Source organism: Nicotiana tomentosiformis, chromosome 6 (genome assembly GCF_000390325.3).
Source record: "Nicotiana tomentosiformis chromosome 6, ASM39032v3, whole genome shotgun sequence".
NCBI lineage: Eukaryota > Viridiplantae > Streptophyta > Magnoliopsida > Solanales > Solanaceae > Nicotiana > Nicotiana tomentosiformis.
In genome coordinates, this window is record NC_090817.1 from 70,337,895 (window position 1) to 70,409,983 (window position 72,089).

Below are 72,089 nucleotides of genomic sequence, written 5' to 3' on the forward strand. Positions count from 1 at the left end.
CTTCTGCACCTTGCGTGCAGATCTTGGAGTTGTTGTTACTGTTTATGGTGGGAGCTGGCATTGAAGATGTACCCGCGTTCCAGTTTGGCTATCACTTGTCCTTGGTAGCTTTAGATTTGAATACTATTCATGTATAATCCAAACAGATGTGGTAATTATTTTAGTTCAATTTTTGTAAAACTCTAAATCTTAGAAGCTCATGATTTGTACTACCAGTCTTTGGGTTATTGTATAAAGTTCAGTTATTTCATCATTATTTTCTTAGTAAATCTCATTTGAAATTTGATTATTGTTAAATTGGCTTACCTAGCGGGTTGGGTTAGGTGCCATCACGACTAATTGGATTTTTGATCTTGGTAAGTTGGTATCAGAGCTCTAGGTTCATAGGTTCTACGAGTCATGAGCAAGTGTCTAGTAGAGTCTTACGGATCGGTATGATGACGTCCATACCTATCTTCGAGAGGCTACAGGGAATTTAGGATAAACTTCCCATCTTTCTTTCCTTATCGTGCGGCATTGATTTAGCTTGAAGTGTATCTCTTTGAATTCCTTCCACTCACTCGTATGCACATGTGAGCGCTTAGTATCAGCTCTACATCAATGGCTTGTAGATTCCATGGATGAGGTGCAAGATGTATTTTTTGTGTTTTGGTGATGTGCCAGTATGGAGGACTTGAGGCCCGGTTTGGACCGCAGCTTAGGCTCAGTAGTTTCAGTTGTGTGAGCATGTGCTTTTGGACTTCTATGTCTAGTAGTGTCCCTATGAATTAGACTGGTGGCTCGATGAGTGGTTGGATGGCTATATGATGAGTAGGATATGACTGCAGGATGTGTTCAAATGGTTTGCATGTGACGGGAAGAGTTTGCTTGAGATGTAAAAAGGATTATTGGATGCTCGATTTCTATGGATATGTCATACAGTCTTGAGTTATGAAGTTTTTTGAGAGATTTTTTTGTGTTATTTCATTTGTGGATTGAAGTAGATTTTCATGTCTTGTTGATGAGTTCAGACTCAGGAAGATTAAGTGATTGCATAGTAGTTGTAGCTGTGAAAGGGTATAGAGAGATGTCAATTTGAGGTTAAGCAAGTGGATTATCACCTGCGGGGTAATCTACGGATGTGTGATCCTTATGATGTTGTGTGGAGGCTTTCTTTTCTATCATTGGGTATAGGTTTTGTGATTTGAGTTTGGATTGGTTGAGAAAGTTGACCTGGCCGCCACAAAGATGAATGTGAGCTTAGCATATAATTTGAGGTATTATATGGTTTGTGTTAAATGAGCTTATGAAGGATTTAGTTGAATCTCACTGCGATATTATGGCAGTAATAGAGTATGGGCATTGTGAGTTATCGAGTGTTTTGATCTATGGCTTTGAGACAAGAAGGGGAATTTGTTATCAACGATTTGATTGCATGGTTACGTATTGTATTGGTTTCGGTCTGAGGCATACTTGTGGATCAGTTATGACTTGCAGAGGCAGGTTTTGAGGATGACTTAAGCAAGAAAATTTCTGGATGCATAGTGTATTACACTTTATGGGTATATGAGAATCATGGAATGATTGAGTTGTTATCCGTGAAGGATGTAGTGCGTATGGAGTAGGAATTTGCTCAGTTGCATTAAGGCGAGGTTACTTCTTTGGGTGTTGTCGTGCTAATGGGGCACATGTCGTTTGGCCCGTTTGAGTGGTGCAATTGAGATTTGAGCAGAGTGGATGACTCTCGAGAAGGTTCTAATGGATTCAAGATTTATATGTAGCAATTGAGCATTTTTTGAATTTGTATATGGTTAGAATATGAGATTTACATTGGATGGTGTCGAGAATAACGGTATTTCTATATCATTATGGATTCTACATTTCACTATGAGGAAGGTGAAGGAAATGGCTTTAGATTCACAAAAGGTCTCTTCATAGTGTGTGTCTCAATTGTGGTACTTTTGGGGTGCTTAAGAGGGAATACAATGGCTTATGGGCCTTAGGGCGGAGTGGTTTATGCTAGGATCTCTTGTGGTGAGCTTTGAGTAAGGATCGTGGTGTTCTGGAAAGGAAAAGTGTCAACTTGAGGGTAATTCAGAAGGAACTCGGAGAAATATGACAGCTTGGTAGTAGGTTGGATCAGCACGATAATGGATAAGATTGGTTCTTTTGGTTCTTATGATGAGGTAAGGTTTTATAGGTATTTTGTGGCAATACTCTTGGTTTGGCGACCTGCGTGGCTTGGTTGAGTTTGAGGGATTCAGTTATGATAGCTTGGTTAGGTGCAAATGGATTTCAAAGTGCTCTCGATGGTTTCTACCATGGTTTGAGATGGATATTTCCTACCGGCGTGAGGAGCATGTTGTGTATTGTGATTTTCTACTGGATGGGATCAAGTGAAAAGTTCTTGGCTAATTGAGTATGTAGTCTTCTTGTGATACAGAGTTGATTATGAGATTCTCGTACTTTTAATATGATTGCATGATAGATGCTGTGCATCATGTGGGATTGAGATTTGCATGTATAAGGTGGCAGTTCAGTTTTGAAGGGATGGTCATGAATTCTTAGACAACATGGATGGTTTCAGGTGATTAGATGAATGCTATTACTACTCGGTATTGCCTGAGAAGGGTGTGCATTTCAGAAGGTGCACTGTGTTTTGACTTACGGACGCTTCATTGGTATTGCAGTACTTGCCTGGTTTATCGACTGCTGACGTTCAGATTTTGCTATGTGGCACGGAAGGATTATAGAAATATTTCTCGTGGGGATGATTATGTATGAGAGATGTGTTAGTCATTCGAGTGGTCGAGTTAGGATCGGCTATAGTGATTTATGTGTTCTATGGATTTAGAGACTGGGAGTTCTCCGAAGCAGATTGTTTCGGGGTTGCGAACTGTGAAGATGTGGCTAAAGTTAGCTAGATGGTGGTACGTGCTATGGTTAGACCATTGTGGACTTTTGGAGGGCTATTTATCCCTTTGGGGATGACCGGAGTTGATTTAGGGCTCATTGATAGGCCTAATGAGGATGTGTATTCTACACCGTATCAGATTAGTTGACTATGTACTGCTATTGTTGAGGGATGTGCCATTCGGTTAGAATTGATCTTATTCGTATCTGATATATTCTCTCTTCCATGCTACAATGGGTTGTGATCTGTTGGTTACTTGCACATTAGATGCGTTTTTGTTTGGGCCGTGCGGTGAAATTCGAGCAAGATGGTTATTGGGGTATTGAATGGCTGATTGTGCCTTGGTTATAGTCTATCCTGTTGGTGGTATATTGTGCTATCCGTTTTTCCATGGTTATGATCATGCACTTTGTGTATTTGATGTCAAATTGCATGTGTTTATTAATTTAGAGCATTGTGGCTTGAGGTATTTCATATGGACCAGTGTTTGGATGGGGTAACGCATTGAAGCGGGGTTACATTGGGATATGATCTTTTGAGTTAGATTCGTGTGTCTTGGCCCTACTATGTGTGATGGGTTCATAGCATTGCATTGTGGTGGTACTTGTTGAGCTTGCGAGGCGGTTCTCTCATTTGAGTCATTTTCCATGTTTGAGTACATTTGAATTATTGCTTATTGTTGCACAGATTGCACGGTTGTGGCGTTAGGTTGCATTGGTGTGGAATGTCAATAGAATGGTTGTGTTTGATTAGATAAGGTCATTGGACCTAGAATGGATACTATCGGATTTGATAACGGTATGTTTAGAAGAATAATATCGAAATTCGGCTTAGAATTTGGTTTTGGTTCTTGTCAGACAAGAGAGATAGCTCTATGACTTATTGGTCTGATGAGTGGTTATGAGTTTCAACGTGTTTCTTTCATCAGCGGGAGTGTACAAAGGTTTTGAACGAGATTTCATTCGATATGAGGTTTATTACCGGTATCAAGTTTGTTTTGAGCAACTAATATGATCGAAAATTTTGCTACGAGTATATGAGTTATGTGGTATATCATGTGATTTCATCTTGGGTTATGGTTATGGCTTTATAGAGCTTTTTCAGACTTATACAGTGTGTAGGTGCGAGATTCGGGTCTTGTAAGGAATTCTAGATGTTGGAAATTGCGTTCCAAAGTTTATGGGCTAAGGTTGAATTAAGGATCTTCAGTTATATTGTGTTGTCAGGCTTATATGGATTGGGTGACGTGGGTTCACCCCTGGGTATGTGTATGGTAAGGTTGCACAGTAATTTGAATGCTTTGGAACGACTCTTGGCACGTTCGAGGACGAATGTATGTTTAAGTGGGGGAGAATGTAACGACCAGACCGGTCTTTTTGAGTATTTGCACTTCGCTCGGTGGTTTGAGGGCATGGGTAGCTCTGTATGATGTATTATGACTTGTGTGTATCATCGGTTTTGGTTTTCGGGCGATTCGGAATTAGTTTGGAAGGATGAATTTCATGTTTGAAGCTTTAAGTTGGAAGAGTTGATCAAGTTTGACTTTTGAGTATTTGACCTCGGATCGAAGTTTTGATATCTCCGTTAGGTCCGAATGGTGATTTTGGACTTGGGCGTATACCCGGATTAATATTTGGATGTTTCTAAAAGGTTTCTGCACTATTTGGCAAAAATTGGCAATTTGAAGGTTTGTAAAGTTCATAAGTTTGATCGGGAGTAAACTTTGATAATATGAGGTTCGAATTGTTGTTCTGGGAGTTAGAATAGGTTCGTTATGTAATTTGGAACTTGTATGCAAAATTTGGATTCATTCCGAATTGTTAGGCTTGAATCGAACTATTGGTTCGAAGTTAGAAGTTTATGAACTTAAAAGATTGATCTTGATCGACGATTCGTGGTTTTGATGTTAATATGAGTGATTTGAGGCCTCAAGTAGGTCCGCAATATATTTTGAGACTTGTTGGTATGTTCGGACGGGGTCCCGAGGGGCTCGGGTGAGTTTTGGGGTAGTTTCGGACTATTTTTAGGTCATTTTTAGTTGCTGATTTTTGGCTACAGCATCGTGCATCGCGATCGCGGACTCTGGGTTGTGTTCGCGATGAGTAAAATGGAAAAAGGGCACCTGTGAATCGCGTTCGCGAAGAAGAAATTCTGCTATCACTGAGCTAACTTTGGAAGTATATATCTTGCAATCTATTAGGAATTTGGAGATGATCCACAAATGAAAGTTGTAGCTCTTGGTGTCTAGTTTTTAGAAAATCAAACTGTTTATTATTTGGATTTTTGTACAAAACATTATAGCCATTATACTAGAGGTTGTCTGGAAGACTTGGGCAAGCTTGTTGGAATTTGTTCATCGCGATCGCGGGGGAATGTTCGCGATTGCGAAGTGTAAAAATTGAGCTGGAATATTTTTTGAATCACGATCACAATGTTGGGGACCGCAATCGCGAAAAGGAACCCCTGCAGTGCATTAAACATCAAATTTTGAGATTTTGAGTTTATTTTAGCATATTTTGAGCTATGGAGCTCGGATTGAGGCGGATTCACCACATGGATTAGGGTAAGTGTTTTATACTCCGTATTTATTTTATTACGTGATTCCAATTCGTTTTTGGCATTTAATTGATGATTTCAAAGCGAAATTGGGGGTTTTTGTCTAAACTTTCCTAAAGTAAATTTCTTTGAGTTTGGAACACCGATTGGATTCGTAATTGAGTGAAATTAGTATGGCTGGACTCGTAAATGAATGGGTTGTCGGATTCGGTGAGTTTTGTCGGATTCCGAGGTGTGGGCTCGTATTTGACTTTTTAGTTGACTTTGAATAAATGTGTAAAGATTCGACCTTTATCGATTGGGTTTGCTTCCTATGGCATTATTTGATGATTTTGAGTTGCTTTTGGCTAGTTTCGAACCGTTCTGGGGATGATTTCAGTGGGATGGCACTTCTAGTATATCGATTTGGCTTGTTTGAGGTAGGTATCTTATTTAAACTTGGTTGAAGCACTAGTTGCCTGAATTATTTGTGATAGCTACGTGTTATGGGTACGCGCATGCGTGGGGTTTGAACCCATGTTGTTACATCTCGCATTTTCGTACGTTAAAGTTTCGTCTTCAGATAATCGACGTAGACTCGAGGATGAGATTATCTTGAGATTATAAGCATTTATGCTATTTATAATAGGCGATAAGTAAAATGCCGTAAAGGTTAAAGGATAAACGAATCAAAGAAAATGAGTTTCATTGAAGATTGTCGATTTGGAAAAACAATACGGTCCTAGCTATAGTACCCAGTATTTATGGACTAGTGCCATACAAGGTATTACATGACCATGATAGTAAGGTGTATAAAGTGTGTTTAAAGTGAGAGTATTTTAAGTAATTTGAGATAATTTCTAATTATATGGGTAATTGATTAATTATTGAATTAGTGGGGGATTAATAAGTTGATTAAGGAAAAGGGGTGAAAATTTGGATAAGTTTAAGTGCATTAACATGGCAGCATGGGTTATTCAATCAAATGACTCATTAGTCTTTATAAATTGGTGGCATGTTAGGAGAATTTTTGGATAAAATAATCCCCACAAGTGAGGCCCACACCCACTAATATACAAAGCTTCTCTAAACTACAAATATTGAGATGTCTACTACAAAGTAACGTATGGGATTTATTAAAGAAGGAATTCATATGAATCCTTTACAAGGCTTAGATGACAACGTGATTTTCTTCAGCAAACTTATACAAAAGTATGTCCAAGACATGCAATAAGAAGCCACTAAATTCATACAAGATTAGACGATAACAACGTGATTTGCTAAAACAAAGATTTCATACGAAATTTTATTGCGTAATAGCAACGGGACTTTGCGATTCTAAGGGAGTACGGTGCAATCTTTTCCAAGAATATCATACGGATTTTTCCTACTCCAAGTATGTTAAAGTTAAGCCCTTCCTTCATTTTGGCATGATCTCGTAATTATATGTGTTTGATAACGAGGTATAAAGAGCAAGTTCAACTCTCTCAGTATCAGCAGGTAAGTATATCTCCAGATCATCTTTGACTCCCAGTTACTTTAAGTTATTATATTATCAGTTCAATTTCAGCTTTCAGTTATTTTATTGCCTTGCATACTTGGTACGTTATTTCGTACTGACGTCCCTCTTTTTGGGGACACTACATTTCATGCATGCAGGTTCAGACAAACAGACGGGTAGACCTCCTTAGTAGGTGTTGCCTGAGTTCAGCTTTATCGATAAACTCCACGTCCTTCCGAGTTGCCGAGTCTAGAGTTTTGTGTACGTCTTGTGTATATATGTATATAGGTTATGGGTAGGTCGGTGCCCTGATCTGATCACAGTACATCCATCAGTAGAGGCTTGTAGACATATCTTGTCAGTTAGTGTAGTATTTTGGGCTTGTAGGCCTTATATGTATATTTTGTTGGTTTGTCAGCTGTAGTAGTTATAACGGCCTCGCTGGCCCAGCTTTATATTGATGTTTAGTCAGCATTGGTTTCCATTCAGTTTTATATTTTGCTTCGCAAATTGTCTTGCAATGTGGCCCATGGCCAAAGTATGACATTATATGTTCAGATTCCTTTAGTCGCAAGTTAGTACGCAAGGATAGGTGAGGCACCGGGTGCCGGTCTCGCCCCCAGGTTCGGGGTGTGACAAAAGTGGTATCAGAGCAGTTCTGTCCTAGGAAGTCTACAAGCCGTGTCTAGTAGGGTCTTGTTTATAGATGTGTTGTGCACCACATTATATAAGTAGGGGACTACAGGGAATTTAGGAGTTGGTTACCCTTCTTTCAAATCTAAATCGTTCTGTAGAAATGAGTTATAGGAAATTTGAGTTAAACTTACGTGTTGGCATCTGTATGCACAGATGATGGTGACTAGGAAGACTACGGCTAGCCAGAGGAGATATACAACAGTAGGTGAGTTGACTAGTAGGGTACCCCTAGTAGATGGGGCCTGATCTGAGGCCCATGGAGAGACCACTACTCAGCCATTACCAGCTCCTCCACCACCTGAGGTGATTCCTAAGGAGACCGCACATCCAGTTCCCCCTCCGCTTCCATCAGATCAGGACTTGAGGAGTGCGGTGCATTTGTTGACACAATTGGTAGCTACCCAGCAACATGCTAGGGCACCCGCTAGTGCAGGATCTTCTGAAGGGTCTAGAAGTTCAAGGGTCCGAGAGTTTATTGCTTTGAGTCCCCCAGAGTTTACGGGGATAGATCAGAGGGAAGACCTATAGGATTTCATAGATCGGCTTCACAGGATCTTTCGGGTTATGCATGCCACGGAGAAAGAGGCAGTTGAGCTAGCAGTTTTCGACTCCGAGATATAGCCATCCTTTAGTACGAGGGATGGGAAAGGTCTGGGGGACGTGATGTACCTCCAACTATTTGGGAAAATTTTTCAGATGCCTTTCTTGACCAGTACTTACCGCGGGATATCCGATAGGCTTGAGTCGATCAGTTTCTAGACCTCAAGCAGGGTAATATGAGTGTTCAAGAGTATAGTCTCCGTTTTGACTCATTGGCCAGATATGCACCATCTATAGTTGCTACTATGCGGGACAGGATCCACAGGTTTAATGCAGGATTGGCTCCAGAGTTGACCGAGGCATGTACCACTGCTGCATTGCAGGATAGTATGGATATCTCCTAGATTCAGGAATTCGCCCAGAATGTAGAAAGGGGTAGGCGTCGGCAGTAGGGTACAGAGAGGACTGAGTCAGGATAGCATAAGAGGATGAGATTTGCCAGGTCTCAGGAGCAGTCTCATGGTAGTTATAGGCCCTAGTACTTTGAACTGCCACCTAGGCCTCCGCCACCTCAGTTACAGGGTTATAGGTATGATCGCTATACTCAGTTAAGACCAGGTGAGAGCTCACGGGCGTCGGGTTTGCAGCGACAGTAAGGTTCAGGTCAAACATGGTCATTTCCGCCGCGGTGTGACATCTGTGGTAGAGGACACTTGGGCCAATGTCGAGCCGATTCTGATGCTTGTTATACATGTGGACGTTCGAGGCATATGATGCGAGATTGCCCAAATAGCGATTCTGGGGGTATGGCACAACCATCGAATTCAGCAACAGGATCATCTATGTCCGTGCATCCTTCAGGGTACGAGTCTCAGTCTTCGGCTGGTAGAGGTCGAGGCAAAGGTAGAGGTAGAGGTTCCAGTTCAGGTAGTAACCAGAATCATAGCAATGCTTTAGCAGGTAAACAGGACCAGGAGTCTTCACCAGACGTTGTGATAGGTATGTTGACCATTTGCTCTCAGGATGCTTATGCCTTGATAGACTCAAGATCTACTTTATCGTGTATTACCCCATTTATTGCGAGGAAGTTTGGTATAGTGCCTGAAATACTAAGTGATCCTTTTGCGGTATCTACACCAGTCGGAGAATCGATTATTGCTAGACGGGTTTACCGAGGTTGTACGGTGTCATTTTGTAGTCGTTAGACCTCAGCCGACCTAGTTGAGCTAGAGATGTTAGATTTTGATGCTATCATGGGCATGGACTGGTTGGCAGCTTGCTATGCCACAGTTGATTATCGAGCAAAGACAGCCAGATTTTATTTTCTGGGTGAGCCAGTCCTTGAATGGGTAGGTAATACAGCGACACCCAGAGGTAGATTTATTTCCTATCCGAAGGCGAGGAAAATGATCGCAAAAGGGTGCATTTATCATATTGTGCGAGTTAGAGATGCAGATGCTGAGATACCTACACTTCAGTCTATTCCAGTTGTCAAAGAGTACGCAGAAGTATTTTCGGATGAACTTCCAGGTATTCCTCTAGAGCGAGAGATTGATTTTGGCATCGATTTGATTCCGGGAACTCAACCAATATCCATCCCTCCATATAGAATGGCACCTGCCGAATTGAAGGAGTTGAAGGAGCAGTTAAAAGATTTGTTAGAGAAAGGTTTCATCAGGCCCAGTACCTCACCTTAGGGTGCATCGGTACTGTTTGTACGGAAGAAAGACGGTTCGCTGAGGATGTGTATCGATTACAGGCAGCTGAATAAGGTAACTATTAAGAATAAGTATCCACTTCCAAGGATAGATGACTTGTTTGATCAGTTCCAGGGAGCTAGATGCTTTTCAAAGATAGATTTGGATCGGGGTACCACCAGGTCAGAGTTCAGGAGAAAAATATTCCCAAGACAGCCTTCAGGACCCGATATGGCCACTTCGAGTTCCTTGTCATGTCCTTCGGGTTGACGAACGCACCTGTCGTATTCATGGACTTGATGAATAGCCTATTTCGGCCATTTTTAGATCTGTTCGTGATAGTATTTATTGATGATATTCTGGTTTATTCACGTTCAGAGGATGAGCATGCAGACCACCTGCGAGGTACTCCAAACCCTCCATGATAGTAAATTATATGCTAAGTTTTTTAAATATGAGTTCTGGTTGAAGTCTATAGCATTCTTGTGACACATTGTATCCGATGGAGGTATAAAGGTAGACACTCAGAAGATTGAGGCTGTGAAATCCTAGCCTAGACCTACAACTCCGATAGAGATTCGTAGCTTCTCTAATTATATATACACAGAAGATATAGATATAAATAATAAATATTATCTTAAAATTACCAAGTGACTTTTTATTAGCTTGCCGCTTAGTTTAACCTCAATGCAAACTACTCTCCTATTATATATATATACTACATAGTTATAGTAGGTTAGCAATGTATACATTTTTAAATTACCCAAAATATCCTTACTATTTCTTGCCACCTCATTAAATGTATGGACCTTTTTGTCTTTTCGTCAAAATTTTCCCTAATTCCGCCTTCTTCTTTTGCCGATAGAGAACTGTTTAGTGCCCCTCTCTTTCTGCAGACTTCCAATAGCAATTGAAGAATATTTGCTTGAAATTGAACTGAGTATTGAATAATCAAAAGATTTTGTCCTAGTACAACTGCTACCATACTCTTATTCTCATCATTCCACAACATATTACGCAAAGCCCTCTCTATTTCCATTCCTATCAAATAATAACAAATACCAAATGCTAAAGAGTGCAACTTTCTCTTCCAAATGGAGGTGAAAATAAAAGAAACATCACTCAAGAAGAATGTGTTTTCTCCGTAGCTTGATATTATAACATTTAGAATAGACGTAAATGAATTCAAAACACCATCTTAGATTTCAAAATTTGATTTTCTCTGAATACCCAATATTCATAGCTCCAAAATTCTTGGAATCAGTAAATATAAGAATATATCCAGAAATAATATAAACTTGGATATAATAATAAAAGTTCGGAGTTAAATATATATTTACTGAAATTCCAATAAAGAGTTCACATTCTATGAGGGATGATCAAGTGAAAAGAGATTTGATCTAATTTGGTTAGAGGTGGAATCAGTTCTTGTGTTATCGTTGATGGAACCTATGTGGCTCTGAAGTTTGCATCGAAGGGGAATTATACGGGAGGAAGAGGAATTAGGGGAAATTTTGATGAAAAGACAAAAAAAGTCCATACATTTATTGAGGTGGCAAGAAATAGTAAGAGTATTTTGGGCAAATCAACAGTGTATACATTGCTAACCTACTACAAGTACGTAGTATATTAGCAAAACTCTATATATATAGAGAGATTATCAATCATTGTTGTTATTTTAGTAATATTATTACTATACGATTCTGAAATGATATTTAGCTATTTTGGAGGGATATATTAAATTGTTTGAAGGATTGAAAATATGAGAAGATCTTTCTTTGTAAACCTATAACAATAACAACAACAACAACAACAACAACGATCCAGTAGAATTTCACTAGTGGGGTCTGGGGAGGGTAGTGTGTACGCAAACTTTACCCCTACTCCGAGGGAGTAGAGAGGTTATTTCCGAAAGACCTTCGGCTCAAAAAGACAAAAAGAGACAATATCAGTACCACCAACATATACCATAGGAATAATAACAGTATCATAAAGACCAGAAAATAGATGAAAAGCAAAAGTGATTGCCAGTAAATAGATCCGGTACTATAAAAAATAAAAGAGTAGTAAGACACAACATTAATCACTAGCAGTATAAGACAAAAATTCTATCAGACTAGCCTCACAAAGGTATGAAGTAGGAAAAGACTCAACTATCTCCTAACCTACAACCCTAATACTCGACCTCCACAGCTTCCTATCAAGGGCAATGTCCTCGAAAATCTGAAGCCTCGTCATGTCCTGCCTAATCACCTCTCCCCAATACTACTTAGGCCGCCATCTACCTCTTCTCTTACCTTCCAAAGCCAGCTGCTCACACCATCTTACTAGAGCATCTGGGCTTCTCCTCTGTATGTGCCCGAACCATCTGAGTCTCGCTTCACATATCTTGTCATCAATGGGAGCCACGCCCACTCTCTCCCAAATATCATCATTTATAATCTTATCCATCCTAGTGTGCCCGCACATCCACCTCAACATTCTCATTTCTGCTACTTTCATCTTCTGGATATGTGAGTCTTAACAGGCCAACACTCAACCATATATATTATGGTCGGTCTAACCACCGCTCTAATCTCCACTTTATCCACTCCACCCCAATACGGTGTCTGACATCTTCATCTATCTCCCCTCCCCCCTGGATAATAGACCCAAGGTACTTGAAACTGCTCTACTTGGGATGACATGTGATTCAAGCCTCGCATCCACGCCTGCTTCCCTCGGCTCAATGCTGAACTTGCACTCCAAGTATTCTGTCTTAGTCCTGCTCAGCTTGAAACCCTTAGACTCAAGGGTCTGTCTCCAAACCTCTAGCCTCTCGTTAATACCGTCTTGCGTCTCATCAATCAGAACTATATCGTCAGCGAATAACATACACCATGGCATCTCCCCTTGAATATGCTGTGTTAGTGCGTCCATCACCAGGGAAAATAAGAATGGGCTGAGCGCAGAACCTTGGTGTAAACCCATAACAATCGAAAACTGCTCTGAGTCACCTCCTACTATCCTAACCCGAGTCTTAACTCTATCATACATGTCCTTAAGCGCCCTAATGCAGGCAACCAGCACACATTTTGCCTCCAAGCATCTTCAGAGAACCTCTCTTGGAATCTTGTCAAACGCTTTCTCCAGATCAGTAAACACCATATGCATATCTTTCTTCCTCTCCCTGTACTGTTCCACCAACCTCCTAATAAGGTGTATAGCTTCCGTAGTAGAACGACCCGGCATGAACCCCAACTAGTTGTCGGATATAGACACCGTCCTCCTCATCCTTACTTTAACCACCCTCTCCAAAACTTCCATAGTATTAATCAGTAATTTGACACCCCTATAATTGTTATAACTATGGATATCACCTTTGTTCTTATACAACGGGAACCACCGTACTCCACCTTCACTCATCCGGTATCCTCTTCATCCTAAAAATAATATTAAACAGCCCAATCAGCCACTCTAAACCTACTTTACCCACACACTTCCAAAATTCAACCGGAATTTCGTTTAGCCCATTCGCTCTACCCCTACTCATCTTACGTACAGCTTCCACGACCTCCTCAACCTCGATGCGCCTGCAGTACCCAAAGTCATGGTGACTCTCGGAATGCTCCAGTTCACCTAGCACAATATCCTATCCCCTTCTTCATTCGGAAGTTTATGAAAGTAAGTCTGCCATCTCTTCTTAATTTGGGCCTCTCTCATCAATACTCTACCATCCTCATCTTTGATGCACCTCACTTGGTCTAAATCTCGAGCCTTCCTCTCTCTCGTTTTGGCCAGCCAGATTAACTTCTTCTCCCCACCTTTTCCCCTAGTTCTTCGTACATACGACCAAAAGCTGTTGTCTTATCGGTTTGAGGTGTTTGAGTAGCGTTGGAGTCGGTTATGGAACTTCGGAGCAAGGTAAGTCTCATGTCTAACCTTGTGAGGGAAAACTACTCCTACGTGACATTTATTATTATGTGCAACTAGTTATGGGTGCTACATACGCACGAGGTGACGAGAGTCCGTACGTAGATAAAGCATGTTTATGTCCGGGTAGACTTAGGACTTTATCATGTAATAATTGCAATATTTGAACTAGTTCTGCTGGCTTAATTAATTAAACTTATAAGTGAATTTGATTTAGAAATAAATATATGTATACTAGGCCGAGCCTTAACACTTTGAGTTATGGGCGAGTTATTTGAGAAATAGTAAAGATTATATTCATTTTGTGCTCATGTACTGTATTGTAAGCACGTGTCTCGTAATTCGGTAACTTTTTTCCTTTCTTGTGGAGCGGGCCAAATGCCTCGGTAGTATAATAGATGCATCTATGGTTCGTACCGCTCGACCCTCGGCAGTGTACACATTATTCTGGATCGGACGGAACGACCTCGGCAGAATTGTGCGTTATATCACTAGTAGTCTGAATATTTGCGAGATAAACCTTCCACTGATGCCCGACATTTTTACGGTATTCCTTATTTATTTGATATTGGCACTTGGCATTTTCTGAGTTATTAAGGTAGAATACAAGAGCGAGAAATTTATACTTTAAAAGAAATATTTGAAAGATTATAAAATTTACAGATTTACCCCACTATCGATGTGCACTTCATATCTGTTATGAATTATTATATTATTTTATTAGACCTCTAGTAAGTGTCGATGTCGACCCCTCATCACTACTTCTTCAGGGTTAAGCTAGATACTTACTGGGTATGCGTTGATTTATATACTCATGTTGCACTTCTGCACTAAATGTGCAGGATCTGACAGGTTCATTTGGTAATCATCTTGGCGCGTAGGCGCATCTGTTGAGGAGACATTAGGAGAGCTGCAATTCAGGCTACGCATCACAGTCCACCGAGTCTCCATATCCTATCTTATTTACATTCTGGACAGACATTGTATTATTATTGTACTCCTTAGAAAAATGCTCATGCACTTGTGATAGCGGGTTTTGTGGTTATACTAGTTGATGCTTGGGGTTTCGTACATTATTATCACTTTTCATTTCTTTTATAAATTACAAATGTTGTATGTTCTCGTGATTTGGAAGTTTAAATCTCCTTTTCTTATTAAAATTTATGATTTCGAAAGTAATAAAATGAGCAATTAAATTGGCGCTATGTTGACCCTTCTCTTTCGGAAGATCTTCGCCAACTCTATAGATTTACCTGTCAATGTTCCTATGTTCCATGACCCAATTCTCAACCTATAGGCACCCTTGTTCCCCTAACCTCCCTTGACTCCCGACCCACCCCTTAACCCCTGCCCCTTGCCCCTGAGGGCATGAACTTACTCTATCATCCCAGACCACAACTACTATACCTACGACAGATTAAGGGAAATCACTAACACATACTAGGCAACAGACCAAACTTGAAGAAGATATGGTTCAACTAAAGGCACGCTAATATGATGATTAAACTAATACAAACTTAAATGGCAACAATTTAACTAACACAACGAAGGAAAACAGAAAAACGGGAGGTACCAACTCCCGCGAGTAGAACCTGAGAATTGTCTTAGTGTATACGACGGTGTTGTGGCCACCTGGCACGTTCACGTCCAACTCCCATTGCCCCTTACTAACACTCACCCGGGATGCTGTCCACTATTTGCGCATGCACATCCCACTCGTCGCCAATAGCCACCAACCCTAACCTGAAATACACATAAAATACCACAGAGCCAAAAGGGGGGGGGGGGGGGGTTGTCACCGCTACTACTGGTGAAGCCCCAACAGTAGCAAAGAAGCGAAAAGAAAGAGGAAACGAAGAGGAAATGAGCGGAGAAAATAGTGGGGGTGGGAAGGGCTTACACGCAATTCAGAATTAAGAATGAAGAAGAAACGAAAGGGAGGAAAGGGGGCCGATGTTGTTGTCATCGCCGGAAAATAGGTCGTCGGCGGAATAGCGGTCACCGAAAGTGTTGCTCCTGTAAGGTTTGGGAGTGGGGGACGAGGGGAAAGAAATGAGAGAGAGTGGGGAGGGGAGGCGAGAGAGATGGAAGAGGGGGGGGGGGACTAACCTACTGGATGGGAGGTAGCCGCCGGCGTGGGGGAGGTCGTCGGCCGGTCGTACGATGGCCAATGGGCCAATGGGCCGGGCTAGGAGAGAGATAGCTTAGAGAGAGGGAGATGATGGGAGGATGGGGGTGACAGAGATGAGGGGGGTAGAGGCGAGAGAGGGGGGGACTTACCTGCTGGTGGGGCTGGTCGAACGCGTGGGGTGGTCGCCAACCGGCTGCTTGTGACCGTTGGGGAGAGAGAGTGCAGAGAGAGAGAAAAAAAATTGTTCATCCGGTATCAGAAAATCACTTTGTAAACCTGTAACTCAGTTGGAAAGTCATACACCGTTTAGATTTGAAATTATAGGAAGAGTTTTTCATAGGTATCTGTTTTAAAATTTTCTTTTTCGAAAATCCAATCAAAATATTCTTTTGGTATTAAAAACAATATAAACAAAATATTCTCAAAAAAGTATCTTTTTAGAGGTAATCCAACTCCAAGCATAAAGTTTTACGTGAGATTTCTTCAGACGATATAGAGCCTATTTGGATGGGCTTATTTTAAGTGATTTTTAAGCCAAAATAGCTTTTAAGCCATAAGTTAAGAATTCTAACTTTTGACTTGTTTTTATCATTTTAGTTTAAAAAGTGCTTAAAAGCACTTTTTTACTTTATCCAAACACTACAAAACGGCTTAAAAACGATATTGGCTTAAAAGCACTTAAATAAGTCAATCCAAACGGGTCAAAACATTAGAAAAACTAAACAAAAATGACATTCAAAGATAAAGATTCCAACTAGCGGCTGAGATTCTTGTATTATCCCATTTAAACGAAGGTAGTACTCCCATTTAATATTATTGCTTTCTCCAAATGTTTGACACTTTTTGTTTTTCAAAATTCAAATTAAGCGAGCATTGATCAATATTTTGTACTTCTTCATCACTTAGATGCGAAGATAGATACATTGTAATTTTTCATGTAATTTTCCAGAATCTAAATGAATAATTACTCAAATAAATTTCGATAAGCAAAAATACGTAACAACTTGAAATGACAAGAGCACTTTACTTTTTCATTCAAAAGACCCAAGGGTTGCTTTGAGTCCGAAAAACGCCTACGAATCAAGTCCAAAATTTTAAACTTTTATTGACGTGTCATCTTCTGAGTGGTCACAAGGTGTTCTGTTAGAGAGTCTATTGACCCAACGACAACTAGGGAAAAGGACGCATAGGATAAGCCAATGGACTATAATGTCTGCTGTATGTGGACCCCCAGACCTTTTCCCGAGTCTGGAAACCAAAATGTTATCTTTTTGGACTCAAAGCATAAAAATAGGTAAAAAAATAATATATGAGTATATTTTTATATATAACGTGATTATTCACCGCGCTATACCTTAACGACACGTTTGTTCATTAAGGTATAGCACGGTGAATACATCCGCTATATATAAACTTTATTATCCCACCAATAATTCATCTGAACTTTACTGACCCGCCAATAATTGAGGGTATAGCACATTCATAATACGCGCTACATATATAGCACCTATTATGCATGCGTTATACATTCAATTATTGTATCCCCCAACTAGTTTTTTGCTTATTTAAGGAGTTTCAGCATTTGGTAAAAATCCATTCAGGATCCTTTAGGTCTTCCGAAATATTTGGTCGTTAACTTATTTTGCATTTTGTCATTATGTTCGAAGAGCAAAAATTAGGGTTTCATTATATTAGGGGGGGGAGAGGGAGGTTGTAGTGGAGAATAACTCAGTACGCTATAGTTGTTCTCCACAGTGTCATGTTAAGTTGCCAGTTACAATGGAGTACGATAGATTGGTATTGTTGTTATGTAAAAAAATAGGTGTGAGGAAACGTTCGGTTAATATTAAAGTAACCAGAAGATATCCGTATTCTGTTACTCCGGAAGGGGTTTCTTGTTATGCTGAGTTGAACATCGAAAACGATGAAACACTGACAGATTTGTTGAGGACTCCGGAAGAACAATCGGGAACTTTTTGTGATTAAAATGTTGAAAATGTACGTCAAGGCTGAAGACGTTCGCTATATTGAGTTTCCGCAAAATAGGGATAACCCTCAATCATCAGGTGATTTTTGTGAAGCAGTTTTATCCGAACAGGTTCCGTTTGAAAGAGTTTGGCCAGATCTAAACTTATCTCTACGGACGAATGAGAAGCGAGGACATAATTTCTCCCCAAGTTTACATAATCCACAAGCTGAGTGGTAAATTTTAATTTTCCTTTGTATTACAATATTTTTTTTATGTATTGTATTTGTATTAACACTCATATATTCCAAAGGGGGTACTGGCCAGATATGAATTTTACAAGTTATGAACCAACGGACAGTTGGAATATGCCTAGTTTTGGTGTGTTGGATCATAGTGGTTCATCCGGGAGTCATCAGCAACAAGATAATGTGAATCATGGGATAGCAACAGATTATGATTTGTAAGTTAAGTGATAAAGTTTATATTTAATGTTTGGATGAATTTGAGAAACTCATTATTTTATTGGTTGTGCAGTGAAAACGAGTAACTTGAAGGTCTTGTCCGAAGACGATATATTTAATCGGTATTTGGAAAATGCACAGAGTCAGGAAGATGATAGTGATTATGACAACAATGCTGATGAGTCTGGAGATGACACACCCTTCCCTGATAAAGGTGATGATGAGGAGGACAAGAATGATGAACCTGATTTGACGAGGGAGCATGATGCCACCAATGAGCCTGCTCCATATATGCAGACTCCACCCCCGTTAGACCGAGAGTGTACGAGTCCCATGCGCCGTTTCATTCAAGGGAGATTCCCTACCTTGATCAGTTGCCCAGTATGCCGGATGTGGATGCCCTCACAAGGGATCTTGACGACATTCGAACAACAATGTAGGATGAATCTAGACCAACGGTGCTGTCAAAGAATATGTTTTTCGCTGATAAAGCGCGCCTAAGCAGGGCGGTGCGAATGTACAACATAAAAGAGTGTCGTGTGATCGTGGTTCATGAGTCATCTCCGGAAGTATACAAGGTTATTTGTTGTAGATGGTTTCAAGGTTGTGCATGGATATCGCGTGCAAGAAAGTTGAAAGCAAATATATGGATTGTGGGAAAATACATTGTCACCCACACTTATGAAATGGACACATTCAGTGGGAATCATTTTAACTTGAATGTTGACTTGATTTCTCTTGTCTTGATTCCACACATTGAATCGTCCATAAAGTATAAGATTAAAGAGTGTATAACATCTGTCCACCGGGTATATGGATGTACCATTACCAAAATAAAGGCATTTCTTGGGCGTAAACGTACGTTTGAGATTGTTTATGGTAATTGGGATAAGTCCTTTGCTGCTCTACCCATGTACATGGCTGCATTGCAACACTTTAACCCCGGGACTGCTGTTGAATGGAAGCTTGAGCGGAGTCCGGGAATATAAGAATTCATCTTCAGATATGTGTTCTAGGCATTTAAACCAGCCATTGATGGTTTTGTGCATTGTCGGCCGGTAATATCCATAGATAATACTCATGTCTATAGAAAGTATAATATTAAGTTGTTGATCGACGTTGCAGTAGATGCTAATGGAAGCATATTTCTCCTCGCATTTTCTATTTGTGCCAATGAAAGCCAAAAGAAGTGGACATTATTTTTGAACCACTTGAAGGAGCACGTTGTCAGACAGCGTTCAGGTATTTGTCTAATATCTTATCGGCATGGCGGTATTTTATGTTCTGCATAGAATTTGCGTGCATGGTAGGAACCGTATGCCTACCACCGTTACTATGTTAGGCACTTGAAGGCCAACTTCCAGAGGGCTCATCCGAACAAGGACTTACATGATTTAATGTGGATGGCTACAACAGATCACCAAGAGTGTAAATTCATGAGGTGAATAGAATTGATTAGGCAGGAAGACCCAGAAGCCTATCGTTGGTTGGTGTGATATGAGCTTGCCAAGTGGACTTTGCATAAGGATGGTGGTAGAAGATGGGGAATTCTGACTACAAATGTGTCAGAGTCTTTCAACGGGTTGTTAAAGTCTGCACGTGGATTGCATGTCGCTACCATGGTGCGGATGTCATTCAAGCAGATGGCGGAGAGGTTTGTTGAAATATCTAGAGGTGCATCGTCATTGATGGAAAGAGGTATTGAATTTATGCCACAACCAATGAAACAATTTGAGAAATATAGGAAGCGAGCACAGTGGCATACTTTTTTGCAGTATTGCAGCGAGCGAAATATTTTTGAAGTTCGCACTGGTCTGCATCACAACCGCGGGAATAATGGACACACTATCAATGAATCCAAAAGATTATGCTCCTGTGGAAAATGGTCAATCAATCACTTGCCATGCTCACATGCCATGAAGTGCTTTCAACATACAGGTTTCGCAATAACGAGGTATGTTGATAAAGAATATAGTGTTGTTGCATACGTAAACATCTATAGTGGACAGTTGCAGCCAGTGGATGTTGAGCATTATTGGCCGTCAGAACCATTTAAAATGGTGTGTAACAAGGATTATGTGCGTCAATGGCAAGTGCAAAAAAGAACACAGATATGGTATCATATGGATGTTGGTGATACCGTTTATGCGCATAAATCTGGCATATGTTCCCAAACAGGACACGACCGCCGTAAATGTCTTTCAGCTGGTTTGGGAAGCGGTGGTAATTCAGCTCCAGGTGGCAGTTCATCCAATGTGCCCAATTATGGCAAACGTACCAATGACGTACCAAGGTGTCACTGTGGCAAACGTGCGATTTTGAAGCCATGTTGGTCAAATTGCAATCTAAGGCGCAGACGTTGGATGTGTAAACAAGTTGTAAGTTATTATTTTTGGAAAAAATATTTGTTAATACTTTTTATATAATATGTTAATTAATAGTCTTGTGTTATCATCCCCATTGGTAGAACAAAAATCAATGTGGTTTCGAAGAATGGTCTGATGAACCCATTAACCAGGAATACTACAAATCATATTTGCTAAACATTTGGAATCTGACCGGTGAATACGAACTCCAGATCTTGAAACTACAAGAATAACTTGCAGCAGTGAAAGAGAAACTAAAACAAGCAGAAGAAGAAAAAAATCGGTTGGAAGAGAAATTTAAGTGGTTGAAGCATAGAATAATGGGCGATAGTGACTAAACAAACACATGTATGTGTCTATTGTAGTATTTTATTTTTATGTTGTACGTGTCATGTATTTTCTTTAATTGGTAACGAATTTAAATTTATGTTAAGCTGTCTTTTTTTTGTGTGTATGTTCTATTGTTAAACTAATAAATAACTCGAAAAATAAAAAAAACATGCGCAAATTATGTAAAACATAAATAATTCTGCTATTATATATTTAATGTCATATATACAACTAAGAATACATTTCAATGAGTCCTACAGCCTGTATGCTTTAAAGCATTGGTTGGCCTGAGGCGCATCCCATCCCGCCCGACTACGCTATCAGGATCATCCTCATCACGTCACCTCTTTATCAGAGGATGCGCTGCATCATGATCATCAGTAAGGCTGGCAGGCTCGGTAGAAGCGATCGTTGGGCCAGCAGTAACCTACAGAATAATAAGATATTTTAGTATAAGAAATATAAAATACTAACGTTCGTGTTAGCAAAAAACTTTAATGGTCATACCATGGTCTCAGCGGGGTTCTGAATAAGATCATCCGTCTCCGGCAAGTCAGTATCGCACAATATGGCCTCTGTGACGGGCGATGACGAAATCTTTAAAAAAATATAAACACTTTAGATATTACTGACTAATCTATAAAGTAAAAACACATTGAAATAATAGTAATACAAACAAACATGCGCCTGAGTAGCGACACAATGCTCTGTCGGAACATCGAGGTGCATTGGAGTATATGAAGTATGTGAAAGATCCTCAGCACCCCTCGATGATGAGCCATAACCCAATCGTCACCCACTATGCACCTCTCGTATCGGACGATCAGCAGTAACTGTCAATGGCTTTGGACGATTTGAAAAATACTGATCTCACTCCGGTTGTGTAATGCTCGTGCCCGCGATCAACAATGGAGTTGACGGGGTCATCTGCGAAGTCCCTGGTGACAGCTGAAGGCTGAATGACGGCATATCATGAGGAGCATCGTATGGCTCAAGGTGTTCACTCAACTGATCATCTCTAATATCCTCCACGGGGTGCTTCAACGCCGCCTTGCTGGGGACCCCGTCCTTGCCGACCACCACGACCACGTGGGCCACCCCTTCCTCTCTAGCCTCCTGCCATGTCTACCACGCTCAGGCTCCACTGGTGGCCCATGATGGTACTCCTCGGGCAGTACATAAGCAGCCTCGTATCCTAAGCGCCCATCCTCTCTGGCACATCTCAATGTGTCAGCAGCAAGATCAGTAACCTGACGGCCAAACACGTGCAAAGTTGTCGCTCCCCCGCCTGTATGTTGTAGCATCTCCAGTCCTAACTGGTAGAACTGGTGTAAGCCAATAGCCTGCATAACATATAAAATATTAATTACGGAAGTATAATATAACATTATAAGTAAGTATAACAAATAACATATCAGTGCCTCATGCCTCCCGTCGTATGGAATGTACCAACCACTAGCGTGATGAACGGGATTCCCGACGAGAAGTCGGGTAACGCTGCGATAACAACCCATGTACTCATGCTCGCCCTCATACGGTCAGGTGGAGGGTATGGCGGAATCAGGCCATACCTCTAGTCCCAAACCTCAATCTGGGCCTCTAGCCAGTCCAAGTATGTCTGGTCAACCTTGCAACGATCATCCCACTGGTAATGTGTCCTGTGCCAAGTGGGCAGAATAGGTACAAGCTGTTGGCGGCCAAACTGGCGAAGGACTCGCTCGGTGGCATGATACTCGACTATATCAAGACATATTAGTGGGACGAAAGAGCTCCACATAGCTCGACCGCGGGAGCAATAATCTGGCAATCCAGCTATGAGTGCGTCGTTGTATGGCCTCTATATGAACTATTTATTAAACACAATAATCATAAGTAAACGCAACACATATCAAGCCAGGCCAAGTAAACTTAAGTATATATGTACCTGCGCGCCTTCAATTAAATCCAACAAATCCATGTAATAAGGGAGATGATGTCGAGCCTCGACCTCACGAGCGTAGCCTCACCTATCAACCCACCTCCAAGCTAAAGGGAGAAACGGTGGAATGGTGCATCCGGAGCTATCGGTGGCAGAGGTGGCTGGAACTGCAGAAACCGCTCCCAGGCCCAAACCTAATATAGACTGTGGACGTAAAATTTAAAGCATTTTTTTACTATGTATGTTATAATCATGAAAAGAATTGACTATGTTTTCACCTGCAACAGTGGTAAAAATCTGGCAACGTCTCTCTAGGTGCCCATGCACGCCCGACACATCTGCCTATACAGGTAAGCTAGAACAGTTGCACCCTAGTTGTAACCAGATAAATCATCTAGCCGCTCCAGATGACGTAGAAATCGCAAGCTGACTAGGTTTTCCGAAGTGTTCGGGAATAGTATACCACCAAACATCAGCAGCAGTAACAGTCTCATGTGCCGGTCGATATCCTCTGGGGGTGAATCATCAGTAATCTCCGTGTCCATCGCCACCAGATGATGCCGAACGGGCATCCGCTGAAATCGACTGACCCCACTCAATGCAGTCGGCCCCGCTGGTTGGAAACCAGTGAGCCACTGCAACATATGAAGGTAATCCAATCCCGTATAGTCTCTAAGAGCATGCAGGTAAGCTACATGTATACCATCAGCAGGCAGCCCAAAAAGAACCTCCACGTCCTCAAGCGTGATGGTAGCCTCGCTGATGGGTAGATGAAACGTGTGCATCTTTGGTCGCCACCGCTCTATCATAGACGTGATCAACGCCCAGTCGAACTGCAACCGGCCGATCTCTATGATCCTGTAGAAACCCGTACCCTGAAGGCATCTAGCTATACGGGGATGCAGTGGGTGGTCCCTAATGAATTCTCACATATCGTTTATATGTCTGGGGCGGAATTTCTGTTTAATTATTTAACATCTTTAAATATATTGCAATATCTTTCATATTAATATTTAATCGATATTTTTCTATATATTACTTAGGTTGATACATATTCTATATTATTATTTTATATGTTAGTTTCTTACATTATTTTATATGTTAGTTTATTATTTTATATGTTTGTTTCTTACTTAGCTATTTTTGGATATAATAGAATTAAATAATTAATTGTCACAACTATACATGATATAATTAATAAGTATTCATATAAAAATACTTAGTTTGACAAATTTTCTAGATTGTTGTTTTTATGTTATTTTCTTACATTTGTTGACTATAATTCGAGAGGGTTTGTGTTTGAACTATCATTTTTTTTTTCCAGATATTTTTGGGGTTAATAGAGAATTCAATGATTAATTTTAATAACTAAAAAAATAATTAAGTAATTATTCATATAGCAAATACTTATGTTGATAAATTTTCTATATTAATATTTCATATGTTAGTTTTCAATATTTTTCTACTAAAATTCTGCATGGTTTTGTTTGTACTATCATCTTTTTAAGTTATTTTTGAATTATAACATAATTATATATTAAAATTTCATAAATAATCAAGATATATTCAATAATTAATCATATAAAAAATACTACAAACTTAATAGTAAATAATATTGAATTTACTTCATTCGTAACGATTTGTTTTTTAATTATCGTATTTTGCCCAAATTTCTCGGCAACTGATTATTTTATGATTACTATCTAATATTTGATAATTATCTACTGATACATTAAATCCATAATTGAGTACTCTATTCGAGTTTGTTAAGGAGAGCATGTAGTTTTTATTTTACACAACAAAATCTTAAAGAGCACTAAAGTAACACTACTCTAAATGGCCATAAATAAAGTCAACTACCATAAGCTAAAATTTATTATCAGTTTTACTACGCATAAGGGCACTACATAACAATTAAGGGAACAACATAACACTAAAGGGCACTAAATAACAATAAAGTCACATATTAATATACATATAACAATAAAATTATATATAACAATAATTATTCATAAAATAATAATATATCTTTTTTACTAATTTTTTAGCACATAAATAAACTAATCCGGATAAAAAATAAAAAATTAATTAAATCACAAAACGATCACAAAAAATATAGATCATAGTAAAAAATAACTAATAAGCATATTATATACATGAGTTTTACCAAAAAGTAAGTTGGAATACCTCGATTTAAAGTTTTTTGAAATGTGAAAAATTGATGATTTAGGAGCCGAAACGAGCAATAGACGAGATCCACTAAACGAAAATGTATTGGATCCGATATTAGCTTGCTAAAATACGGAGAAGACATAATTTTGGGGGGACGGGTGAGATCCAATAGAGTTTTTTGGTTAAAAAATGAGGGGGGGGGGGGGGGGACCTTTTTTTTTCTGCTTCTGTCTGGTCGGGGAAGGAGACAGACCCGTTTGTTTTATATAGGTATAGCACATATATAGGAGGCGCTATAGTAAAACGCCTCCTGCATATGCGCTATACCTCCCGCCAATTTAAAGTTCAAATTTAGCGGATGTATTGATCGCGCTATACCTTAATGGACAAACGTGCTGTTAAGGTATAGCGTGGTGAATAACCGCGTTATATATAAAATAATACTCAGATATTTTTTTCACCTATTTTTATGCTTTTGAGTAGACAACATTTTGGTTCCAGACACCTTTTTCCCTCCTCCTAAAATTGCAAGAGTATAGAGTACTGTAGTAGATAGGACATTATCCTACAAGCCAAAAGTTTTGCATGTAACGTCTTTTTTGGCTTAAGTTTGCATTTTACATTTTCATGTATTCAATCCGAATCTTAATTTATCGGAACAACTAGATTTCAAATATCGAATGATTAAAATTAAAAGAAATTCCATTCACATGTATTTGATCATAACACCAAAAAAGGAAGGCAAAAATGGGAAATGCTCTTCATATGAACATAAGAGTTAATGATATACATTTTTTACGAGGTGAAAATTTAAGTAGCCAATTAAATTAAATATTAAATTTTGAATTTTTTTTACTTTTAGCCCGCGCCAGAAACTATTTACATTTGGTAGTCGAAAAAGTATATAAAATTTATATAATTTTTGTATATAACATACATAATGTATATATATATACAAAAAAATATTTTTTTTGGCTATTATTTTGAGAGCGGCTATACAATATTATTTTCCTTAATTTTTTCCTTTTAAAGTGATAAAAGCCCATTAGTGAGGAAAATTTGCTCTGGTAGAGAGTGGTGGGCTTCTGATCTAACAGTGATCGACTCCTTTGTGTCTGATGGAAGATTCAACATAAAGAAGGCCGACATCTATTCTATGCCATGTTATCCCAAAGTTCCATAAAAATCACTTATCATGTTGAAGGGAATTCTGCCAAAACACCAGTTCATACTATGGATGACTATTCATCATAGACTAGCTACTATTGACAGGCTCGCAAGATGGGATATCCAGGTGCCCTAGTCATGTTTGTTGTGTGACAGGAATACTGAAGAAACACATGCTCATCTATTCTTTGATTGCCAATACTCGAAAAGCTTGTGGAAGGGAATGCTGATATGGCTAACGTACCAAATGAGCATCACTAACTGGGAGTCTGAATTGAATTGGTTATCAACCAATGTCAATAACATGAATCCAAGAAAAACAATCCTAGGGGTTATTTTTACAGCTGTGGTGTATCATATCTGGGTGGAAAGGAATAGTGGAAGATTTCAAGACCAGAAGAGGGAAGCTATGGACAGAGCTAAAGGCATTACACTTCAAGTGCATATAACATGTCAACAAAAATACAAATGGAGACCTATATTGAATACATTGAATAGTTATCCTAGTTTGTAGTTCTAGCTATTTAGGATAAAGAAAGAATGACACTTCACAAGTGGTCGTGGATAAGCAACAATATGGTTGTATACCTTCTTGTTTTGGTTATTTTTGAGACCTGCTACTTGAGTCAAAAAGAGCAGGTTTTGTGCATTGAAAAACTGTTTGAAATAAAAATTTTACTTTCGACCAAAAAAAAAAGCCCATTAAAACACATTAAGCTTAAAATTTACTTTTGAAGGTTATAAGGAAGAAAAAATAGTAAACAGAAACCTTAGAACATCCAGAAATAAATAAGTGTCACATGTAACATGTGTTTAGAGAAAATATATCAGTAATACTAAGGAAGTATATTAGTAATTGTAAAAAATATTAAAATATCTGATAGTACAACCAATCAAAATCAAAAAGTTTGATAGTTTAATACATCGTTTATAATTTTTTTATAAAAATGTAACTGGATAAATATTTCCATGTCTATCAAACTTGAAAAAATAGTACTCCCCCCTTCCTAATTTATTTGAAGTTGTTTGACTTAACAGTTTAAGAAATAAAGCAAGAGTCTTACATTTAATCTAAAATAAGTTATAAATATATTTGTGGTTGTAACTTATTTAATTAATGATAAAATAATAAATTTAAAATTATAAAGATGCTTCAACTTTTTTTAAGGATGGACAAAAAGAAAAATAATCGCATAAATTGGGTAGGGACTGAGCGAGCAGTACCATATAGGGTGTGTTTGGTACGAAGAAAAATATTTTTTGAAAAATATTTTTTAATTTTTTCATGTTTGATTGGTTTAAATATTTTGAAAAATATTTTCATTATGAACTCATTTTCCTTATCAAGAGAAAGGAAAACATTTTCAAAAACTCCTTCTCAACCTTTCCCACCCTGTTCCTCACCCTCACCAACCCACCCCACCCCTCTTTCAGAAAATTTTTTTGTTTTTTTAAATTTCAGTTTTTTTTCGTCACCACCCACCCTACTACTCCTCGCATTTTTTTATTTTTTTTTTGTAATTTCAAATTTCTATTTTTTTATTTTTCTGCCCCACTCATCCCCATCCCGCCAAATCCCCACCCCTATTGTCCCCCTCCACTGTCCCACCCCTGCACAAAAAACTTTTTTTTCCCTGCCCCAGCCCCCGAAAAAAATATTTTTTTAATATATTTTTAGTTTTAATTTTTTTATTTTTCGATTTACATGTTCAAAATTTTACTAACTTCCAAAGTGGAGATTTATGTGTCCGTAGGTTTGGGCGTACCAGACACCTAAAATGAATATGATTACTGTTTATTTTTGAAGAAAACATTTTTTTGAAAACACGTGTAAAAGTAGAAGTTAGAACGGTGCAACCCTTACACCTCCTGACCTCCGTAGAAATTTTGAAGGCAATCGTCGCTTTCATCTTCCCCAAAAACGCCATGGACAACAACCCTCACCAATCGCCGACAGCTGCTGCTGCGGCGGCGGCTCAGTCGGCACCATATCCACAGCAAACACCATACCACCACCTCCTCCAACAACAACAGCAACAGCTCCAAATGTTTTGGACTTACCAACGCCAAGAAATCGAACAAGCAAACGATTTCAAAAACCACCAACTTCCCCTCGCCCGCATTAAAAAAATCATGAAAGCCGACGAAGACGTACGCATGATCTCCGCCGAAGCTCCAATTCTCTTCGCCAAAGCGTGTGAACTCTTCATTCTCGAACTCACGATTCGTTCGTGGCTTCACGCCGAGGAAAACAAGCGCCGAACTTTACAGAAGAATGATATCGCTGCGGCGATTACTCGTACCGATATATTTGATTTCCTCGTCGACATTGTACCTAGGGATGAGATTAAGGACGAGAGCGGCGTTGTTGGGCTTGGGCCGGGAATGGTGGGCTCTACTGCTAGTGGTGTGCCGTATTATTATCCTCCATTGGGCCAGCCTGCTCCTCCTGGTGGAGTGATGATGGGTAGGCCTGCTGCTATGGCTGGGGTTGATCCGGCGGCCTTTTATTCCCAGCCGCCGTCGCAGGCGTGGCAATCTGTGTGGCAGACAGCAGAGGATAATTCATATGCTAGTGGTGGAAGCAGTGGACAGGGTAACCTTGACGGTCAAACGTAAGGGTTTCAATTCTGTTATATGTTTATTTGGTTCCCTTTCAGATCTGATTTTTTCAGCTAGGGTTTGAAAAGTTAAGACTGGGAAAGAAAAATGCTTTATTTGTTCTTAGAGTAGAGTATTAGCTTCATTTTTTTTAAAAAAAAAAAAAAAAAAAAAACCTGCAAGTACTGAATATTGGAACGGAATGGAGGTAGAACCGATCCCCGAACTAGGGCTAATCCCACGAAAGGGAAAAAAAAGAGCCGATGCCAACTGGTTTGGGATTAAGGCATAGTTGTTGTTGTTGTTGCTGCTGCTGCAGTCTTGTATGTTGAAGAAGAATCAATTTAGGGCAGTCAGTACCATATTTGAGCAACTACTTAATGAGTAATAAAATTCGTGCAATCTTTAGTTGATGATGTGCGTGTGAGATGTTTGTAGATATTTAAATTAAACGTATACTTATAGCTTTCCTTAATTGTGTTTGTGTGTTGGAGGAAATGATTTGACATAATAATTGTAGGTATCTGTAACTGGATCAACAGATCTTCCCTCAAAATGTGTTAATAGGATTCCTAGCATTTCGAAAGAAACTGGAGAGAAAGAGAAACTTCACCTCATTTTGGATAATTTAAGGGTGTGCTTAAAATCTTACTTTGAAGTTCCTTCCAAATAGGATGCTATCTTAACTAAAGCCAAAAGGGAAAAAAATCTAAAGTTTTAAAGGGAGCAAGTTTGATTCAAGTTTTAGATCCTCACTGAAACCTGGTCCAGATTGGACAGGCTGTGGTGAGATTGTTAAGATCAGCAATTCATCTGAATTCCAATTCAGACTGCAAATGGTTGTTCTGGATTCATGTAATTGCTTATGTCCTTAGTCCTTACACTTCGTTCAGATTACCTGGTTTCGTTGAACGACTGCTGACTCGTGTCATTTCGTAGCAATCAAGATACACGTAGACCACTCTGATGTTACCTTTTGAGTAATTAATTAAATGTTCTGACTTCTCAGGCTCAGATCCATAGTACGTTAATTACTTCTAAAATGACTTTATGTCCAGTTTTGAATTTTATGATCCAAATCATTTATCCATTGTTTACACACCAAGAAAGAGATCCTCTTGATGTGACAAGTAATTAGGAGGTAAAGATAACTCTTTTAGAGGGACTGAGAAGGGAAAGAGTGATGACACGAGGAACGGAGGAAGCAAAATGCTGTCAAGGGAAATGAACATTTTTATATTGTAGAGGTTAAAAGCGGCACAGTTTCTCTTGCAAGGAAAGCTTATTCCCGTGTTAAGATTTGTAAGTAAATGTCTAGTTATGGTTATTGAGAAAGGGATGTTAAGATGATTGACCAATGTATAAACAAAAGGATTTTGAAAAGATAACCATGCAAACTTAGGGATCTAGAGCAGGTCTATCTTGTATATCTCTTGTTTAAATAACTAGGTAAATTTTAACTTGTGAGTCAATCATTTTTCAGTCCCTTGGATTTTGGTAGGTTCAGAAACTTTGGATGGTGAGTAGAAAGTGTGGATTTCCTAAAAATCTATTGTAGATTAAATTAGTTTTGATGGACTGGGAGTCCAAATTGTCTTTATTTTAGTCTTGTTTTCATTTTACGACTGCAAGTAGAGATTCTTATAAATCTTCTTTGAAAAATGAATAAATGTTAGTTTAATTTCAGTTGTAACCGGAAAGTGTAGGAAGTAACCAAAAGAGTAAGGGAATCTCGCGCTAGAGCAAATAGTCAGACAGTAGTTGATCATATTCTCGGAAATGCTTGTTCTTAACACAAGTATGATATTCTTTCTAGCTTTTTCCTCTCTTGGCCAATCCTTTTTCTGGGGTTTTAATGATCTGAATGAAGAGAGGTGAAAAAGGAAAGAAAACAAAGAGTAAATGGGACTGGGGATAAAGAACTATAGTACCAAATGTGTGAGGAATAGAGGAACGAAAAGCTGCCAAGGGAGCTGCTAAAGTTGCAAGTTTTGGCAATGAGGTAGAGCACTCAATGGGCTAAGTTGACCCTATTTCGTTCACCAATGCAAGAGATACATCGAGTGGAGGCCTAGATTTTTTGGATTAAAGAATATTAGTAATCTTTATCAAATAAAGATTATGTAAGTAGTAACCCACACAATTATAATGATTACCTGTAGTTGGTTATGTTAGTAATTTGTTACAATATAAAGGTTGAATTCTATGTAGTCGAGCCTAAACTTGTGTATTCTCTCTTTTTCCTATCACATATTAGTGTTCAATTAAAAACACATTTATGAAACTAGGGCCAGCATATCCTTTTCTTGATAAATAGTAGCAGTTTTTATTCTTCTTTCTTTGGTAATCCCTGGTTGAATACATTTGCTTTTTACCGGACAGGTTTCTGCCCCCAGTTTGATCAATGTATTTTGAGCTAAAATTGCTTTGCAACTCATTCATGAATGGGATCTGATTGGTGATGACTTCATCTCATTCTTGGCATGTCTCTAGTTATTGTTTCGTATTATGCATCTTGGTTTTGAAGTTGAAATATGTTGCCTACACTGTAGGCGTACCTGCAATGGGCGCCAAGGTTTATGCGGTCACATAAATTGCTTTTGGTTCTCACAATTCTATCTGTTTGTAGTTTGTAATTTTGCATTATGATTTTACTTAATTGGCGTAGCGGCAAATATAACGTTTTGTAGTATTCATGATTTATGGGTTTCTTAGTATGATCTACTTCAGGATCTAAAGACCCTCCCATCCATATTGTCCAACCATTAAATCTTAGTGCTAAATTTCTCCCATCTCCCTTGCTGCAGTTAAAAGATCTCGTCAGCTGCTGGTTTGGAGGCTTAACAGCACAAGTGCAACTAATGGTTACGGATGGGACATGTAATTTCTTCTCTCAAATGTGAATCCACCTTTTTGCTACCGTCATGGGTAATGTAACGACTTGAATCCTTTTGTCAGTATAAAACTTCACTCTTTTTGTGTTTCCTGGATTTGACTCATCAAAATCCTTTTGTGGTTAGTGCCATATAGATATATTCACATGCAGCTCTGTTGGTTCCTAATTACTTAATTTCTTTCTGAACCTTTAGTTCTTTGCATAGTGCTCCTGTTATCGTGCAATCTTTAGGAAGATGACCAAAGCTGGTAATATGCCTACGCAGATGTCAAGTCGTCTTTTTTTTTCTTCCCCTCATCAGTTGGTTTATGACTTATAGCCGCGATGATGGGCACTAAAATATACCTTTCACTACCTCTGGTCGCTGATGTAACTAAAGTTGCCTTCGCTTGTACCGTATTATGTGCACACGTAGTGTACTATAAGATTAGTGTACTATATGCATCAGATTGTGTAACCAGAAGTAGCGGGCACCAGAAGAACTTGAGTGTTAATCTTTAAAAAAGCACGGAATAAAGAAGACGATCCAAGTTACAAGTATATTAGAGGTTGTGCACATACGGTCCAATTCATTAGCTTGATTTACTTTCATATTGCTACTACAAGGATGAGACAAAAAAGCGTATGTTTAATTACAATACGTTCCAATAAATAAAGGGTCATAATGCTCCTTCATAAAACCTTCAACACTTTCATTTGACAACTTGAATATTTGATTGATGTTCCCAACAGAAGTCGCTTCAGTGAAACTATCTGCATAAAAAATTGAGGTCTAAACAGGCTTTTCTTTCTTTCCTTTACTTTTCTTTTTGGGTAAACCATCCAATTTCAGATGCTGCAATTTGTCCTTTAACCCAACACGGCCACACCCAAAATGGAATTTGGTTCTTTTACTAATAGCCTGTTTGGCCAAGTTGAAAAAATCAGCTAATTATGAGAAGTGTTTTTTTTAAAAGTATTTTTTTCAAAAGTACTTTTGATGAAAAACAGTTTGTATTTGGCTAATTAATTCGAAAAACACTTCAAGCATTAATTAGTATTTGGCCAAACTTTTAAAAATTACTTGTAAGTATATTTTTCTCAAAAGTGCTTCTCAAAAAAGTGCTTCTGGGAAGAAATTACTTTTTTCTGCTTCTGCTTCTGCTTCTCCTCAAAAGCACTTTTTGTCTTCTAAAAAGCTCAGCCAAACACTTCAACTTTGAAAGAAAAGCACTTTTTTTGAAAAAAAAAAAAAAGAAAGTGCTTTTCAGCTTGGAAAAGCTTGGCCAAACAGGCTATAAGTCAAAAATTTGCCCGGCCTATCCCCCAAAGGGATGTCTCGGTTTTTTACGGTATTAGCAAAATACCCCTTTTATACTTGAACTTCATATTTGTTTTCAATTTTTAAAGCTTAAAATTCTTGTTTGGTGGTGAAATATAGAAGTTAATGATCGATTGTTGTTAAAATCGTGTGAAAGTTGATAATTTATAGTTCAAACACAGATTTTGATGATTTACTATAAAATTCTTATAACTCCATTTTTGGACCTTAGAAAGTATTGAAGAAGACAAAGTGGTCTTTTTGATTTGGTGTTATTTAGTTAAATCGGTGGTTAGGGATTGTATATATTGGTATTTGGAAGCTTTATTTAAATTTGAGATCATTTGGAGCAAATTTGGAGTGATTTGATCGAAATTGAAATTGCAAATTCAAAGAACATTTTGTTAAAATAACCTAGAAAAAGTATGTCAATCGGGTAAATTTCGATAAACAACTTAACAGATAGGTAGAGAAGATATAGCATCAACTCTGCCAACCCGGTAGAAAAAATCCTGAAGAGCATAAGTATGACAATCGAGTATACTACGATGAATAACTTAATGATAGGTAGAGTAAAAGTAGCATCAACTCTACCAATCTGGTAGAGAAATTCTGAAGAGCAAAAGTATGACAATCAGGTAGCTTCGATGAACAATTTAATCTGATAGAGAAACCCTTAAAGAGCTATGTGCGAGGCCGGGATCATTTTTCAAAGAAATATTGCTTGATTTGATCGAAATTGAAATTGCAAATTCAAATAACACTTTGTTAAAATAACCTAGAAAAAGTATGTCAATCGGGTAGATTTCGATGAACAACTTAACAGATAGGTAGAGAAGATATAGCATCAATTCTGCCAACCCGGTAGAAAAATTCCTGAAGAGCATACGTACGACAATCGAGTATACTGCGATGAATAACTTAATGATAGGTAGAGTAAAAGTAGCATCAACTCTACAAATCTAGTAGAGAAATTCTGAAGAGCAAAAGTATGACAATCAGGTAGCTTCGATGAACAATTTAATCGATAGAGAAACCCTTAAAGAGCTATGTGCGAGGCCGAAATCATTTTTCAAAGAAATATCGCTTGATTTGATCGAAATTGAAATTGCAAATTCAAAGAACACTTTATTAAAATAACCTAGAAAAAGTATGTCAATCGGGTAGATTTCGATAAACAACTTAACAGATAGGTAAAGAAGATATAACATCAATTCTGCCAACCTGGTAGAAAAATTCCTGAAGAGCATAAGTATGACAATTGAGTATACTACATGAATAACTTAATGATAGGTAGAGTAAAAGTAGCATCAACTCTACCAATCTGATAGAGAAATTCTGAAGAGCAAAAGTATGACAATCAGGTAGCTTCGATGAACAATTTAATCTGATAAAGAAACCCTTAAAAAGCTATGTGCGAGGCCGGGATCATTTTTCAAAGAAATATCGCTAATGTTAGGGACGTTCGACTTACATCAACCCTAAAAAGTCCCTTTTGTGTCAATTTCCCAAAAATCCTACCATTGATTTTTCGTGAATCTCCCGGCCCACATAGCATTTGAACACCACTTCCTAAAGTTAAGAGTTCTCATTCTCATCAATGTCTTGCCCCTTGCAACCCTGATTTGACAGGGTATTTGTCCTTTTTGTCTTTTTTACTTCATCATCTTTCTGAGAGCGGTACTTTGGATCAACATGGATTAAACATCTTTCACGACATGGTTGGATCAACACTTTTATATGTTGATCTGCGTCTAAAGCATTTAATTAAAGCATTTGGCAAACTACATAATTGTTTCTTAGTTAGGCCACTCCACAGCAGCAGGATATAGAAGTCAGGAGGATCTCTTTCCTGTAACCATAAAGGATCAAGAAACTCATTTTTTCCCCTTCCCATCATTTCCATCATGTTTGTCACAAGGGAAAATGGTCAAATATACTCCTCTATTTTCATATATTGTCTACATTTAATTAGGACTATGTATAATTTGGTAAATGCCGAATTATCGTACCGAAATCAAAAATTTTGGTATTTGGTATTCGATAGTGTGGTATTCGGTATGGTATTTGGTTTAAGTTTTTAAAAAAAATGGCATTTTGGTATGGCATTTTAAAATAAAATACCGAAATACCGATACCGTACCGAAATATATATTATATTACACAATACACATATTATTAATTATAACATAAATATTAAAAATCTAAAGTTTTACTTTCCTTTATTTTCTAAGTTTATCAATTAACTCTTATCAAGTAACAAGACATTTCTAATGATCAAATGTATTCCTTTATGTACAATTTTCTCTCTCTAGGTTGATATTTGCTGATTTTGGACAAAATTTTTGTCAACAAACGTTGTTAGTTTTGTACTTTTGAGTACTTTAATTAAGAATATTATAGTTTATGACTCTATGCACTAGTTAGTATTCAAACCGAATAAATCGAAGTTACCGAACCGAATAAACCAAAACCGAAAGGAAAAAAACCGAAAAATACCGAATTTAATTAGGTACGGTATTGGTATAGCATTTTAAGAAACCGAATACCGAACTGAAATGTCTAAATACCGTACCAACCGACGAACACCCCTACATTTAACTTCCGTTATATTATCGGGCCAAATTTACCTATACCGTTATACTATCGGGCCAAATTTACCCCTACAATCAACAAACTTTTAAAAAATACCCCTTGATATGTTAAGTAATCCAAAATCTCTCAAATTTCTTTTATTTAAATCACTTGTTGTTCTTCTTGGTCCACTATTTTTGAAATAATTGGCATTTACCTGCTTTCTAAATTAGAGAAAAAAAATGAGAGAAAAAATATTAAATAATATAACCGAATAAGCAAAGTATAGTGAATTGAAAAATCTAAATTAGGTAGCTTTTCTAAATTTTAAAAGTATTTACAACATCCCAATTTTAATGAATTTATTGCACCAAATGTATGAAAACTTTGCAAGTATTAGTAATTGAATTTGAAGTTTCTCCGAGATTTTACATTGTCTAATTCAACTTTGCTTTAATTAAGTGCCTACACATTTTGCATTCTTAAGTTAGTCGATCGAACTCTATACTAATCAAGCAATGACAAAATATATTTGAATATACATGTACATACATGATGATCAACTGCATATAATACACAATAAATAGACTCACTAAATTCTACGGTGTGTATGATTGAAAAATAAATAAAATTTTAAACCAATTTTATTTATTACAAGAAAAAATGGGTGCATTAGTAATAAAAAAATATATATGAATAATTTGTATAGTCTAGTAACTTTAACATTCACATCAATGGTAGTTTTTGAAATTAAAATAGTTGACCAAGAAGAACAACAAGTGATTTAAACAAAAGGAATTTGGAAAATTTTGGATTACTTAACAGATCAAAAGGTATTTTCAAAAGTTTGCTGATTGTAGGGGTAAATTTGACCCGATAATATAACGAAGGTTAAATACATACAATATATGAAAGTAGAGGGATATATTTCCGTTGTCACAATTAAGCTACGTTCCGAAGCTGTATCCATCATGGCTTAAAGATTGGGCAAAATTACGATGAAAACATTGTATGTCTCAAATTCAACAGGAAAGTTTACAAAATCTGATAGCAGGCCGGAAAAGGGGACTGGGAGGTGAGGGAGGCAATTAGAATGACATAAAAACGGATTAACTAGGAGGTTCAGAACTACAGGGTATCCAAATGCTACGGATCACAATGTGAAACTAAATTTTTGCACCACTTCTATCTCTGGCTCTACATCTCCAATTGGCTATGTCCTTCGCAACGCCTGCAATTTCACATATAGAGTCAGTGTCTCATTGCAGGATCATACCAACAAATTTCAATTAGTTCCAGATATTTCACTAGCAAGGGAATTGAAAAGGCAATTTAGAAAAACGGCAAAGTATCAGAAACCCAACAAATTTCATAAACCACTCAGTCAACAAAAGTTGAAGGATCGATATCAAATAACAGTTGGCAAGGTTGTAAATGATTCACCAAAACTTTCACATTTAATCAATGAACCAAGTCTTGATCTAGATTCCAGAATTAGTGGGATCAGCTTTATACATTAAGATGTGATAAACTTGAAAAAACATGATAGTTGGAGAAACTGCAAAGACACCATGCTAATCATTTTTGAAAGAAAGACACCATGGTAATCGTTAACATATTCAATTTTTATGAAAAGGAATGTTTACTCACATCGATGGTAGTGTTATTACTAACCTGAATCCATCGGAGAATGCGTAAGCCTCATTTATTTTTTAAGATTAAGACGTCTGAATCTGAATATCAAGATGTGCATTAAGATTAAGACATCTGAATCTCAATACACATCTGAAATTAATATGTGTATTAAGATTTGAATACTAAATGATTAAGACAGTTTGTTTTTTAATATTTGAATGTATAAAATTTATTTTTATTTGAAAATTAATAAATATAAAATTCAAATAAATACTAATTAATCTAATATTCTATCAATAATATATATATTTTTTAAAATATGGTAGTTAGTGATGATGATGGCTAATGGTGGTACTTTTGAATGCGACTAGAGGCCGTGGTTGTTGTCGGTTTTGGTTGATGGTGGTGGTTCTGAATAGTAGCTTGTGGTGATTGGTAGTGATGGCGATTATGGTTGAGGATGGTGGTGGTGGGTGGTAATAATTAATAATGGTGGGTAGTGGTGGTTGTGATTGTGATTGAGAAATGTGGTGGTAGTTTATAAGGGCGCAGCGCCGGCTATGGTTGTTGATGGTGATGAGGTGATTAGTTGTGGTAGTTGAGGTGGATGAGTTTGTGGTTGTGGTTGAGAATGATGGTGGTGGGGATGGTGGGTGGTGGTCGTCGATAATGGTGATGACTGTGATCGAGGATGGGGGTGGTGGTGGTGGTGGTTAAGTATGGTGGCGGTGGGTGGCATGGTGATAGTTGATAATGGTAGGCGGTGGTGACAATTAATAATGAATGTAGATGATAGCATCTTAATGAAATTAAGACTTTGTTATAGATCTTAATCATACAGACCTTTCAAACCCATTAATTGGTTGTGAATAAAAAAACAAACACACTTATGATTAAGATCTGAATGATCAAGATTTAGACTTTAAAAACAAAAGCACTTAATGCCTGAGATATGAATGATGAAGATTCAGACCTCCATTAAGTGCAAACAAATGAAACCTTATTATATCTTATGTTTTTTTATAGCTAAAAGATATATTTATCAATCAGCAATCAACTTCAAGATCATCAAATTTCTTATTCCTTTGAAATAAGCTAAATGGTGTCTGTCCTAACTAGTGAAAATTAAGAATAATGTATCAATTGATGATATTACCAAACTTCAAGGTTAAGGTGGCCATTTGACAAGAACTCCACATAGTAATTTCAGTGTTTGGTTGGCAGAAAACATGTATCTTCTCCCTCATTTACAAGTAACAAAACAACAAATAAGATCCTTCTGCATGATATCACTACGTAATGTTCTCCAGGCTATAATACAACAGAAACCCAGCAATTAACCAAGCAAGTCTCGAGATCCCACAAAATTAAGATATCTAACGACCAATCATATGTAAACAATTTCCAAATCAATAATTTTTCAGAGTCGGAATAAGAAGAGGGAAAGCAAAATATTTACCAATTAAGAAGCACCAACGATGATGTTATTGATAGGAATGAAAACCAACTTCACGAAAAATCCAACAAATCCCATCACAACAAAACCAATCGCCGTACGAGTAGCAACCTTGGTAAATTCTACACCACAAACATTCAAAATTAGTCAATAAGATTCTGAGACAAGTAAAATCCCTAGATCTACATCCATTAATATCAATCAATCAGCTGTGCTTCAATTCTAAACTAAACATATATATATCCAATACCTTTACGATCAGGCTTGTGACATCTTTTGACGAGCCTAACGCTGTCTTTGGCGAAATCTCTAAGAGGATCGAACACAGAATCGAGGGCGTCCATTCGAATTGGATCTGATCTGAAAGAATAAGCAGATTAGGGTTTCTCTTTTGGATCTGAATTGGGTGAAACGGAGATGAATGAAATGAGCTTCGGATCGATACAAATGAAGAAATATCGTCGAGAGAATTCGGTTTTGACACGGAGAGAGAGGATAGCGATTGGTGGTCAAAGCCGAGTGACGTTAGCTGAAATGCCTAAATTACCCCTTGCACTTGTCTAGTTGTTATGCGGATCTTTATAACGTACCAACTTAAAAGGAAAATAGGAAAATGACACTGTTTAATCACTCCAAAAATAATAGCTGAAAAATTATATAGTTTTTGTATGTTATATATAAAAATTATATAAATTTATATATATTTTCGATTACCGAATATATATATAATTTCTGTCATTGACCAAAAGTGATAATACTCATACAATCAAACCTTTATATAACAGATTCGTTTGTTCCGATATTTTTTGGCTACTAGTGTTACGCATTGTGCGTGTACACTATCTCAATGAGTAAAAGACTTTTTTAAAAAAACATAGATATTATATTAAATATTGTGTTTGAGTTATAAAATAAAGTATATATTTCTAAAAATGATGAATATTGATCCTATATTTATCACTCAATAAAAAAATAAACTACTCCAATAGAAGTTCTCAATCTTCGGTCAATATATTCAATTGAAATTTATTCTTGTTATAATTTTATTTGATATAGAATAGATATATATTAGTGCTTTCCATGTGTCATGTTAGTCATTCTAAAACTTATATAAATATCTCTCTTTCTCATCTTTGCAATTTTGAAATTCATTAGGTAATTAAAGTATTTTTAGATACAATTTGTTTATCTTACTTTAATAAATAGTAACGGTTAAATATATTTTTAATTTTTTATTTTTTATTTTTCACTACATGTAAAATATTGTTATATAATCTAGTCGTTAAAAAATGAGCAAACTCATTCTAAATCATAAAAAAAACTTGAATATATAAACATTTTTAATGATTCTTGACGTACATAAAAGAATAGACAAAACACTGAATCTAGAAATTTTCTTACAATTTTGCAATAAAAACTTGGAAAGAACTTAAATTTACCGCGGAGATGAATCCTTGGCAACAATAATATGGAATGTACTATAGTAATATTAAATAATTCAAACAAGGAAAAAACTTATATAATGTTAAGTTTAATTAATTTTAAAGTTCGATATATTACGACTTCCTACTTAATTCAAATAAAAAATAACTTTTAAAGCAAATTTTTAATTGATTTTAAAGTCCTAAATATTAGTCCACAAATAGATTTCTTCTAAAATAAAAATAAAAAAATCTTCTAAAAACAAAGCAAAACGGCAATCCCTAATTATCAAACAAAAGAAATAAGAAAGATGATCTTTTAGCTAATGATCTTCATGTGTGGCTATAATCTATTCCTATTTAGATTAGGACTTTTAAAAGTATAACAACCAGAAGGGTATTTTTAGTTAATTTAGGCAAAGGATTTATATGAATAGAATTTACTCGATTTAAATTCCTAAATATTAGGAGTTTTTACCTAATTTCAATACGGAAATGATTTAATTTATAGGCCTAAATATTAGAAAAATTAATTAAATGACTATTTTGTCTAGTGTGAAATTAATTTTTGAAGGATAAAAAAGGCGAACGACATTTCACTAAGGTCTTTGTGCTTTTAATATAGTATAAATTATAGTGAAGTCTTGTTATAGAAGAGATATATTATATCATAATATAAAAATCGATTCCAAAAAAACTTAATATTTATAGGAAATAACTGTTATGTAGGGATATTGTTATAGAAATGTCTACTATACTTATCCAAATTCTCCAAAGCTTTTATAGCATGCAATAAAAGTTTTTCCTCGATAAAATTGTTTTTCCAAGTTTCATTGTGTTAACTTAGGGTACGTTTGGCCATAATTTTTTTTTTTTTTTTGAAATCAGTATTTGGCCATAAAATTTTCATTTCAGATCACTCACAAAAATTTAAAAACAATCCAAAATTGTATTCATGCCCAAACACAACTCTAATTTTCAAATACCATTTTCACTTGAAAATAAAAATTCACATTTTCTTAAAAGATTTTTACAATTCTTATGTCCAAATGCCCGATGCACGCTTACCTAAAGGAAATATCTTATCCCAAATTGGTAAGGACTTGCGTCATAGATGGACGAAAATTGTTATGTCTCTAACTATCTTAGAAATCTTGATTTTTCGTTCTCTTGTTTCAATTAACATTTGATGTAGTCAACATTAATTTAGTGTATAATGTGGAATTTGTAATTCAAATTACATGCTTAAAAGGTAAAGATGACCCCAATCATTCGTCCAAGGAAGGGCTCGTCCCCAGCTAGTCCATTCACCATCACCATTCACCAAGTCCCTTCACTTCGATACATTCTTTTTGTATCTCTCGCCAAAATAAATTAAAAAAATGCATCTTCATGATTGAAAATAGCAGCTGGTGTCTCGCAATATGATTAATTTCTCCTGACATGTTTGAGAATTTTGTAAGCATCTCCAGCAACTATTTGGGACTCGACTCGGTAAATTCGACTACTGCTAGTGCAAGTCAGGGCATTAGTCTTGACCTTTTAGCGGTTATCCTCAAGAAAGATGGTGGTTCCACCCCCATTTATGGTAGAAATTTGAGCAGAGTACTGTGTTTTAAGAACACAAGCAGATTGCAAAGGGGAGGTATTCGGAGACAAGAGTTCAAAAAGACAGCAATGATACTTATCTTGACAAGTCATCAATAATGAATTTCCCATATAATGTACTCGAAATGAAAAAATAGACAAGTATATGAAGTGTCACAATGCTTCAGGGTCAAACTTGATTGTACTATCTTTGAAATGCAGATAGAAATATTAGAAATTGTCAATTAGAAATAGAAAGTTGAATCCCTAGAAAGCTCTCAACTTTCAAGAGCCATTCAAAAATTACATTCAACAAAATAAAGTAATTTTGACCTGCATGGTATGTTGAGAAAGAGGTAAACCCGAAAATAAAGAAATAAAAAATAACAAAATTTAACGTGGAAAACCCTTCAAATCGAAGGTAAAAGTCATGGGATCACAAAGATCCAAAAAGCTCCACTATAACAATAAGAGGGTTACAAAAGTTCTCCAAATTGGCTACACAACAAGTGCCAAACACGGAGCAACAATAGCAACAAGAGCAAAAACAAATCAATTGAAGAAGGAGGAGAAGTCACAAAATGGAGCTGTTGTTCGGGGCTCGAAATCAGATGCTACGGACCCCAAATCCAATCTTCACCGTTCAAATCAAAGATCAAGATGCTACGAACACTCAAACAAAATTTCATCCCAATCTAACGGTTAACGAATAGTAAAACGTAATTTGACTAGTCATAATAAAAATCTGCAGCAAAACAAATACTTTTCTTCTCTCTTCTTTCTTGATGAAAGCTCTCTCAAAAATCACTCTTATGTGCTAAAGTCTTTCAAAGACTAGTACCAATAAGTATAGAATAATTCTCCAAGGTTATCCTATTTATAGATAATGAGTGGTACTTTCTCTTAAAGCCAAAACCAACTCTACATAGGAATAAAAACCAAATCCAATTCTGAATAGGAATGGAAACCAAAAGAGAATAAGATTAGGCCTTTGGATGGACAACATGGGCATGAGCCCCAACAAACAACCCCCTCCAGCCAAGGGGCCAAATATGTCTTCAAGTAGAGGAACTATCGAGAGGCTTCATGCCTGCCAATTTTCTGCAAAACGTGTGCTTATCTGCATGCTTAACTACCAAGTCTTCAGACTGCTCCATATAAATCTCCTCGTCTAAATCACCATGAAGAAAAGCATTCTTTACACCCATCTTCTCAACCTCTAAATCTTGACTCGCGGCTAAGCCTAGAACCATACGAATAGAAGATATTTTCACAACAGGGGAGAAAATTTCATCAAAGTCAACTCCTTTCTTCTGGCCAAAACCTTTAACAACTAACCTCGCCTTGTACCTAGGTGCAGAGGTATGGTTATCTTGCTTTATTCTGAATATCCATTTGTTAGATAAAGCTCTCTTACTAATATGTGCCATTCTTATGGAGTGACTTCATCTCATCTTCCATGGCTTCTATCCACTGATCTTTGTGAGTATCTTGCATGGCTTCATCATAGCTCTCAGGTTCTCCCATATTAGTCAAAAGAACATACTCATAGAGGATAGCGCATGGATTTTTGCTTCTCCTTTGTAGATCTTCTAAGAGAGGTTTTAAGAGCATTCGAAGTAGTTACCTGAGGAGAAATTGGTTGCTGATCAACCATAACTTCATCAACTGGAGCATCCATAACATCTACACTATGATGATCATTTTGATCTTGATCACTATCTTCATTCTTGTCTTGGGTTCCTTCATGTGTAATAGGTGCCTTAGCAATAGAAACTGGATGAATATCAACTAAGCTCTCATTACTCTGAGAATCTATCTTCTCAGCTTTGTCAATATCTTCAATAGTCTGGTCTTCAAAGAATATTGCATCATGACTTCTAATAAGTTTATTATCAACAGGATCATAAAAACGATACCCAAACTCATCTTGACTATAACCGATAAAATACTGCTTAGTTTTGACATCCAGTTCCATCTCTCATCTTTAGGAACATGCACACAAGTTTTACACCCAAAACTCTCAGGTGATCATAAGAAACATCTTTGGGAAAGCACACTCTGTCTGGGACATCACCATCCAAAACAACAGCAGGAGACAAATTGATAACATAAGCAACAGTATTAAGTACTTCCGTCCAAAATATATTTGGATGTTTAACCTCTAAAAACAAACATCTAACACTCTCAACTAGAGTTCTATTCATCCTCTCTTCTAAACCAATCAATTGAGGCGTCTTGGCCGGAGTTTTCTGATGATGAATTCCTTGTTCTTTGCAATAGTTATAAAAGGGACCACAATATTCACCACCATTGTCAGTGCGAATGCATTTTAATTTCTTCCCCGTCTGTCTCTCAGCTAAGTCCTGAAATTCCTTAAACACGCCGAGTAATTGATATTTGGATTTTAAAGGATACACCCAGAGCTTGGGAGAATGATCATCAATGAAGGTCACAAAATAAAGTGTACCACCTTTTGACTTTACTTTAAAAGGACCACACAAATCAGAGTGTACTAGCTCCAATAATTCGGGCTTTCTTGAAAGAGGATGGCTATGAAAGGAAACCTTTTTCTTTTTGCCAGCTAGACAATGGATACACCTTTTTAGCTTTGCTTATTTCACTCCAGAAAGCAAATTTTTCTTAGCCAAACAGGTAATCCCCCTCTCCCTCATATGACTCATTCTTCTGTGCCATAATTCTGATAAAGTGTCAGTTTTCACCAGATTTATGGAGTCATTAAGAATAGAGCCCTGTGTCACATATAAATGAGAAGACTTGACTCCTCGAGCCACTACTAATGAGCCCTTGGTGAGCTTCCATTGGCCATTAAAGAGGGCATTATGGTAACCTTCATCGTCTAATCTTCTTGCGAAAATCAAATTGAAAGGAAAGTCTGGAGCATGCTTGACATTTTGAAGAACTAACATTGAACCATTATTAGTTTTCAAACAAATCGTGCCAACACCAAATACCTTAGCTTCACCGTCATTGCCCATCTTTAACACTTGTCACACCTACTTTTTCCCGAGAGGATAAGGAATTTTTTCAACTAAAGTGACATTGTTCGAAATGAGATTATTTATTTGATTTTAAGAGTCGCCACTTGGGATAATTATTATGGTGTCCCAAGTCACCAGTTTATTTTAAAATCCCAAATTGAGGAAATTGACTCTATTTATGGTCTGCGAAAATAGAAGACCGGGTAAGAAATTTTGTTAACCCGAGAGAAGGTGTGAGGTACTCCCGAATTTCGTAATTTTAGCACGGTCGCTTTAATCATACCTGGCTTAGTTGTTTGTTTAATTATTCAATTTTAGAACCTATGTACGTTTACCTTTTTACCGCTTTTAATTATGGCGTTATGGAATTAATTTTGGAAACCGGTCACGTATGTATGAATCCGTTTTATTTAGGGTACTTAAAATCATGTCACGCGTACGTGTACACAATTAATCACGCTTTATTATTATTATGATTGTTTCGACCAAAGTTGCGCGAACGCATACCTTGGTTTTAATTTTGAAAATCGTAGTTATGTCACGCGAACGTATACATAATAACGATAATTTGATTAATTAATAGCGTGCCTAAAGCATACTATCGCGTTCAATGTAGCTACTAAACATATATCCCAAAGACACTTTTTAATTCTTGTTGAACTCATCCACCCAAATACTGGTCAAATCAGTTTCGTTATTTTAATGGGTCAATACAGCAAGACAAACCCAAGCCTCTATTCGCTCCCTTTAGTCCTAACTCTACAGACCCAATTTACCCAATTCAATAATTTATATTAAACCCCCACTATCTTACCTAAATGATGAACAATAGGCAATAATTAAGCATTTAAACTAAACTAAATAAAAGGAAAACTACAACGAAGCAAATACAAACAAAAACCATATTAATCACTAAACATAAATTAAAATGAAAGCTAAGGCATGATAAAATGACAAAGCATCTAGAATAAAGTAGCGGATCACATCCCTCAATCCAAAGGAGAAGGAACATAGCGAATAAGAACCGTCAAGTTTTGAGGCAGCAACATATTCTTGGACTCCTTTTGGTTTCTGTTGGACTAAGGAACAGATTTGGGTCCATGGTGTAATGATTTTTTGGCAAAGGCTGAATAAGGGTTTATAAGGGGTAGTTCAGTGGAAGATACGTTTTGTTCGTCGGGTAGGATGTCTACTTCATAGAGGTAATCATATTTTTTGAACAAGATTTTATATATGGTAGGAGACATATTCATTTTTGCAAGGGAAGAGAATGATGGAAATGACTCAGACATATTTAGTAAACTGTTCCTCCCTCCGAAAGGATGGGCTGGCTCTGATACCAGTATAGTGAACAGAGCAAGAGACTCCAAGAAAGCAAACTATATTATAAATACGAAAGTTTTCCTACAATAAGGGTTGGCTATTGCCAAGCTACACTAACAATTAATTTGCTTATAGTCACGAAAGTTTTCCTACAAAGGGGCTGGCTTCAAAACCCATAAGAGACGACTTGCCAAGCCACATAACGCAGAAAACTTTTGTACTATAACTAACTTTAGCTGTTATAACTCAGAAAACTTTCGTACTATAATAAGCTAACTTTCTTAGAGTATTCTTACTCTATTTTCATACATGGACCGGCCTTTCCATCCATTCGAAAGAAAGAACAAGAGGGAGATTTAGAAGGAACTCATATGTAATATATCACAAAGGTTACAAGATGATCTTACAACTACTACATGGCCTCCTTTATATAGTACTAGGAGGTTATTACAAGACAAACTTATATTATAAAATAAACCTATCTTACATGGCAAACCTATCTACGAGTGGGTCCCTTTGTACATGTGAAGGACCTTAGGCAAAGCAACTAAAAAGCTTCTGAAAACATGTGAAAGAGGTAAAATATACATGGTTTAGCATGTGAAAGTTTGTGGGAGCATGTGAAAGCGTGTGAAAATAGGGTGCTGCATGTGATGAAGCATGTGGAGGCATGTGGAAGCATGTGAAAGTGGGACCCTGATGGTTTGGAAGGATGTGAAATTTTGTCTTGGCATGGGTAGATGATTTTTTAGGGTTTTTTGATAGATAATGTGGGATTATGGTGGGATTAGCAGGGATTTGGATAATTATCTTCCACTGATTTTATCGCTTTGTCTTCTAGGCATCTTTTCAAAGATCTTGTGTAGTAATGCCTGGAACTTGACGGTTCATCTTCGCTATGTTCCTTCTCCTTTGGATTGAGGGATGTGATCCGCAACCTTATTTTGGAGATATCTTGAGTGATCTTTTCCCGGATGACTTCATACGGAGTTTGATATTCCTTTGCTGCTTCTCGGACTTTTTCCTAGTGAGGATGAGTGCTGGTATAATTCCAGCTTGCCCAATCTTTTGGCCATATCTCTTTCGGGATGCACCTATTTTGCTGGCAGATAATTCTTTGGGCTTTACTATATTCTTCTTCCATTGATAAAATGGACACGGAAAATTTCCACCAGAATGACGCCTCTGCTTGTGCCTGGACTTTTCCATTAATAATCTTCACTGGCCTATAAAACATGAATACCTTTGCTTTGTAGGAATCGTTGAAATATTTTATCCAATATCTTTTAGGCTTGAACCATAGTAAAAATACTTTAAGAGCTGGTTCAATGTTGTCAAAATCTTTGAAGACGTTGCACTTGAATTCCATGAAAATGTAGTACTGATGGCATAGGTACCAGAAAAACCACAATAGTTCTTGTGGAAAATTCTTGACTTGTGCTATGAATATATTGCAGAACGGGTATTTTGGATTGATCCCATAAGGCTTGAGAATGGATCCTCCATGTTGCCGGAAAACTTGGAACTCATAATAAGTTCTTTTTTCCATTATAATTGACGGATCAAAGGGATCCATGAGGTTGAACAACTCCGGTGGCCGTTTGCTTTAATGAACTTGTTCCTAATACATTTGAAAGCATGAAGATGTGGCTGATTAGATTTTGCTTTGACTTCAGTTTTGCTGGGGAAAATCTCTTTGAGAATTCTTCCGGTCGAGACAGAAAATCTGCAAAAATATTATCCTTTCCTTTCATTTGCTTTACTTGAAACTTATATTGAGAGAACCATTAGGCCCATATGAGAATCTGAGGATTGGGAATAATCTTTGCATTTATTTGGATCATTTTTGGGAAGGCCTTCATATCCATTTCTATCAGAAATTCTATGTGAATTAGGAAAAAATTGAATTTTTTGATTCCATTTTTACTGCAAGAATTTCCTTGAAGGTGGAGTGATAATGTTGCTCGGCATCTTTGAACTTTCCGCTGGCATATCCGCATATTCTCCTCTGGCCATCTTTTTCTTCAAATAGAACAACACTCCAATATTCGTTGCTCGCATCAGTTTGCAGTATTTTCTTACCTTCTGAAGGGATGTAGAGGGACTTGACATTTTTAGATATCTCCTTTATTTCCCTGACTTCTTCATCTTGTTTCTTTCCCCATGATGGAGCATTTTTCTTGAGCATCTCTGTGAGTGGAGAAATGTATGTAGAGATATTTGTGATGAAATCTCTTACATAAGTTAATACACCCAAGAATTGTTGGATTTGCTTTGTTGCGAGACTGGTATCTGGAAATTTGAGTAGTTCTTGACATATATGTGGCCCAGGACTGTATGTACCTTGGACAAAATGCATTTCAAGAAAATTAATCTCTTTTTGGGCAAGAACCATCTTTTTTACTGAAAGCATGATTCCATAGTGTGTTATCAGTGCTTCAAACTAATGAAGCAAGTTGACATGTTCCTCCAATGTGTCACTAAATAACAGGATATCATCAATGTAAACTAAAGAGGTATGGAGGATGGGTTGGAATACTTTTATCATGGCTTTTTGGAACAAAGAGGGTGCAATTTTTAATACGAAAGGCATGACTTTCCATTGGAAGTGATGACCAGGGATGCAAAATCCCGTTTTGGGTAATATTCTCCATCAACCCAAAAGTCCACACAACCACAAATATTCATGTTGAGCCCTTCAAGTTCCAGTCATACTCAAGATTTTCCTTCACTTCAACCTTTTGAAAAAGAGGGTATCAACCATGCTCCAAAAATTCCCAAGAAAAACATAGTACTACCTTCTGGAGAAAAACTCCCAACAAGTGACATCAAAGCAACAATGAACTGGCAATCATAAAATTCCATCTGCCAAAACAAAGTCCTCAACAATATTGGCAATACCATCAAAAATGTGGCCCACACACAAAACAAGATGATGAGCAAAGTGGAAACAATTGAGAAAAAGGTAGAGCAGACATCGTCTCACCATGCAGGACTAATCAAAGCCTTGGAGCTAAGATTGGCAAATTTACAATATGAGATTTGTCCGCCAGGAACTTCACTTTTCCAGTTCTTTCAATAACAACAAAAGGAGATGATTTCAATCAAGGAAAAAATTAAACTTTTGAGAAATGACCGCTTTGAGTCACAAAAAATCCCACTTTTCCCTTCAAAATCTACCTTCTACCCCATGTCAACACAAGCATATTCCCCACCAAAATTGGACTACACCTTTTCTACTTTTCCTACTACCTCACAAAATCCTATCTCATTCACCCAACCCTTAAAAGAAGAACCTGAATTCGATATTGAAAAAATGGGTTGGGAAAGGAAAGATGCTCTTGCAGCCCAGAAACAAACCAAGAAAAGGCGATATCAAGGCGAAAGTTCAAAAGGGTCCAACCCCGAAAATCTGATGATTTCTGATCAGAAGACTCCAGACCTCTATGTCTCCCAGCCAAGGAACATGTCAGAAGGAGACACCATGTGGTCGGAATCTCTAAATCATCAGACGATGATACAATGGAAGATAGCTCTCAATCAAGCAATGAATCCACAACAAACTCTTCCGAAGAAGTCGATCCCCTAATATTTGTGAGCCAACCACGAGACCCAGAAATATCTGAAGTAGAGGAGGATCAAGAAGGCATGACAGATGAATCAATTCCAGAAAGAAGACATGAACCCATGGCGTCAAAACCAGTTGGAACTGGCTTCCACACTTTCATCTTAGATGACGTCAAGATTTCAAAATGGCCTCAAAGGATCCAAGACTTCTATACTTGGATGGTGACCAAATATTTTGTTGAACGAGAAAAGTATATCATCCTATCAGAACTAACTTTGCGGTTCTCAGGAATCCTTAGAGACTGGTGGAACTCAATTGGGATTCAAGATAAAAATACTTTTCTTACTTCACAGGATTTTGCCTTCAACATCAGAGTCCTACATGAAGTTTTTTGCGGAGATACTGGCCAAATACAAGAAAATATGAAGACAACTCTTCGAAATGATGTGTGTGTCATTCAACAGAAATGACATTGATAGACATTTTCAAAAAATGGCAAAAATATACTTTGAAATCGGTGGAGACATCAACTTAAAGCAAGACTTTGTCTCTTCCCTTCCAAAGTTGTTAGCAAGTCGAACCATAACCATCATTGAAGAAAAGTTTCAATCGATTACAATCCCACAAGTCGGCTACATCAGGCAAGCTATTTTCGTCGCATTAGAAGACATTTGTACAAAGCGCTCAGCCCTAAAACAAATTATCCAACACAATCCAACGCTTGACAAAGCATGCCACAGATCCGATCTGATCACCGGGTCAGGATGTTCTTGCTACACATCTAGGCGGCGGAAAGAATACATGAGGTTTAGATGGCCAAGAATTCCAAATGAAAAATCAAGGTCCAAGAGGCGTACAAAATATTTCAGACGAAGAAGACCAGGAAATTTCCACCAGAATGACGCCTCTGCTTATGCCTGGACTTATTATAATGGAAGAATTCTCAAAGAGATTTTCCCCTACAAAACTGAAGTCAAGGCAAAATCTAATCAACCACATCTTCATGCTTTCAAATGTATTAGGAACAAGTTCATTAAAGCCAACGGATCATCCACCGGCACAAGCAGATACTTCATTCTGGTGGAAATTTCCTGGTCTTCTTCATCTGAAATATTTTGTACGCCTCTTGGACCTTGATTTTTCTTCTAGAATTCTTGGCCATCTAAACCTCCTGTATTCTTTCCGCCGCCTAGATGTGTAGCAATAACATCCTGATCCAGTGATCAGATCGGATCTGCTACATGCTTTGTCAAGCGTTGGATTGTGTTGGATAATTTGTTTTTAGGCTGAGCGCTTTGTACAAATGTCTTCTAATGCGACAAAAATAGCTTGCCTGATGTAGCCGACTTGTGGGATTGTTATCGATTGAAACTTTTCTTCAATGATGGTCATGGTTCTGCTTGCTAACAACTTTGGAAGGGAAGAGACAAAGGCTTGCTTTAAGTTGATGTCTCCACCGATTTCAAAGTATATTTTTGCCATTTTTTAAAAATGTCTGTCAATGTCATTTCTGTCGAATGACACACTCTTCATCTCGAAGAGTTGTCTTCACATTTTCTCTTGTCTTTGGCTAGTATCTCCACAAAAAACTTCATGTAGGACTCTGATGTTGAAGGCAAAATCCTGTGAAGTAAGAAAAGTATTTTTGTCTTGAATCCCAATTGAGTTCCACCAGTCTCTAAGGATTCCTGAGAACCGCGAAGTTAGTTCTGACAGGGTGATATACTTTTCTCGTTCAACCAAACTTTTGGTCACCATCCAAGTATAGAAGTCTTGGATCCTTTGAGGCTATTTTGAAATCTTGACGTCATTGAAGGTGAAAGTGTGGAATCCAGTTCCAACTAGTTTTGACGCCATGGGTTCATGTCTTCTTTCTGGGATTGGTTCATCCGTCATGACTTCTTGATCCTCCTCTACTTCAGATATTTCTGGGTCTCGTTGTTGGCTCACAAATATTGGGGGATCGACTTCTTCGGAAGAGTTTGTTGTGGATTCATTGCTTGATTGAGAGCTATCTTTCATTGTATCATCGTCTGATGAATTTAGAGATTTCGACCATGTTTTGTCTCCTTCTGACATGTTCCATGGCTGGGAGACATAAAGGTCTGGAGTCTTCTGATCAGAAATCATCAGATTTTCGGGGTTGGATCCTTTTGAACTTTCACCTTGATATCGCCTTTTCTTGGTTTGTTTCTGGGCTGCAAGAGCATCTTTCCTTTCCTAACCCATTTTTTCAATATCGAATTCAGGTTCTTGTTTTAAGGGTTGGGTGAATGAGATAGGATTCTGTGAGGTAGTAGGAAAAGTAGAAAAGGTGTAGTCCAATTTTGGTGGGGAATATGCTTGTGCTGACATGGGGTAGAAGGTAGATTTTGAAGGGAAAAGTGGGGTTTTTTTGTGACTCAAAGCAGTCATTTCTCAAAAGTTTAATTTGTTCCTTAATTGAATCGTCTCCTTTTGTTGTTGTTGGAAGAACTGGAAAAGTGAAGTTCCTCACAGACAGATCTCATATTGTAAATGTGCCAATCTTAGCTCCAAGGCTTTGATTAGACCTGCATGGTGAGTAGATGTCTGCTCCACCTTTTTTTAATTGTTTCCACTTTGCTCATCATCTTGTTTTATGTATGGGCCACATTTTTATGGTATTGTCAATATTGTTGAGGACTTTGTTTTGGCAGATGGAATTTTTTGATTGCTAGTTCATTGTTGCTTCGATGTCACTTATTGGGGGATTTTCTCCAGAAGGTAGTACTATGTTTTTCTTGGGGATTTTGGAGCATGGATGATACCCTCTTTTTCAAAAAGTTGAAGTGAAGGAAAATCTTAGGTATGACTGGAACTTAAAGGGATCAACATGAATATTTGTGGTTGTATGGACTTTTGGGTTGATGGAGTTTTAGGTTCAGGTGGCTTTTCGGGTTCTGGGTTACTAGCTGATGGTGGTTTGGGTTTTGGTGTGGTTTCACTATCTTCCCAGCTTGGAGTGAATTTTTCTGATAATTTTGGCCATTCTTGGGGTGTGTAACTGACAAGAAATTCATATTTACCTGGACGGCTTAATGAGCCAATTGAAGGGTCTTTATTTTCATATTTGGCTCGAAATTGCTTTTCAGAAGTTTTCCCCTTTTTTTTGGATTTTGGTTTGGTCTCGTTGAGACCAAATATTTCCCAATGATGCAGGTAGTATTCATCATATTCTCCAATTGGATCTTCCAAACAGTCTTGGCAGTCGCAACCGAGATCCCAAGGGCAATGTCCCGTAAAGGGGCATTTGAACTACCAAACTCATTTGCCGTCTTTGTCGAAATGTTTACACCAGTCATGTTCTTCCATGATAGTTTTTATATTCCAGAAAGGTTCCCTTTTAGGGTCAGGGTCAGAGTTTGTGTCTTTGGGTTGGATCATTTGGCAAGAAAAGCTGGTTTTATTGGGTTTTTTGAGATAGGAATGGTCAAAGGTTATGAAAACGATTTTGTCATTTCTTTTGGTAAAAGTTGGCTCACCAGATTGCAGAGATTTTTCTGGTTCTCTTAGCTTTTCATAATTTGTGATCCAGGAATGAGGAAGAATTTTAACTAGTTCATCTCTGGAAATTTGTCAGGGTATTTGGGTGCACATGGTATTTCCTTTGGTAGCATCAATATTCAAGAGTAAAGTATTTTTTCCTCCGGGAAGGCAGAGATCCATGGCATGATTTTGGACCCGCCACGCCATTTGGTGATGAATAGTGGCTTGGATAGAATCTTTGGCTTGTAGGGCACCTTGGATTTGGACTTGGATTTTGAGTGCTTCGGTTAAGTATGGGTCATAAAGGGACATGTTGAAATTTGGAAAGATAGTTATGAAGACAGTTCCTGCATTCAAGGTAACTTCTGCAGTACCCAAATTTGCATGTTGGTACTCTAAGTATCTTATATCTAGAAGAGAAAGTCTAGCAATAATAGGTTGACCTTTTCTTCCATGATAAGTCAGAGCAATTCGGATAGCACCAAAATGGAGATGGGTAAAACTATGATCTCTCCATTGTCTGGGAAAATCATCTGGAATTTGGAGGGTAATAAATTGTTCCTCTCGAGTGGCAAGAATAGGATGCTGGTCAAGTTTTGAGGCAACAACATATTCTTTGACTCCTTTTGGTTTCTGTTGGACTAAGGAACAGATTTGGGTCCATGATGTAAATGATTTTTTGGCAAAGGCTGAGTAAGGGTTTATAAGGGGTAGTTCAGTGGAAGATACTTTTTGTTCGTCGGGTAGGATGTCTACATCATAGAGGTAATCATACTTTTTGGACAAGATTTTATATATAGTAGGAGACATATTAATTTTTGCAAGGGAAGAGGATGATAGAAATGACTCAGACATATTTAGTAAACTGTTCCTCCCTCCGAAAGGATGGGCTGGCTCTGATACCGGTATAGTGAACAGAGCAAGAGACTCCAAGAAAGTAAACTATATCATAAATACGAAATTTTTCCTACAATAAGGGCTGGCTATTTCCAAGCTACACTAACAGTTAATTTGCTTATAGTCACAAAAGTTTTCCTACAAAGGGGTTGGCTTCACAATCCATAAGGGACGACTAAGATTTAAAAATAAACAGTGAGAACAATGAAAGGATATATATGGACCTTAAGATGTTGCTCTGAATTTTAATTACTTTACAGCGTCAAAATCAAACGAAGGCCAAACCGCGGACAACGACCGAAAACCTCAACTTTTCTCTCAACCCAAAAAAGTTGCGTATTTGTCATTCTATTTTTATGTGCTTCGATGGTGTTTCATGGTGGTTGTGAGCTGATTTTAGAGTGGTTTTCATGGCTAAATGTTGCTGGATTTTTGACTGGTTTTGGTCCAAGAGAGAGGTGGCTAACGGTGGAGTTTTACATGACGGTTTGGTGGGCTTTCGGACTGATTTTTCAGCTGTTCATTGGAGGAAAAAGAGCTGGTTGGAGGAGGTGTAATTACGACAGAGGGAAGGCTATTTCTAGGGTGTTTCAAGGACTGTTTGGGGTGAGTTTTCTAAGCTGAAATGGTGGTGAAGAAGGGGGGTGGGCCGCTGCCTTTGGTTGTAAAAGAGGGAGGGGTCTCTCTCTCTCAAATATCGCCCCCCTTTTGTGGGTTGTGTGAGTGGAAGATATATAGGTATAGGTATAGGGATTAATTGGCGGCCAAGAAAAAGAGTGTGTATATGCATATGAGTTTTGAGGGAGAGCATGTGAGTTAGTTATAAAAGATAAGGAAGAATCATGCCACATGGAAATGACTCATTGGCTCTTGCTTTAATTAATATTTTTCTTTTCTTTTAAGAGTGTAAAAATAAAACTACTAGCTAAATATTTTAAAATCAAGAACATATAATTTTTTTGTGATTTTTAATTTTCTTAAATAAAACCTATAAAGGTGAAATAAAGCTAAAATATCAAGATTAAACTTAAAAGATATTTAAATGCTAAAAAGTGATGAAAAGAGTTAAATATGGTCAAAAATTAGGTGCTCACAGCATGCCCCTCTTTGCGTGGAAACATGAAGAGTTTTCAGGCAAAGACAAGGTGAGCCATGTGACTAATTGTTGACCAAACCATTTTTTAAAGGGAAACGAAATAAAAGAAAAGAGTGCAAGAGTGCAACCAAGTCCTGATTTTGGACAACCTACATATCCCGGGTTATAAGGGAATCATGTCGCGTGTAGTTCAAGGAGAATGATGGAATGGTTAGTTGGAGAGTCGAGTGAGGTTCCGTTGAGGCTCCGATCCGTGGTCCCTGCTATTTACATCATAAATTAAAATAAAAAATTATAGCAAAATAAAAGAAAAATACAAGATCCTATCTACTTCTTGTCCTGAATCTTCCTCGAATCTCCACTTGATCCTTCAACATGAAACTGAAAATTCACCCTATTATTCAGGTGGGCATCCTGCTGACTTGAATTTAAAGAAAACTGGAAATTGACCATGTTCTTCAGGCGGGCATCCTGCTGCTTACACTTGAAATAAAATTGAACTTGGAGTAGACTTGAACTTGCAAGCCTTGTTCTTCAGGAGGCTCGTTCTACTTCTGATTTGAATTGTAAAGACTGGAGGTTAACCCTATTCTTCAAGAGGGATCCTGCTGCCTCTGACTTAAACTTGAAAACTGAAAGTTGACCCTGTTCTTCAAGCAGGCTCCTGATACTTCTCTAACTTGAACTTGAAAACTTAAAGTTGACCCTATTCTTAAGGCGGGCTCCTGGTGCCTCTAACTCGAACTTGAAGTGAATTCTAAGATGACTTCCCTCATTCTCCAGGTGGGCGCCTGCTACTGACTTGAAACTTGAAATAACTCTGAAAACAATTCCCTCGTTCTCCAGGTGGACGCCTGCTACTGACTTGAAAATTGAAATAACTCTGAAATGAATTCCCTCATTCTCCAGGTGAGCGCCTGCTACTGACTCGAAATCTGAAATAACTCTGAAAAGAATTTCCTCGTTCTCCAGGTAGGCGCCTGCTACTGACTTGAAACTTGAAATAACTCTGAAATGAATACCCTCGTTCTCCAGGTAAGCACCTGCCATTGACTTGAACTTGAAATGAATTCCCTCATTCTCCAGGTGGGCGCCTGCTACAGACTTGAATTTGCAATGAACTCTGAAATGAATACCCTCGTTCTCCAGGTGGGCGTATGCTACTGTCTTGAAACTTGAAATGAATTATTAAATGAATTCTGAAATGACTTCCCTCGTTCTCCAGGTGGGCGCCTACTACTACAACAAAACAAACAAAACAAGAGAAACTTTTCTGCCCCAGTTTGCACTAGAAAGATTTGTGAGTTGTTAGCAGAACTATAAATCACCTATGCTATTGATGAAGGATTCAATGATGAGAGTAAAATTAAAGACTTGACTAGGATGTGTGTCTCTTGTGAGTAAAACCAAGAAAATTTTGATTAGCAAATGCGTCTCCTAAAAAAATCTGAATGACCCAAATTAGGAAGTGCGTCTCCTAAGGATGAACTCAAACGACCCAAACTAGGAAGTACGTCTCCTAGGGGTGAAATGTCAATTTAGGAAGTGTGTCTCCTAAAACTATGACCTGAAAGACCCAGACTAGGAAGTGCGTCTCCTAGGGGTGAAACTTGAATGACTCAAACTAGGAAGTGCGTCTCCTAGAGATGAAACTTGTAACCTAAGATTAGGAAGTGCGTTTCCTAAAAAGTATGACCTGAAAGACTCAGACTAGGAAGTGCGTCTCCTAGGGATAAAACTTGAATGACTCAAATTAGGAAGTGCGTCTCTTAGGGGTGAAACCTTTAACAGAGAATTAGGAAGTGCATCTCCTAAAAAGTATAATTTGAAAGACCCAGACTAGGAAGTGCGTCTCCTAGTGATAAAACTTGAATGACCCAGACTAGGAAGTGCATCTCCTAGGGATAAAACTTGTAACCTAAGATTAGGAAGTGCGTTTCCTAAAAGTGTGACCTGAAAGACTCATACTAGGAAGTGCATCTCCTAGAGATAAAACTTGAATGACTCAAACTAGGAAGTGTGTCTCCTAGGAGTTACACTTGTAACCTAAGATTAGGAAGTGCGTTTCCTAAAAAGTTTGACCTGAAAAACTCAGACTAGGAAGTGCGTCTCCTAAAAAGGTGTGGCCTGAAAGATTTAAACTAGGAAGTGTCTCCTAGATATGGGATTGGGCTTGAGAAAAACTATAAACCAAGCTTGACTAAAATAAAAACTGACCCTATTCTCCAGGTGGGACCCCTAAACTTAAGGAAAACTAAAGATTAACGACTTAAGGAAAGTAAACACTGACCCTATTTTCCAGACGGGACCCCTGAACTCAAGAAAGACTAATGACTAAAAACTTAAGGAAACTAAAAACTGACTCTATTCTCCAGGCGAGACCCCTGAACTCAAGAAAAACTAATGACTAACAACTAGAGATCGAAAACTTAAGGAAACTAACAACTGACCCTATTCTCCAGGCGGGACCCCTGAACTTTTAAGAAAAACTAAAGGCTAACAACTTAAGGAAACTAAAAACTGACCCTATTCTCCACGCGAGACCCCTGAACTAAAGGAAAACTAAAGATTAACAACTTAAGAAAACTAAAATTGACCATATTCTATAGGCGAGACCCCTGAACTCAAGCAAACCTGAAGACTAACAACTTAAGGAAATTAAAAACTGCCCCTATTCTCCAGGCGGGACCCCTAAACTAAAGGAAAACTAAAGATTAATAACTTATGAAAACTGAAATTGACCATATTCTACAGGCGGGACCCCTGAACTCAAGTAAAACTGAATACTCTTCTGATTAAGGAGAATGCTTAGGATGTAAGGTTCTTCTCAAATAGGGAAAATACCTAGGAGGTAATAACCTTCTCAAACAGCCTTTGTGCTGACAAAATTTGAGCACGACACCTCGAGGATGATTGCTCCTACACTTGCCATGACAACTTTGATTTCAGCTTGAAAGACCTTGCTTGTTATTGACTAACCACTTTTCTTGCACTGCTTTGTTCCTATTTCAAACAAAGAAAATTTTGTTTGTTTTAAAAGTGGTGGTCGGTTTGTGGCCTTGATGTCTTTGGCAGCTTGGCTTTGGGATCATCCAGCCTTTGGAAGACCGATTGCATTGGTAGTTGGTTGTACTGCTGGGAGACTCTGTTGTTGCTTATAAGGTGCCTTTACTTTCTGTATCAACTCTGATTGTTTCGGTCCCAATGCCATTTGTGTTTTGTGGCTCAATTAGCCTTATCTCAAAAAGGAGATTTCTTTTCTTGGATAACCTTTTATGATATCTTGAATGGCTTCCTGCTTTTGAGTAATTTGTTTGTAAGAGAGAATCACAAGTTATCTTTGCTTGCGCCAAGTAGGCTGACAAGAGTCTATTGGGGGTGAGCCTTTGTATGAATCCTCACGGCATGTTGACAGTAACAATTGAGTGTGGTGGCCAAATTTACTTTGTGCAACTGAAAAGCCGGTAGAAGATTTTGAAATCTTTTCTTGCTTGTTTTGACAAGGGCGGACTCAGAGTGAAGGACATAATGATGCAAAGAAACAATATTAACAAGAAATGCCCATGTCGAGAAGGATAGAAGGAAGAATTTGTTTTTCAATAACTAGCCTTAATAATCATGACATGCATTTTGGACTCAACGACCCAATCTATCAAACTGATCTAATCTTTCCTTTTACCATTCCTATGACCTTTGAAGTTGGGCTTGTTTGTGTCAATCCTTTACATCAACTTCTCGACTCACTTTCGACTAGTGGTGCCCCGAGGGATTTTCACCAACAAGTCTCTCTCATTTATTTATCTCTACTTACCGTCGCCTTACAGTGCCCGTGAGGGTTTTCACTAGTAAGACTCTCTCATTTTCTTTTTCTTTTTCTTTTCTTTCCTTTTTTTTGTTTTCTTCTGTGAGCAACTTGACAGTGTTCTATGTCGCGTAACAATTGTTGCTCATTGCATGCGTCTCTTGGCATTCTTGAAGGCATATTGGGAGGTCTTTATTTGGAAGGTTTTTGGATAGGGTTGGAAAGAAGGGATGACATGAAGGCTCAAAGTAGACTCAAAATGAGGGGGTTGTGGACTTACAACTCTTGGAATCGCCTCTTTCAAAAATAAAATAAAATATTTGCCCTAGTTTCAGATACTGGGGATTTTTTGTTTTCTTTTTTTCTTTTTTTTTTCTTATTTGGTTGGACCGAACCGTGTAAGGCTGCCTACGTTTCCTTTTTTAAAGGAATCAGGTCAAACGTAGTTCAAACATCTGACCTAACTAAATTTTTTCATCTTTCTTTCTTTTTCTTTTTTATTTTTTTTGTTTTCAAAACAAGTTACCCCAACTTCTATTTTCTGGGGGCATGGACCTTTGACTATTCTTTTCTTATTTGTTTTTCACTTGAACTTTCTAAGAGTTGCCCCAGTTTGTACTCTTAGAGCATGAACTTTTCTTTTTATTTTTTATTTTATTTTTTGTTTGGACTTTTATCTCTAAACTTGATTCCAAAAGAGGGTGGTCAAAGAAAATAACACAGGCTCAAAAGAGGTAACAAAGGGTATAAAATATTTGGATAGAAGAAAAAGGGCCTCACAGCCTCGAGAACGCCAAACATAGTAGGCCTTCACAAACACAACATTAATGGACATGTTGTTTTCTGGGACTTTTTCAGTGTAAAGCTGTATGAGCAATACTTTCTTCGCAGTGAATGACCCTTGTCAATTTGGGTGAATTTTTCTTGGATTTTGTCTTGATGTAGAAGATGCATTTTACCACTAACTGATCCATTTAAAGTTGTCCGGAATACACTTTCTTTTGAAAAATACTTCCTATCTCTTAGTGCTAAACAGACTTCAACCCGTCTGATCATCCTTAAGCCCGATCTTCTCAAATGATTCAAAAGGTAGAGATTCTTAACTTCCATGAGCATGACTGCTTTGGTTCCATGTAAACTTGGCTCATGCTTATTTTCAAATGTTTCATGTCTTTATTCATCTTCAAAAGTGTCTCTTTCTCACTTATCCAATTCAAGACTAAATCACTTTTCTAAGATCTGGCCAAAAATTTCGCATGCATGTCATGTCACTAGAACTAGCATGAAAAGAACTATGCACAAAATGGATACAAAATGTCTGCCTTTTTTTTATTGAATAAAGGATAGCAGGGTCCGATAACATAAAAAAAAGAAGAAAAGACGACAAAATAAGCTACCATGGCTAAAAGAGGAGTGACTTTCCAGTTACTAAGTGACATCTTAGCCACAAATTTGCATATCAGTACTACTACGATATTCAGTCCTTTATATTGCTTTTGATTCAACACTCAAATTTTGACTTTTTGATCAAATCGTTCCCAATATTGACTATAGGATTTCAGTACTGACGGCGTGGGAAATTTCACAGTAACTTTTTTTTCCAAAGGACTTGGACGAATTCTATGTCTCCCTATCATCACAGATCCTCCAAGCAGAGCATGTCCTGTCGCTCAAAACTGGTAGAAGTCAGCCAACATTTGTCTCCATTTGTATCACCAACTTGTCTACTTGCCTTTTGGTGATCTTAGTTGGATTATCAATATTGGTTCTTGCTCCTTCTGAGGGATCCTGGACTCGCCATTGCAAACCAACAAACCGACCACCTTTAATCGGGTTTTATTTCAAAACAACAAACATGTTAGAATGAACACTTTTTTTTCTTTTTTCTCTTTTCTTTTTTCTTTCTTTCTTTCTTTTCTCTTTTTTTTGTTTTTCTTTTTTAAAACTATTCGATCGAACCTGATGTCGGTTGCCTACATATCATGTGGGAACATGAAACAGATCTTGTGTAGTTCGGAAAGATCAAGAATAAAAGAAATAAACTAACTCTTTTTTTTCTTTTTTTTTTTGATTTTGAATTTTGTTTTTAAAAAGGAAAATTCTGAAAGAAAGACTTATAAAGAAGAAAGAAAATATTTTTGGATCTTTGGACTTTTATTTTAAATTTATGAAAGAAATACTTCTAAAGAAAAAAGAAAATATTTTTGAATCTTGAATTTTCTTTTCAATTTTCGAAAGAAGAATGAAAATATTTTTTGATTTTGAGAAGAAATTAAAAAGAAAATATTTTTGTAATTTTTTTAAAAATTGGGGTCTAAAAGAAAGACTTTCTAAAGAAGGAAGTAAAGGAAAATACTTTTGGATTTTAAAAAAAATAATTGTAGGCCGGAACCGATGAGGTTTGCCTACGTATCTCACATTCGGCGAGAATTAGACCCGCGTAGTTCGGCCAAAAGCGGGGAATTTCTCAAAATCTTAGTCTATTTTTCAACACCTTTTGAGTGAAATCAGTCACAGTTCGATTTTTGGACACAGGGATTTGATGAGAACCAGGTGAATTTCACTCTCTTATTTTCTTTCTCTTATTTTTTTTTTCAATTTTCTTTCCGTATTCTTAAAGCCAGTCAACATACAAATCGGATAAAACAAATGTATAAGTAGCACGTAAGATGTATCAGGATGGTCTTTTTAGTTTCGGGTACACCTGTCCTAGACGGACCCAACCCCTGTATTGAGTCCCCAAAGTCAAATGCACGTGATACAAACAAACGTTCCTACTAGGGATCCGGCATGGGCTATGTTATTCTAGGTTTAAACCTGGGGGTGTGTTCTAGACATGGCTTACCCAAGAGGACAGCTCGAGCAGAGGTAGAGGTAATGTACCGGGAGCACGAAAGTCTACCCGGCCTAGTTGCTGATCTAGCCTCATTCTATTTGGTACGACCTCTAACAGAAAAGTGGGCCACGCGTACATGTGCACCATATTTTTAGAAGACTCAGAAGGGAGGCATAAGAAGACAGTTTAATACAGTTCAAATAATATCAAAGCGGTAAATGAGTGACAATTAGCACATTAGACCCACAAACACAGTAATATCAACAAACAATAAAGCCAAGTATAGATCACATTAACAAGCTTGAATTCTGAACCCTGAACCAGAGATTCTGGGTTCTTCTCCCCAGCAGAGTTGCCAGAGCTGTCACACCTACTTTTTCCCGAGGGGATAAGGAGTTTTTCTAATTAAAGTGACATTGTTCAAAATGGGATTATTTATTTGATTTTAAGAGTCACCACTTGGGATAAGTATTATGGTATCCTAAGCCACCAGTTTATTTTAAAATCCCAAATTGAGAAAATTGACTCTATTTATGGTCTGCGAACATAGAAGACCGGGTAAGAAATTCTATTAACCCAAGAGAAGGTGTGAGGTAATCCCGGATTCCGTGATTTTAGCACAGTCGCTTTAATCATACCTGGCTTAGTTGTTTGTTTAATTACTCAATTTTAGAACCTATGTACGTTTACCTTTTTACCGCTTTTAATTATGGCGTTATGGAATTAATTTTGGAAACCGGTCACGTATGTATGAAACCGTTTTATTTGGGGTGCTTAAAATCATGTCACGCGTACGTGTACACAATTAATCACGCTTTATTATTATTATGATTGTTTTGACCAAAGTTGCGCGAACGCATACCTTGGTTTTAATTTTGAAAATCGTAGTTATGTCATGCGAACGTATACATAATCACGATAATTTGATTAATTAATAGCGTGCCTAAAGTAGACTATCGCGTTCAATGTAGCTACTAAACATATAGCCCAAAGACACTTTTTAATTCTTGTTGAACTCATCCACCCAAATCCTGGTCAAATCAGTTTCGTTATTTTAATGGGTCAATACAGCAAGACAAACCCAAATCTCTATTCGCTCCCTTTAGTCCCAACTCCACATACCCAATTTACCCAATTCAACAATTTATATTAAACCCCCATTATCTTACCTAAATGATGAACAATAGGCAACAATTAACCATTTAAACTAAACTAAATAAAAGGAAAACTACAACGAAGTAGATACAAACAAAAACCATATCAATCACTAAAGATAAATTAAAATGAAAGCTAAGGCATGATAAAATGACAAAGCATCCAGAATAAGGTTGCGGATCACATCCCTCAATCCAAAGGAGAAGGAACATAGCGAAGAAGAACCGTCAAGTTTTGAGGCAGCAACATATTCTTGGACTCCTTTTGGTTTCTGTTGGACTAAGGAACGGATTTGGGTCCATGGTGTAAATAATTTTTTGGCAAAGGCTGAATAAGGGTTTATAAGGGGTAGTTCAGTGGAAGATACTTTTTGTTCGTCGGTTAGGATGTCTACTTCATAGAGGTAATCATATTTTTTGGACAAGGTTTTATATATAGTAGGAGACATATTCATTTTTGCAAGGGAAGAGAATGATGGAAATGACTCAGAAACGCTACGTATTTGTCATTCTATTTTTATGTGCTTCGATGGTGTTTCATAGTGGTTGTGAGCTGATTTTAGAGTGGTTTTCATGGCTAAAAGTTGCTGGGTTTTTGACTAGTTTTTGTCCAAGAGAGAGGTAGCTAACGGTGGAGTTTTACATGACGGTTTGGTGGGCTTTCGGACTGGTTTTTCAGCTGTTCGTTGGAGGAAAAAGAGCTGGTCGGAAGTGGTGTAATTACGACGGAGGGAAGGCTGTTTCTAGGGTGTTTCAGGGACTGTTTGGGGGTGAGTATTTTGAGATGAAATGGTGGTGATGAAGAAGGGGGGTGGGCCGCTGCCTTTGGTTGTAAAAGAGGGAGAGGGTCTCTCTCTCAAATGTCGCCCCCCTTTTGTGGGTTGTGTGAGTGGAAGATATATAGGTGTAGGTATAGGGATTAATTGGTGGCCAAAAAAAAGAGTGTGTATGTGCATTTGAGTTTTGAGGGAGAGCATGTGAGTTAGTTACAAAAGATAAGGAAGAATCTTGCCACATAGAAATGATTCATTGGCTCTTGCTTTAATTAATATTTTTTCTTTTTTTTAAGAATGTAAAAATAAAAATACTAGCTAAATAATTTAAAATCAAGAACATATAATTTTTTTTTATGATTTTTAATTTTCTTAAATAAAACCTATAAAGGTGAAATAAAGAAAAAATATCAAGATTAAACTTAAAAGATATTTAAATGCTAAAAAGTGATAAAAAGAGTTTAAATATGGTCAAAAATTAAGTGCTCACAACACTCTAGAATCAATAGGGGAGTATAAGATGATAAAAAGTCTTTTCTTGGTGTGACATGTGAGGTTGCTCCAGAATCTACTATCCAGCTCGCCTCATGGGATACCAAATTGATGACGTTTTCATCATAAGCAAAAAGAAGGTCATCTCGAACAATAGCAGCAACATTGATCTCGTTATTTTCAACTTTCTTTCCTTCTCTAATGTCTTACTTCAACTTGTGGCAAAACCTTTTGATATGCCCTTTCTTGCCACAGTGGTTTCACGTAATATTATGATATTTGGACATGTTACACCCCATGTCTTCATACGTGAGTACGTCGTAAGCCAATTAATGTAAGCCCAAAAATGAGATCGTATTTGAAAGTACATAAAGTAAGTTAATAATATTACCTTGGAGGTTACAAATATTTAAGATCATGGATAACAAGTACCAAAAGGGTTGGAAGTCTTAGAAGCTAAACAAATTGAGGAAGATAAGTTTCGTCGAAAGTTGACAAATTGGGAATGTTATAACATGTACTTTTGGGGTGATACTAGGGTTCTTAACATGACAAGGAGGTTATTTTATGAGTTATTTTAGTCATATGATAGCCGGGTGTTATGATTTGAAGTCAAACAAGTTATGGAAGAAAAGTTAGCAAATGTCATCACAAGTTACATTCATAAATTTGCTGAAAATTAGGTCAAATATAGTGGAGCTTTTTCTCAATATACTTGGAATTATGAGTTGGTTTATCTACCAAATTGAAGATCTAAGAGTCTAGTTTATAATGCATTAAACCATTCATCTATACGATATCATAGTAGAGAGATATTCGCGTTTTTACGAGACTGCACAAGCAGCTCCCAATGAGACCCACTTAGGCGGTAGTCGACCTACTTCACTTTAAAAACTATTTGGACGATATTTATTTCTCATTTTTCGACCCAACCTCGTCCCTATACTCCTCCTAACCCTCCTAAACAGATACCATAAGGGATTGAAGTGATTCCAAAGTGATTACACCATATTTCAACATCAAAAGTTAGTTCTAGTGAAGAACAACAACTCTTTGAGGTTGTGTTGTCATTGAGGATAATTGTGGGCTGTGTTTGGCTGAAATTTCAAGCTGTTTCTACTATCTAAGGTGAGTATAATAGCCTAATAATTGTGCTTAAGCTTGATTGTGCGTTAGTTAAGTTGTTAGGATGATAAACTACAAGATAATACTTGGATTAGCTTGAGATATTTTTGTTCTTGATAGATTGATTTGAAAGTTGCTCTTATGAACTTTAAGTGACTGAAAATTATGGAAAATAAGTTGGCTATGATATTGTTAGTATGATTATGTTGGTTTACATGTCAATCTTGTTGAGGAAATTGGTAACTAGAAAAGGAAATGGCTATAAAGCAATTGAAAGTTGTCGACAGTGATATTATCTTGTGTTGGGCTATTTCGGGTAACTTTAAAATTTAGTACAAGGTTAGAAATACTTTAATAGGTATTGGTTATTATACTGGATATATTACTAAGTTCAATAATGAATGATAATGGGTTGAAGGGTGCTAAAGAGATTCAATCCGAGCTTGCCGCTCGTCGTGATATGTTGATGACTTGTTCATGAAATATTTTGTACTCTATTGTTGAAGTTGTTCTTATTGAATTGCTCTGGTTGTCGTTGTTGGTATATGGTATTGGAGGAGGCCCTTGTTACAGGGGAGATGCTGCCCAAATTTACATAAACGTGCTACTAGTTTAAGTTGCGGACTTAGCCTTTACTCAGCACTGATTTTGAATCTCCTTATGCTATGATAGATTGAGTTGAGTTGTTTAAAAAATTGATTGGAAGGTATTAAGGACTCAACGAAGTTAAGGTATGTTAAGGCTAAACCTTTCCTTCATTTTGACATGATTCCGTAACTACATGTATTTGATAACGAGACATAAAGAGAAGTTCATATTCCTGAATTTATGTACATTATCCTAGTCTCATAAGTTACAGTATTCTTCCTTATCGGGACTTCATATTACGTTAAGTATTGTCTTCTTCTAGTCAATAGAGCATAGGTTCTATATAGATATATATAGTATTATAGTATTTTCACCACCATCGAGCTATAATCGGTGGGCATGCCCCTATTGGGCAACCTTCAGATGGTAAGTTATATACAAGCCTACTATAGCCGAGCGCCTATGAGCGAGCCCAAAATGGCCGAGATACAGAGCCTAGTATGGACGAGAGCCTATGAGCGAGCCTACTATGGCAGAGCAATTATACGTACCGAGCCTTATAAGGTCGGACAATTATTTTACTTACTATATTGAGAGAGTTGAGTCAGTATCAGTAGGTAAGTATATCTTCAGATCATCTTTGACTCCCATTTACTTCAGTTATTATATTATTAGCTATGTTTCAGCTTTGAGTTATTCTGTTGTCTTACATACTTGGTACATTATTTCGTACTGATGTCCCTTTTGTCAGGGACGCTGCATTTCATGCCTGCAGGTCCTGATATACAACTAGATAGACCTTACCAGTAGACAGAGTCAAACATCAGCTTGGTTGGTAAGCTCCACTTCCTCGGGGTTACCAGGTCTAGACCTTGGAGTCCATTTTATATTTACTGGTTTGATGGGTAGGCCGAGGCCATATCTCGACCATAATACAGTTCAACTATCTCTAGAGGCTTGTAGACGAGTCCTATATATTTTAGATATTAGTATTGTGGCCTTGCCAGCCCTGTGTACATGTTAGTTTGGTATTGCTGGTTATAGACATTCATGGTGGCCTCGTCGGCCTAAGTTGAGGGTTACCCCTCTAGAGTTCACAATTATAGAGTGGTACGCTCGGGCCAAATATGGCATCGGGTGCTGGCCACGCCTCCCCAGGTTTGGGGCGTGACAGGACCTTAACTTACTTCTACTTTTACCTCTATTTTTCAAACCTCTTGTTCTATCTCTCCCCCAGTCTTCTGTAACTAAGATATCTGCTTGTGAGGATGAACCCTGAGATTTTCTCCTTACTTCCTCGTTCAACACACCACTCTTAGCATATTCTATGGTCACCTTACCTCCAGGAGCTGTATTTGTCAAAGAAACACGAAGAGTTTCCCAAGAGTCTGGTAGAGTATTAAGAAGCCAAAGTCCTTGTATCTCATCATAAAAATTAACTCCCATTCCAGATAGCTGATCAAGGACACCCTGAAAATTATTTATATGATCAAGGATAGGACTGCCCTCCTTGTATTTAAAGGTCATCAATTGGTTTAGTAGGAACAACTTGTTGTTCCCAGTTTTTGAAGCATAAAGAGTCTCTAGCTTTTCCTACAAGGATCTCGCATATGACTCGTTCACAATATGGTTGCGAACATTGTCTTCAACCCATTATCGTAAATATTCACATACTTGCTGGTGCTCGAAATCCCAATCTTCATCAGATATACTCTGGGGTTTATGAGCTGCAAAAACGGGTAGATGCATCTTCTTCACGAACAACAAATCTTTCATCTTGCTTCTCTAAAAATTATAATTGCTCACTTTTAAACATACCATCTTGCTCATATTCGCCTCCATTCCGAAGAAATCCCTCAAATAAATAACCAAGTCTCTGATACTACTGTTATGTCGAGGAAGAGGCAAATTCAAAAATAAAGAAGATAAAGACCCTTCAAATCAAAAGTAAAAATCACTGGATCACAAAGATCCAAAAGGCTCCACTATAACAATAAGAGGGTTACAAAAGTTTTCCAAATTGGCTAAACAACAAGTGCCAAACATGGAGCAACAATAGCAACAAGAGTAATAACAAATCAATTGAAGAAGAAGGAGAAGTCACAAAATGGAGCTACTGTTCGGGGCTTGAAATCAGATGCCACGGGTCCCGAAATATGATCTCCACATTCAAATCAAATATCAAGATGTTAAGAACATTCAACCAAAACTTCAGCCCGATCCAACGGTTAACGAATCAGAAAACGTGATTTGAAGTTGGATGGTCGGAACAAAAATCTGCAGCAAAACAAACACTTTTCTTCTCTCTTCTTTCTTGATGAAAGCTCTCTTGAAAACCATTCTTACGTGTTAAAATCTTTCAAAGACTTGTACCAATGAGCATAGAACAGTTCTCCAAGATTGTCCTATTTATAGATAATTGGTGGTGCTTTCTCTTAAAGCCAAAATCAACTGTACATAGGAATAAAAACTGAATCCAATTCCGAATAGGATTAGAAACCAAAAGAGAATAGAATTAGGCCATTGGGCCTTTGGCTGGACAACATGGGCATGAGCCCAAAATTACACTACTCAAACTATATAGTACATAAAATGGGGTGAGATCCCTTCTAGGAAAACTTATCCAGTATTGCTCAATATTGTTGCTGATGTACGTCTTGTGTCCAGCCATCTAGTTGATGGCTGAGATTCTTATTACTAAATAATAAAATAGCAATGCAATATTAAATAAAAATAATGAAAAAATTAACACTTAGCGTCAGCCAATATTCTTGTTCCATCCATTTTGCTTTCACACTTTAAAGCTTCACATAGGGTTTACCATGATGCCACAGTAATAATAAATTTATACATAAAAATACGGCATTAAAAATAACATGGCAGAATACACGATATTTTAACCGCCAAAAAGATTTCCTGCATCATTCTTTTTTGTAAAAGCTTACCAATCTCATCAAAGATATGTATATATCTTTCTAACTAATTATATATTTTAAATTTTATACTGAATCACTTTTTATTCTTCTCTGGGAAAGCAAAACCTCCATTATTGTAGCAATGGATCAATGAACTTCTCAAAGACAAGATTCTATTCTTATCTTTTCTTTTAATATACTACTAACTGTTTAATCTTATTAAGTTTTATTCGTTAACTTTATTTGATTATATTATATTTCTTTGAAAAATGCATTATAGTTTCTTCTAGTGTAATATTTTTGTAGCTCATCCAAACGAATTCAAATACAAGTTTATACATTTGGAGTTTATACACGGTTAAATTATTGATTTTTTATTTTGTAATAAGTTTATACATTTCAAATTGAAGTTATCAACTTTTGATTCACTCGTGGGATCCGGGCGGTCTAGGGGAACACCACGCTTGCATCGGTCCGTAGAACCTATAAAAAGGAGATGGTTGTGGCGCGAAGTACTCTTGTGCACCTACGTCATTTGGCTCGCGCGCAAGCCCGCCTCCTTATGTTATGGTAGAATTGAGCTTATTGCTGGGCTGGTTATTCAGAGCCAACAATTGGCTGTCGAATTTCGTCCGCAACTAGAAGAAGATCGCTTCGGGGTCACTGTGGTGTGGCTAAATGAGCTTTCGACCGAAAAAGTTTTTTTGCTGGGTCTCGCTTGCACATTTTTGGGTTTGACTTTTCGTCCCTTATTTTTTGTTATACTACTAATACTTGCTCTGCTATTCTGCCCAAGCCTGGCTGAGGAAGAGTTACGGGGCGTAAAACAACCGTTTTTTAAATATTTTTCAATCGCCTTTGTTTATTGTGAACCCGATTCGCCAGCCAGCCATCGTCACGCATGCTTATCTTGTGTGACAACACTACAGAGCGAGTTGCTAGATCAAAGACTGCTGTACGTTGCATCTTGAGTCTCTTTAGATACGGAGGGCTTATGAGTCACAGAATTTTAATCCCAAAAAACAAGCTACCAAACTTTTTTCAAAAATGCAAGCAGGGATGGCTGCGAAGCCTGTATTGGGAAGGAGGTTCAGCAGGAAACAAGAGAGCAGCCATACCTTTCAAGCAAATCAAACCAAAGTCAATCATTCAACAATGCCCCATCGGGACATTCTGTATTGGAAGTTGACACCATGAACTAAGGATTGGAAGGGCTGAGGATAGGCAGCGATCTTTATTTGAAATATGAGCCGCTAAAATTTTTCCCTTTTGCAATCTCATTAACATCATCACCAGTGACCACAATGGATCTTAGAAGAATTCCACTTTGAAGCACGACTCTTTCTATTTCTGTGCTGGCATTTGACTTGTCTCCCTTCCTACGTGAATCTATGTTCGAAGGACATCATACCAAAGTCGTACAATTAAGACGGTCAGCCTTTGCATCACGACGTCGAATCATCTTTCGATGAAACGATGGTATGATGCGAGGAAGACCCGACTTCAAAACTGTACGTGGAGCTTCCATACAATAAGCAGACAGAGTAGAAGAGAAGGCCTGGCTCACTATGTTCAACAAAGCCACTTTGTCCCTAGACTCGGATTTTCAGTTCATAGTCAGCAGTGGAAGAGGGCATAGCTTTGATTTCTCAAGTTGCCCTCTCATGGTTGAATGTGAAAATGAATTGCTTTTGTTTAGCAATAGTCTTATAAGGATGATGCTTCCCCTGTGCCTTATCAATAATTAATAAGGAAGACCAGGCTAAAGGTAACTACTTTTTGCTCACCCAGTGAAAGGCAAGCCTGCCCCTTTAGTAGGTGATTCACTACCGAAACGAAAAAAAGGCTGGATCAATCAAAGGGGGTACTACGATTCCTCTGCCCCACGCATCTAACCAGCTCGCATGGTTCACCGATTCCACTGACTAGACCAAAAGAGTGCTTCAGTTTATGTAGAGGTGCACTTGAAGTGGAGGGTGTGCTGTACCTATTGGGATGGGCCCTTCCCCATAAGGCCCCACCGTTGGGGCATAAACGCCCTGTTGCTACCCATATGCGAGTCACCGTCTTAGCCTTCCCCATACATAGAAAAGTTACAAGGACAAGTTATCAACAAGGGTCGATGGCAGGTTCAATTACGGAGAAGTCAATAATCAAAGATTATGCGGAGGGTCCAGCAGTTACAAATAACCCAAGCAGAAGGGTCAAGCCTATTTTAATTTGTTATTGGAAAATGAGGAGGAAGACATCTATCATGGAGAGGCAATCCTCAAATACGTACTTTGACCTGATGGCTTACCCGTTCTTAAGAGAACGGTTCAACTGGTTAGGTGGTCTGGCGCATTATTCACTACGCTTTATTTAAAGCAGTGTGCGTCATCCGGGGTGATAAAAAAGAATCATACCTTGTTGACAGTGTCCCTGTCCCTTAATCATCAGGCTACCCTCGGATTCTTCCTCCAGTTATTAATGAGGTGGGGTATACAAAATTTAGTGATGCTCTTATGTTTGTATTCTTCTTTTTTTAACGTACAATTTCGAAAAAATCTTGTACAAAAGTACACTCGAAGACGTTTTCCACATAATTTTCAAGGTTTAACATATCTTGAGACTAAGCTTGGTCTTGAGTATGCTAGTGATTAGAGTATAATAAATTTCTATAATGAATATGCAAGATGAACTGGTTTTAGTGTTCGCAAAGGGTAAGTGAATACAAATAAAAAATTGGGTTATGTAACACCATGGAAGTTCACATGTTTCAAAGAGAATTTTTATGGAGATGATAAACGAAAATGTCAAGCTAAAAATCCACGAAAAGAAACTAGAACAAGATGTCAAGGGAAAGCAGGTAATAATACTTGTTCACACTGTATAATAGTTTCTTATTTATGTTAGACTTTTTGTAATACCCCGTATCTTTCAACATGTGTACGACTAAGGTGAGGTCGACAAATGTGCTTGAATGTGAAGAAAAAATAAGTCGTAATGAAAACTAAAGATCCAGGTATAAATATGCGTTAAATAAAAGTTAAGGTAAATAAGACTTGGAAAAGAAATGGGATATTGGACAAATAAATGAGCTATTTGCTTACACATCTACTTTCTTGAGCTACTTGCTTGCATATCCTACTTGCTAGAGCTACTTGACACATGTCTTAGTTATTAAGCGAGATCGAGATGCGTATTTAAAAGGAAGTAGGTGCATGTATCACATATTAAGCAAGTAGGTGCATCACTTAAAAGGAAAAGCCAT

At 37.5% G+C, this 72,089-nt stretch overlaps 3 protein-coding genes across 3 annotated transcripts; 1 reads left to right on the forward strand and 2 right to left on the reverse strand.

Annotated features, from left to right (window-relative positions):
- Positions 1-23,320: 23,320 nt before the first annotated feature.
- Positions 23,321-23,758, reverse strand: LOC104111084 (protein MAIN-LIKE 2-like). The gene has a single exon (XM_009620691.1). It carries the CDS (start codon positions 23,756-23,758, stop codon positions 23,321-23,323), a length of 438 nt encoding a protein of 145 aa, XP_009618986.1.
- A 4,301-nt stretch (positions 23,759-28,059) lies between these two features.
- Positions 28,060-31,934, forward strand: LOC104111053 (nuclear transcription factor Y subunit C-1). Its single transcript, XM_009620657.4, has 2 exons — positions 28,060-28,903; positions 31,697-31,934. Exons 1-2 carry the CDS (start codon positions 28,215-28,217, stop codon positions 31,698-31,700), a joined length of 693 nt encoding a protein of 230 aa, XP_009618952.1. The 5' UTR covers positions 28,060-28,214; the 3' UTR covers positions 31,701-31,934.
- Positions 31,935-36,652: 4,718 nt separating this feature from the next.
- On the reverse strand, positions 36,653-39,261 carry LOC104111062 (protein transport protein Sec61 subunit gamma-1-like). Its single transcript, XM_009620661.4, has 3 exons — positions 39,001-39,261; positions 38,754-38,872; positions 36,653-36,890 (listed from the first exon to the last, which is right to left on the reverse strand). Exons 1-2 carry the CDS (start codon positions 39,092-39,094, stop codon positions 38,757-38,759), a joined length of 210 nt encoding a protein of 69 aa, XP_009618956.1. The 5' UTR covers positions 39,095-39,261; the 3' UTR covers positions 36,653-36,890; positions 38,754-38,756.
- Between the last annotated feature and the right edge of the window lie 32,828 nt (positions 39,262-72,089).

Bases quoted from the DNA above. Each gene is read 5' to 3' on its own strand.
- LOC104111084 (XM_009620691.1), bottom strand. From the start codon at position 23,758: ATGATAGAGCGGTGGCGACCAAAGATGCACACGTTTCATCTACCCATC.
- LOC104111053 (XM_009620657.4), top strand. From the start codon at position 28,215: ATGGACAACAACCCTCACCAATCGCCGACAGCTGCTGCTGCGGCGGCG.
- LOC104111062 (XM_009620661.4), bottom strand. From the start codon at position 39,094: ATGGACGCCCTCGATTCTGTGTTCGATCCTCTTAGAGATTTCGCCAAA. The intron at 38,873-39,000 runs GTATTGGATATA...TTTGTGGTGTAG, and splicing joins TCACAAGCCTGATCGTAAAG to AATTTACCAAGGTTGCTACT.